Raw genomic sequence first — 71,607 nt, 5'->3', positions numbered from 1 at the left:
TGGGCGTGTGCGGGACCTTGAGGAAGGCTTGGGATTAGACGTGTTGGAGACAGAAGCTATTCAGGCCAAGTGAACCACAAGCAGGGTGTGGCAGAGCCACGTGCAGAGAGATGCCACCCAGGCCACGTGCCAATGGTCCCAATGGGACACAGGGGAGGTGGGGTGCCTCCAAGGCCATGGAGAGGAGGAGGAGCCAGATGTCCTGTGAGTGGGGAGCTATGGAAGGTTTCTGCACAGAGGAGGAACCTCCTGAAATGACTGCTGCATGCAGATCAGGCAGCGTGTGTGGTGCACAGAACGGGCTCTCACTGGGCGTGCCCACCACTAAGCCACTATCGCAGTGCCCAAAGTGCAGTCGACATCTGCACACAGTTTCCCATGTGCCTTAGCACAGAGGGCCCCAAGCAGAGCCCCCAGAACCCGCACCTCTCGGGTAACAGCTGCTGGGAATTCTCAGCACATTCGTAGCATACAAAGTCTCACATACATGTGTTGAATGACAGACACAAGAATGTATCAGTCGACTTTATTTTATTTAAAACCATGTATTTAAAATGTAAGCCTCTCAGAAAGGTCTCTGTATCCACGATTGATTGTTGAACAAGCTGATTCTTGCATACAGACTCAGGCTGACCTGGTTTCCTGCGGCTGACTGGCCCCTGACCCACCCTGCATGCCTTCCATCCTGTCCCTCCTCTGCTCACAAACCTCCGTGGCTCCCCGCTCACCGCAGCCACTGGTCCAGCCGCTCTGCCGACGTCTCCAGCCAGAGTCACTCACTCATCCCCTCGCGTTCGGTTGTCGAGTCCCACGATGGGCCTGCATGGTGCCTGCATTCTCTCACGGCAAACAGAAAATAAACATGAAAGTAATCAAATAAGCAGAAGTGTTGCATGTTCTGATCAGTTAGCTAAGGAAACAAACAAGAGAGACAGAGCAAGGGTAAGCTACTCTCCCTACGGAGGTGCCATTCGAGCTGAGGCGGAAAGGATGAGAGGGAGGTGAGGGGGTGACGTGTGAGGACAGAGGCACCCAGAGATGCGGAGTGGCACATGCAGAGACCCTGGGGTAAAAAGTGCTTGGTGCGGCCATGGAACCGGAAGACAGCAAGGGGGCTGGAGCCTGGTGATCAAGGTCCCCAAATGAGGTCACACAGGACTTCAAGGACTATGGTGGGACTTGCACCCTGTCCCAAACCTTTCCTTCCTCTATATGCACCCATGGGTAATGGAATCACCTGAATATTCTGTTGCCCATCCAATCCCATTGGTTCTACTTCAAGTTCTCTCCCAATTCTCTGCTCTCTTCTCTCCCTCTGCCTTGGTTTGGGTCCTCACTGTCGCTCATTAAACAAGGCTACAAGCCCGGCCATCTCTCCTCTCCAGCCAAGCTCCTTGCATGGGCCCCAGGCGCCAACAGTCAGCTCCCTAAAGCCCACATCTAACTGCACTGCTCCTGCCTGAAAACTCATGTCCAAGTCCACAGCTGTTGTTCTACATGCTTGAAATTTTCTCTCACAACACCGACAAAAACAAAACAGCAAAAGCCCTCTCCCACCCAGGAGGTCTTGTTCTCAAAGAAGAGTATTTTCTGGACTGCACATATTGGCTAACTATTAAAAACTCAATCAAGGAACCCTTGCCTGTGAACACATTTACAGGCCATCTCGTCTGCATGTTTAAGTCTCCCCCGTCCTCACTGCTTCCAAGTCTAAGTCTCGCGGGGCCACCTGCTGTGGGCCAGCTTTGCTCTCTGTGGACTCACCTGGCACCAAAGTCCTGCTGGTCCCAAACACGCACAGCCTTTCAGACCCTCATGCTTTTGCTGTTCTTTACCTGGCATGCCCTTCCCTCTTGATATATTTCTATACATTTGTCAAGCTCGGGCTCAATGTCAAGTGCTCAGAAAGCCTCTTTCCTTTCCCCATCTGCCCCTCTGTATCTGTCTGCCTCACCACCTTCCCCCCAGCTTGGGGGCACCTCCCAGGTGAGGACCAGGCTGCCACCGTAACAGCAGAGCAAATGTGCATTGCTTTGTGCCGGGGGGTGCACGGAGGATGTCCCTCACAGTAACACTGAGTCCTTGCAAGTGCCCGAGGAGGAAGGGAAAGCAGAGGGAGCAGGCTGGGTGAGCCAGCATCCTCCCCAAATGCACCCGCTTAGTGCCGAAGCCGAGGGGCACAAGCAGCTGTCCGCAGAGCCCACACTTGTCCGTCCTGCATGGCAGCCTCTCAGTCAGTGCCCTGCCCAGGGCTGGCACACGGGCACTGCACGGACCCTGCCTGCTGAGCAACTATGCGGCTGGCAGGAGCGGCCACCTCTCCCGCGCACTCCCACCTCCCTTCCTGCCCTTCCCCCAGCAAACAGAGCTCTGCTGGCAGCTGAGTCTCCCAGGCCCAGAGGCTGCCCGTGACCGAGTGGCAGGATGTCCGAGTGCACCTGAGCCTCAGGGTGCCCTCGTGCGGGGAACCCCTGGTACTCACAGGCCCCCAGGCCCCTCACGCCCCACATGGAGCCCTGAGGAGGCACCCCAGGAAATGCACAGGGGAAATGGCTGTCAGGAGTTCCCATGGCTACACAACCTGACCCGACTCATTTCCAGGTAATTTAACACGAGTCCCTTCCTTCACTTCGTCCTGACATAAAATGAAAGCAAGACCCAAACCCATGACGGAGGCCTGTGTCCAGGCTTGTCCCTGATGTAACATTAACCACACCCACTACTCTAATACACCTATTTGTAAAAAGTTTTCAAACAAGCCCACATGAAAAAAGCATTAAGGTGTCATTTCTCCCTCGCGCTGCTGCTGAGCACCCAGAGGCTGCCGCTGGGCCACAGCGCGGCCTTCTCCCACAGGCGCCGGCCCGTCCCCCGGCTGCGGCTCCTCGCCCAACAGAAACCCTGGCTGACAATGGAGTGGCAGGAGCTCAGCTTCGGGTGACACCAACCTTAAAGATTTTTAAGCCAATCATTCAACTAGGTGTAGACAGCCCCGGGCACTTGGTCACACCAAGTGAGTTCATCCCTATTCCGCCTGTGGGGAGGCTTTTCCCTTCGGACCACATGGTCCTGAGCCTCGTGCTCGCACTGCCTCGTGCTCCTGTCCTGGGCCATCGAGATGCAGGGGCGTCTGCTGCCTGCGACAGGTTCCGAGTTAGAATCAGAGTCCGCAAGGCGGCAGATCTTCATAGCCCAGAGTGTAAGAGAAGCTGGAGTAGGTGTCCAAGAGCTCAGCTCCCTGCGAGGGATCCATGCAGCCCAGTGAGGAGCGAGCGTTGTCTGATTAACAGCCACTCACCTTTCCGTCCGTGGGTTTGGGGTTTTGGGATTCTTAGAAAAGTGTTTCATAAAAATCCCAAGCGGGGGTGTTTGTGGCAGGCAGGGCTGTGTCCTCGAAGCTGCTGACATGAGATTAATATCAATTACATCATGGAGCCTCACCCAGCCTCTGAAAGACGGCACCAGCGGCCCGCCCCAGGCAGCACAGCCACCTCTTGGCCCCCTCCTGGGCCTCAGTTCGCCCACTTGCACATCAAGGGTAGCACTAGCCCTTCTGTCAGCACAAAACTCAGTCAATGAGGCGGAGAGGCTGGGGCGTCCCTGGCACTCAGTGGTCGAACCCGGCAGCTGAGTGGTGGTGCCCAGAGCAACACTTCAGTGTGTATCTGTGTGTGTTACCCGCCAGCCAGACTCCCTGACAGCTGTGCAGAGGGAGGCATGGCTTAGCTGGAGGCCAGGGACGTGGTACCACAGGTGAGGCGCTCGGACAGGTGGAGGACTTTCTGCAAAAGCTGCTCTCCTCCCCAGGAGGCACTTTAATGATTTCTCATATTTGTTATTTTTATATTTTCAATGGACCTGGAAGCAGAGTTTAAGGCCTTCACTAAGCACTGGAAGCACACGGCCCACTGACCTTCTAACCCCGTCCACGGGTCGCAGAATGAGGAAGGGGCTGGCACTGCCTCCCGGAGCCCCTGGAGGGCCACCCCCAGAGCTCAGGCTAGCAGATCTGGAAGCTGTGTGAGACTCCCCTCTCTCATGTCATGGGTCAGGGCTCAGCTCTGGGCAGACAGCCATCCTAAGGTACCATGTCCACCGTGTGACCCCTGGTGGTGTCCCCAGTGCCAACAGCATCCCTGGGGAGGTGCCTCTTGCTCATTAAGGCCCCCACCGGCCTACACCTCTGTAGCAAATGAAAGGTATTTCCAGTGGCCTGATTTTCTCCCGGGATTACGATTAAGGTGTGGAGGGAAAGTGGACTGTGAATGTTCTGGGAAAAAAAGAGCTTAAAGGGAGGAGGGGGACAGCTAGCACTTTGAAGTTCTTTGCCAGGTCAGTAAGGCACTGGAGTAGAAGCCACAGCCAGCCTGAGGGCTGATAAAGCCCTGGTGCTTCCAGGAGCCCTGGCTCAGCACAGACTAGCCCCCAGCCAGACTGTCCCCTCAGCCATCCCCAGGAACTCTGAGGGAGAAGGGAGGGGTCACTGGACACCTGCTGTGTGCCCTGGGGACTTCGTGTACCTCTTTATTTAATCTTCACAACAACCCTATTAAGGTAGGTGTTATCACCATTTTGCATGTAAAAAGTGAGCCTTGGAAAAGATTAAGTAATTGCCAAGGTCAACAGCTCCTAGGTGGCAGGGCCAGGACAGGAATCCAGGTCTGCCCAAGCCCACAGCCCACGCTCTTCCCACTCTGGGCGCTGCGTCCAGGAGCCCCACGTGCCCGCACGCACACCGCCAGCCAACTGGCTCCAACTGCCAGGATGGCAGAGAGATGGGTGGGAGGGAGGGAGGTGAGGACCAGGGTGCGGGGGCCGGCCGAGAGGTCTAATTAGGCAAAGACAGCAAGGTCGGGACCACGGGAGGGACTTTCCTTCTGCTGCATGGGGACCAACAGTGGCGGGAGGGAGGTGCCCTCGGAGCCCAGGACAGTAGGTGACGGGGCTCGGGAGGGTGCTCAGAGCCACAGGAGGACAAGGCCTGGGGACTGAGAAGACACTGGCGGGTGCAGCCGCTGAGGGGCTCTGCGCTGGTCACAGGCCTGGCAGCGGAGTCAGGTGGCCACCGCAGATGGGGAGGAGGAGGAAGTGGAGGAGGAGGGAGAGGAGGAGGAAGAAGAGGAGGGGGAAGAGGAGGAAGAGGAGGAGGAAGAAGAGGAGGAGGAGGAGGAGAGGAGGAGGAGGAAGAGGAGGAAGAGGAGGAAGAGGAAGAGGAAGAGGAGGAAAAGGAGGGGGAAGAGGAGGGGAAAGAGGAGGAAGAAGAGGAGGAAGAGGAAGAGGAGGAGGAGGAAAAGGAGGGGGAAGAGGAGGAGGAAGAGGAGGAAGAGGAGGAAGAGGAGGAGGAGGGGGAGGGGGGAGGGGTAGCATAGAGGGAGAGGCTCGTCCCCAGGCCTGAGCAGCAGGTGGCAGCACCCTCTGCGGGTGGCTCTGCTGAAACCCATCCACAGAGAGGAAGGACTGGAGCCTGCAAAGGACAGAGGCAGGGCCTGCGGAGGAGAGGGTTTCACGGGGCGACCCTGAGAGGAATACGGTGACCCCAAACCTCAGGGCTACGTGGGGTCCGAAGGGAGGGCACGGCGCGTCAGGTTTGAAAGGAAGGACGCGGTACCCTCTGAGGCGGGAGGGAAGCGGAGCTGACATGCGGAGCACGAAGGCGAGGGGCTGACGCTCGCATGGATGACACTGAGCGGCCCCAAAAAGCAGGGAGCCACAGCACCTGCGGAATGCAAGGGTGGGGTGGGGAGGCTCAGTCGGTCTGTGTTGGTAAGGTGAGCAATGCCAGCTGCTGTGCTGCTCTGACAGGTGACCCCACACCTCAGGGCCTTACACAGTGACAGCTTATTCCCTACTCACTCCAAGTCTGAAGCCAAGTTGCTGCTCCACACGGTCACTCGGGGCCCAGGCTCCCCCCTCTGGCGTCTGCCCCCTGCTCGGGAGAGGGCGAGCACAGGAGGAGCGTGAGGAAGTGTCATGGGCAGGCCTCCCCAACACCTCACAGGTTGGCCTGTCGCAGAGCCACACCCAACAGGAGGCTAGAACAAGTCACCTAGCTGGGTGCCAGGGGGAAAGGAAGCAGGTGTTGATGGAAACACAGCCATCTCTGCGACCAGGTGAGGGCTCAGATAAAGGAGAGAAGATCCCAGTGACCCGGGTTCTTCAGTAGTAGCTGTAGGTGATGGAAAAGAACTGCCTTCGCACTTGGGTTTTCTCAGCAAATCTTATGCAAAAATTCTGAAGATATTGAGTGTCTCATCTCCCTGGCCTGCCCTCTGCTTCTAACGCGTGGATGCAAAGCCTGCTCCATACAGCTGTGTGGCTGCGCTCTGCCCGGCTCCAGCCGTAGATGATCAGCACTGAAAATGTTCAGTAGTTGCAGCAAAATGTCTTTCATGATTCAAAGGAATGAAGCCCTACGATGGCATTTCAGATGTTCCCTCTAAGTCTAGGGTTCCATAGCCATCACTGGGCACCCCCACCTTCACCCCACCAGGCACATCGAGAGGAGTCCTGCTGCTCATTACACCCAAAAGAGCTACGAAAGATGCGTGGGTAAGAAGGCCATCTGAAGATCAGCTCATCTCGGGGAGATCGCAGTCTCTTCCCTTAGATTCTTGTTCTATGAATTGGCATTTTCAACAGGAACCCCAAGTTCCCCACACCTTCCTTTCATTACAAACAAGGATATTGTTCTCCATTTAAAAAAAAAAAAAAAAGCTTCCCAGGCCTGTCCCAGAAGGTTGTGTGGCTCCCTCTTACCCCACTGAGAAAACGTGGGTGCTTGTTTGCCCACAAGGGTGGCCACAAGAGGGCTGTTAATAACCTGTTGCTCTAATCCAGCAGCTTTGTCATACACAGCCGTTGAAAACCATCAGCATTAAAAAGAGCAAAAGAAACACTGGGCTGATAGAGCTAAATGACCCGGGAGAGACAGATCCATGTGCATGTGTTGTAGGGATCTTGCAAAATCTGTAACTATGGGGAGGGAGGGGTGGGAAGAGAGGAAGAAAACAAGTGAGGCCCGGAGGCATCTGGAAATGAATGCTAGACTGTCTGGGTGCTGCTCGGTGGTGACCTGCTTCTCAGGGGCCCTGCCAGGCTCTGGTAAGATCGGGCCCTGATGAAGGCTGATTGCATGCTGCTGGGAGGAACACAGGGAGCTGGTTCAAGGTTGCAGTGTCCTTTGAGCAGCAGAGAGCCAGAGATGCCAGGGCATGGGAAGGGCATGTCTCCCATGTGAGAGAGAGGTGAGCCGACAAGCGTGTACCTGCACAAGGTGTGTTTACAGGAGGAGAGCGAGGTGTCTATTTGCCTCCAACCCATGTGGTCAGGTTAGAGAACAGAAGCTCATTCATTCCCAATTTGCCCCGAAGCCTCGCCCTTCTGCTTTAGTTACCTGGAGTTAATGACTGCTGCTCAGCAAGGGGCACGGAGCGGCGGGCTCTAGCACTGACCCCTTTGGTGTCAGACGGAGAAGATAGGACCTGGGACAGAGAAGACACTCCCCGAGCCCCCTTCCTGCCACATCTCAGCCCTCTCTGAGGATGGTCTTGTGAAGTCCAACCGAAAACATCCACCACCTTCCATTCCTACAGCCCAAGCACAGGCCTTCAAAGGAAAAATCAGGGAGGTTGGGTCGCTTGCTGTTGCAGCGTCAGGCAGCCTGAGTTTGGGCAGGCCCCGGGGACCTAATGAGGCTGTAAATGGCAGGCCTGAGGTATGGGGAAACTGCTAACTACCCTGGCGGCTTTGAACTCCATGGACTTGCTCGAAGCAGTCACAAACGCCCCATTTCACGATAATCAATAAAGACTGCAGGAAGCACTGCTGGTCCTGCTGGTACCGCCAACGTGAGTGAACATTCATTTAGACACCATGCCACCAGGAGGCCACTCTATGGAGGAGGCGGGTCCAGCCTGGCCACCTGGTGACCAGCCCCAGCCTGGGTCTGCCACTCACTGTCTCCGTGACTAAGTGACTTTCTTTCCTATGGCTCAGTTTCGTTATCCATTCATTGGAGGCAGACCCAACAAAATGATGTATGCAAAGCGCCTGCAGCGCCAGGACTACTGGTCGTCGTTGGAATGAGGCCGCACACGGCACCTTGGGAGGACCAAGCCAAGTCCAGTCATGTTCTGATCTGCCTGACCCCCCCGTTCACCCCAGCTGCCCCCTCTCCTCGCTACACTCTAGTCTCCAGCATACAGGTGAGAGTGGGACAATTCCGGCCGCAAGGGACTCAAAAGGAGCAGGGGGCTCATGTCCGCCACCATGAGAGGGTGGGGAGACCTCTCCCAAAGGGGCGGGCCTGAGAGGTCCACACAGCCCACGTTCACATTGGAACTGGCCCCTGAAACCCGCATAATGCCCCCTTGAAGAAGCCAGCGCCCCACCCCCACGTCCCCCACACCTGCTCCCACCCCATCTCCACTTCCATGAGAAACAGCAAATCAATCCGCCTTTGTTTTTCTAGCTCTGTTTCCACACACCCCTCCCAGGACATTTGAAAACAAAGTTTCCCATCCTTGCACTGGTTTCTCAGCCTACTATTAAGCGTCATAATAATAAGCTCCTCCAGGGCAGAGAAGAGGGCATGTGCCAAGACTGGGGTTTGGCATGGAGCCCATGCCTTTCAGGCCTGGTTACTGGGCGAGAGGTCGGAGAGATGGCAGAGGAGGGAGGCCAAGGAACCAGACATCTCTCCCGTTTCTTCCCCACTGGCCATGACCCTGGTCCCCAGCTCCCAGCAGCCCCAGGTGAGGGGGGATGTTCACAGGCCCCCTGCAGCTGACCCCCAGGCCTGCCTGAGAACTGCCTCTGGAACTGGAATTTCTTACCTACCCCTTCCCACCACCACCACCGCCACAGCCATCCCACCTGGTGGCCACCTGACTGGCAGTCCCATTTCCTGCTCCGGAGGGATACAGCTATGGAACCCCAGGAGGCAGGCCACATTCTGTGGGTGGGACCAGTGGCAGAACATCAGAAAGGGCCGTGCTCGGACTCAAAAGACCTGGATTCAAATTCCATGCCTGTGCTTTTCCCTGGGTAAACCATTTAAATCATGGGCTTTACGTTCTCATCTCCTGATTTCATAGAGGTTGCGCAAGAAGTAAATGGGTGATGCTCCTCTGGTGGTTGACACTTAGTAGGCGTTTAGTAAGTGGTCACTATTTTTTTTGTATTTACCAGGGGAGTCAGGAGGTAAGCTTTAACTGCACTGATGAAGAAGAGGAAATTTCAGTTCCCTTGTGAGGGTCAATAGGGTGATGGGGTTGGGAGGAGCCCTTCACCCCCAGGGGACATGGTCACCTGCAGGCAATCTGGCCTGTTAGAGGCTCAGAAGCTCTGGGTGCTGGGAGAGTGAGGGGTGCTACCACTAGAAAAGGAGCAGGGGTTGCATACATCTGATTTAAAACAGAGGGAAGGGAAAGATTGAGAGCTGCTGACCGAAGTCCCAAGTTTGGGCCTCAAAGCCCAAAATCCAGGAAAGAAAGGACCACAGGCCTTGACCGCCACTCAATACTTGAGGACCAGAATGAGTGACAGTCATCCTGGTACCACCGGCACTGGTCAGGGGGCCCAGCTCAAGGGAGTGCTCACCACATTTTTACAGAACCGTGGGATTAAGTCACATCTTTCCTAGCTTCCTGTCATAACTTAGACTGTTTTCTTGTAGAGGAGGGTGAGAGAGGACACTTGTCTCATGCTTTATTCAAGGCAGGCACTAGAAAGAATGCCGAATTAATATAAAAGGTGGGGTGCAAGAATCATGGAGTTGGGAGGCCAATTTCAGTCCAAGGGTAAGCCCAGGTCTGATGTGGGACTAACCGAGCCCTGGATTAGGACCACACAGTGATGGGAGGAGGGCCCTGGGCCTGCTCTCTCAAGGAAGAGAACTGGTGAGACCACCCTCCTATCCTTCCCCCCAACAGCCTACCCACTCCCCACTCCCCACTCCCAGCCTGGTGCTCCTAGAAAGTTCAGTTAATATCAGTATGAGGAGTGGTTTAGAGCAAGGTCAGTAAATTTTCTTGAAACAGTCACACTCATTCCTTTCCACATTGTCTAGCACTGCTTTCCCACTTTGAGAAGCTGCAACCAAGACTGTATGGCCTACCAGTATATAGATATATTTACTATTTGGCCCTTTACAGTAAAGTTTGCTGGCCCTGGTTTAGAGAGAGGGAAAGGGGGCCACTCTCTACCCTGTCTTGAGTAGGAAAAGTGACTAGGCAAGCCCTTGTTTTTGAAAGTGGGGTCCAGGTAGCTCTAAAACAAGCCAGGGCCTCATGGGGCACTGTGGGGGCCCCGCCCCAGAAAGGGCCTAGGAGCAGTAACAGGAGAGATGGCTGGCACGCGGGACCTTTGTGGCTGTCCTGTCCGCGCCTCCCCCGCCTCCAGAGGGACCCCTGGCAGGTCAGCTGAGGCAGGGAGGCCTCCTTAAAGAGGAAGGCCAAGAACTTGGGCTTTTTAAAAAGGAGGAAGGACCAAGTTCCATTGGAAAGGATGAGTGAAAGGGCAGCATGGGAGCCGGCCGTCCTCAGCCCCTGAAGGGCTCCTGGCCGCTGGCCCTCCGCATCTGTTGCGTGACCTGGCCAGCGCCCTGGGCTCGCTTCTCACAGCCCTATGCAGGCCCCATGGCTTCCCGGCCACAGATGGCCCAGGACCTAGACACCAACTGCAGCTCCAGAGGCTGCCACCCGGCCACTCCATCAGGATGACCCTGCTCCCTCAGACCCAGCAAACCTGCTGAACCTTCAGTCTCCCCACACCTCCTCGCCAAGCAGGGCTTGTCTGCTGTTCCCCCCTCTGGTAATGGACCCTGTCTATCCCATCCCCCATGCCAGAAAACTGGCACCCTCATGCCTCTTTCTCCCTCTCCCACCTCACAGTCAAATCCCTCCGCAAGGCTCTCCAGGCCCCCTTCTCTCCCCCCTAAATACTTCTGGACTCCCTCTCCCAGTTTCATCCAGGCCCTCCCCCCCCCTCCCTGCTGGAGCTAGCAGCTCTGCTAAAGCAGCAGTGGCTCCTCAAGGCTCTCTCACCCAACCCTGCGCTCCAGCCTCGGCATTTAGGGCCACCAGCTCCCCACCTCATCCACCCATCCCATTTTCTGCAGAATATTCAGGGCAGAGGTTTGGGGTCCAGGCCTGGTTCTGCCACACAGTGGCTGTGCGAACTCAGGCAAATGCAGCCTCCCAGGGTTTCCGTTTACTCATCTCTAAAACAGTGACAGTGCAGACCCACATCCCAGGTTACTCCCAGGACTGATGGAAATGCTGGGTGTCAGGCCCTCAGCAGGGAAACACAGCCATCACTCTACCCTTCTCTGCTCAGGTCGCAGTGCTCATTCTGTCCAGTGCACCACTGTGCACGGAGCACCAAGGATCCCCTGCAGAGGAACTTGGGCGTGGGGAATGAACTCGAGCCAACCATCAGGTGATGCAGTGACAGGGCCTCGGTGGGGTCGTTTCCCAGCACTATGCCGGCAGAGGAGCCAGCATCTGGTTCTGCCTGGGGAAGGGAGAGGGGGCCATTGGGGTGAGGTGTGCGGGGAGGGAGGAGCACAGTTCTGGCAGAAGGAAGTGTTCCCACCAAGCACAGCGCCCTGCAAGCCCAGAGAAGGGTGACGCTCCTGTAACGGGACCCCCGGGCAGATGGCCATGAGGCAGGGCTGTGAAAGGCCTCCCCGCACGTTTCCTGTCATGGACTCAGAGACGATGCTGTGCGGATGGCACCCAGGGAAACAGAGGAGGCACCTGCTGCAGGAGAAGGGCCAGCGCCTGGGCCGTGGGCTGGCGGGCTGTGCAGTTGCGGCTGGTCTCCCGCCTCTGAAGATCATCAGGTAGAGGAGCGACAAGGCCAGACCTGAACTGAGAGCTCCACGTGGCCTCAGTGCAAGAGGCAGCCCACAGGGCAGGGCCCGCAGGGGAGAAGCCAGGGGAAAGGCTGTCTCAGCGGCCGAGGGGTGAAGCTGTGTGGGTCGTCGGGCCGTAACGCACTTGACATGCTGAGGAAAGAGCAGGACTCAGGGCTGGGCTCCAGGACAGGCCAGGGAGGGGGAGGGGGCCTCAGCCTGTTCCTGCGGGGCTGTCAGGGCCAGAGGCTGCTGTAAGCGTGAGAGAGGAGGCCAGAGTCCACGGCAGAAGCCGGGCTGCAAGACGGGAAGGAAAGGATTGTGGTTCAAAAGGAACGACACAGTGATGGAGAAACAGGCTACACTATGACGTGATGAGTGCGCATTTAGGGGCGGGAAGTAGGTACTGACAAGGAGCACCGGGGAGACAGAATTGCCAAGAAGCATGAGGCATGGAGAATGTTCCGGACGGAGGAAAAGGCTTGGGGTTAAGGAAAGGTGCAGACTGGGGTCAGTTGCTTAAGGACAGAAAAGGTTAGGAAAGCACTGCCCTGGGTTATTTGCCTCCTACAAACAAAGGTGCGCTCCCAGGTCAGCGGGAGTTAGTGTCAGCCCGGGTCCTTCAGTCGGTGACGCACAGCAGCCTGCCGTTTCGTTCCCTCCACGTCTCAGAAGATCTCGCTACCTCTGGTTGTGGCTCTTAAAAATGTGCTTGGCTTTCTTCTTAAAAATAAAACCCAATCAGGGGCTGAAAGAAAGTGCTCTGGAGCTAGTCCAGGGAAGCACTGCACACAGGTGGGGAAGCAGGAGGGCTGCAGAGGGGGGGGGGGGGGGCTGGCGGGCAGGCGACTGGCTGACATAAGCACCCAGTGAGCAGGATTAGCCAAGAGATGTCGTTCGATGCGCAAACCCAGCGAGGACCTGTCATTCGGGATGTGCAGAAGGAGCGGTCCAGGAGCAAGGGAGAAGAGGTGTGAGAGGATGTGGCAAGAAGCAGGCAGCTACTTTTAGCTAGGTAACATGAGGCTGCTATTAAAAGTCTGCTTTGAAATTTAAAGCAGCATATGGTCACAACCTCCTTACGTGCAAGGCGACAGCTTCTGCCTGCTAAGCCTGCCGACCAAAGGGGAGGCTGAGCAGCAGGGCCGGAGGGCAAGCCCTCTTCCCAGGGCAAGCTCCCAGGGCTCTCAGGGCCTGCTCCCCACGTGGAGCTGTAATGGAGCTGTAAGCGATACCCACGTGGCTGACACTGTACAGGAACAAAATGCACACAAAGCAAGATGGTTTCCATGACCTCCCGCCACCCAGGCGAAATGCACAAGAAGTACCGTGGGTCCAGCTCACAGGTCTGGGCAACCCCCCGGGACTGCCGGTGCAGGACAGACCGCGGAGGCCAGCTTGTTTGGGCTAAGAGAACAGTCCTTGAAGTAAAGGCCATTGCATTTGATCACAGCCAAACGGCCGCCGCAGCCGCCACTGAGCAGGGCCACTGTTGGCATGGCAGCAATGCGGCTTAAAGTCAAGGTCGGGGTGCTCGCGCTCTCGCCCTCGGGGAGAGGCCCGCGCTTCCCAAGGCGAGCCCCCTCCTCCGCTGTGTCCCCACCCTGCCGCATGGCCCCGGAGGAGGGTGTGCTGGGGTTCTGGGGAAGGGCTGCAGCTCCCCTTTACTTTTCAGATCTTTTCTCAGTAAACAAAACTCAGTGTGGGAAGCGGAGTCCTATAAATTACCATACAAATTGATGAATGCCCTAAAAATGCGACTGAAACCGCGGCCCTTACAGACAGTGGCGCTTATGTTGTCTGCTCCGCTCTGGAAAGGAACATTTCCCTGAAGAGTTTGTGTATTGTTCACCCTCTTCCTTGGCACACACGCAGAACCCCAAGCCTGTAATAATGCCGGTCATTAAACTAAACAACGGCGCTTGGACCTCTGTCAAGGGAGTGAATCAGGCAGGCGCTGTCCTCGCGGAGTCGGCCTCCAGCGTGTTATCTGTCGGATGCCGCCCTCCACGAAACGGGAAACCGGCCGCAGTTTTCTTGGTAACGGGGACTTTCCTGCGGCCACTAGGTGGAGGCAACTGTTTACAGAGGGGTGGGCCTCCTGCCTCTCAGGACAGTACAAGTGGGTCTCTGCGCACATAAATGTAAAGGGGGGACTATACTGGAGGACGCCGCCAGCTGTGGTCAGAAAGAAACCCATCCTCACTTTACCTAAGACGGGCGGAGGGGGAGGGAGAAGCCCTCGCAGACCCTCACCTGCTGTTGGTCCTGGTTTGCCTTTAGCGTCCTCCTGACCTGAGCGTTCCTGGGAATCTGGAGGCCCCCCCACCGACTTCACTGTCGGCCTCGAGGGTCACTGTGTGCATGTGCCCACGTGCCAAGGAGGCTGCTGACAGTGGCCCACCTGCCAAGCAGGGTTGCCAGGAGGATCCCACAAGCCAGTGAACAGGAAAGGATTCTGAAAAGATAAAACGCTCTTCAAACACAGAGTTTAATTTTGTCATTGATTATCAGAAAACAGACCAGTAAACCGAAGAGGGGGACATAAGGCATCGGCAGTGCTAGAAACCTTGTTTTTCAATTTTATGCCCTCTGATGCTTTGTAACATGAATTCTCTTTGATCAAATTTATTTCTCAGGTAACTTTTTTTAAAAAATCATGGCAAGGGGTGTAAGTAAGTGGCAATCGCGTCCACACGGTGGCCAGTGCTCAGAAGGCGCTGTGCCCGGGATCGAGGCAGGGGGAGTGAACCGGGAGCCGCTGAGGCGCCAGCAGGCGATGGCGGAGCGCTCCGGGGTTTCTGTCTGTGGTGCTCAAGAGTCAAATGCAATATTTTGTGCACTATTTTTTGAGGAATGCTATCCCAGTTGAATGGAACATTCACGCCAGTGTCTACTGGCACTTGAGGAAAAATACCCAATGGAGTTCGGTTGAAACATTAGCAACAAGTCAAAAGCATGATAGGATAGAGGAAAGAGGCACCGATGTTCAATCAGAAGTGTGCAGTCGGAAATGCACAGCCCCGAATTTGTTATAAAACATTTCTCATGGTCTAGCTGGACTTCTGTTCCAGGGTGTAGTAAGCTATGTTTGACTCTCACTTTCTGAAACAGGTTTCTGAAAAGTCCCGTGTAAGTCGAGGCATTATAAACAAAAAGTCTAGAATACTAGAGGAGAAAGGGCCTGAGAGCTGCAGCCTCACAATGGGGTCTGTGTGGTGTGCGGCGGGCGGGCCGCCAGCGCCCCCCGGGCTGAGCCCTGTGACCCTCACCGCAGCCCCGGAGATGGGCAGCCCAGGAGTGCAGAGCCCTAGAAACGGGCCTCCTGCCTCCCTCGTTTTCCAGAGGAGGAAACTGAAGCCCAAAAAATAAAAGGACGTTTCCCTTTAAGTTAAATAAAGTTCTCATATGTACTGTGTTCATTATTTTTGTCAAACTATTGTTAATTATAGATGTCAAAACTTTTCATAGCTTCAAACGGAAAATTAGATTTAATGTAAGTACCTGAAAAATAGAAATTAATGTAACTTAAAACCGCTGTCACAAAGAACAGACCCCAAATGGAGTCACTTCTGCTAGGCGCCCCCAGGACCTAACTCCTAACCTACCTGCAGCCTCAGCCTCTGCCAGGAGCAGAACTGTAAACCAGTCAGCCTGCAATTCCTGATGGACACCCGAGGCCATCTGCCTGATAGGACCCTTTCTGCCCTTCCCCCAAAGAAAGGGACCTGGCCTGAAACAATTCCTCCTTTTCTTTTGCTAATAACTTTTCTGTCCCACCCAGTTTCTGCCTATAAAAACCTTCCGTTTTGTACAATTCCTCAGAGAATCTCTCTGCTTAGCAGATGGGATGCCGCCCTATTCATGAACGTTCGACAGAGCCCAATGGATCTTCACATTTACTCTGTTGAATTTTTGTTACCACTGGTATAGAAAGTATGCTGTGTCCAACTTTGAGGAGATAGGACATGAGAAAAGCCTAAAGACCATCCAAAAGAGTCAATTTAAGTCATTAAACAAATTATCCAAAGTACCTGCTTACTAACTAGAGGGAGTGAATCTCACGAGTAGCTCACAGGTTTCACCTCTGCAGGGCTCTAGTAAAATCCTGCCCTCCTTTGAGTCTCAGTTACAGGCCAAGGTGCCTGGAGCCCAGAGGCAGTCAGCATGGAGAAGCAGGCATGCTCTAAGCAGGTGACCTTGCCCACCTCTGGCCACAGCAGGCTGGCTGAGAACTGGGGCAAACTCCCCAAAACAAAGCCATCCTGGCCGGTGAGGTCTGCCCTGCACTGGAGGGTGACTGCTCCACTGTGGGGACAGAGCCAGGGTGGCCCCTGTGATCCTCCCCACCTGGTGTCCATACCTGCCTCTGTGTAGTCCCCTCCCCTCGAGTGTAGACAGGAGCTGTGACTTGTTCCTGAATACGGCCATCGTGATGGGCGTCACTCCTGTAATGTCATTACAATGGAAGTTACATTACCTTATGACTTGCTGCCTTCGTGTTGGGAGCTGCTTATGGAGAGGGCCACAGGAGAGGCAGCCACGGCCAGGCCCCGGGAATGGAGGGAGGCCTGCAGTCAACAGCCACCCAAACACTGGCACACTCACTTCCACAGGCCCAAGAAAATGAGTTCTGCCCAGGACCTGCAGGAGCTGGGAGCGATGCCTCTGCCCGCAAGCCTTGAGGTGAAAATGCAGCCCGCCTGGCTGCAGAGGGGGGACCAGCTCAGCCCGCCAGGACCTTGACCCACAGGATGCGTGAGAACATAAATGTATGGTTTCAAGTCACTGCATTTGTGCAGCAACAGATAACTAATACACCCCCACTCAAGGGTGTCCAATGTCAGAGACTGAACCTGAGATGCCCGGAGAACCAGCCAGTGCCAGCAGCAGAGCGCACCCAGCCACGTGGGCGCAGAGGGACCAGTGGCAGAGGGGAGCTGTTGGCAGCGGGGAGCACTCGTGACAGCCCGTTCCCCACAGCGAGCGTCACGGACAAGACTCCGGCTCCACACGGGCTGGCTCCACGTGCCCCTCCCTGGACCTCTCCCACCTGTCCCGACACCTGCGCTCTCCCTGCAGTTTGCCTCCGAGGGTGACCATCTGATCACCCCCAGCACAAACCTAGATGTCACTGTGGACTCCTCCTCCTTCATCCCTGCCCATCACACAGCCTTTCTGCTTTTACCACTTAAAATATCACAGCTCCAAACCCCTCTGTTTCTCCTCAGGCCTCATGCTCCTACAAACTCTCATCTTCAAATACCCCGACCAGTCAACTGCAAGAGGCTAATTGATCTCACTCTGTCCAATCTGGTGCTCCTTTTATTTATTACTATTATTATTATTTTTAATCCTTACCCAAGGAGTGAGGATATTTTCCTACTGAATTTTTTTAGAGAGTGGAAGGGAGGGGGAGGGGAGAAAGGGGGGGGGGGAGAAGTATCGATGAGATAGACACATCAATTGGTTGCCTCCCGCACAGGCCCCAAAGAGGGGTGGGGATTGAACCTATAACTCAGGCACGTGCCCTTGACCAGGACTCAAACCCGCAACCCTACGGTGCACGGGCCAATGCTCTGCCCACTGAGCCACGCCGGCCAGGACTCTTCTGCTCCTTTTAAAGTACCACTGATGGAGATGAGTGCCACCAGGTACCGTTTCACTTAGCGTCCACCACAAGCTAAGCACTGTTCATGTGTTTACACATATAGACTCATTAAATGTTTCTGAAGACTCAAAAAAGAAAAGTGTCAGGATCCCCATTTTTGAGATGAAAAACGATGCTCCGAGAGGTTCAGTATCAAAAAGCACAGAGCCTTGTTGCTAAGCCGACTTGAAGCTGCTCTATTCAAATCCCACGTTCTTTCCACAGCTGCCCCTAAATACAAACAACCCGCACAGCCCAGCCCGGCAGGTGCTGGGTCCCCCCCGCCCAAGGAAGAGGTCCCGCAGGCAGCAGGGGGCACAGGAGGAGTGGACCAGAGTGTCCTTGGACATCCTTCCCTGTGCGGGGCATCGCCACGGCCCCAGTGAGGTCCGCTCCAAGCCGGGCCTGCCAGGTCGCTCCCCGAAGGCACTGCACGCACTGGACTGAGTGCCCCCTTCCACAGTGTGACCTCCAGCGACTCACCACCTGGCGTCCCCACCTTCCCATCAGGAAAACGGAACCTTTCGTAGCTCCCTGTCCAGAGCTGGCTGCGTCACTGAGCCTCTGGTTTTGCTCATATTTTCCTTTCATTTTGAGCAAACCTCATCTTTTCTTTGCCTAGCTCTCTCCTTTTTCATCCCTCAATATTCATCTTACGATCACCTCCTCCAAGAAGCCTTCCTTCCCTTTCCAGACTAGGTTATTCATTCCCCTGCCATCCTGCATGACACCAAGTGCCCACTGCCAGCAGAGCGCATTATTGCACAGCAGGGCATAGCTGTGCCAGCGGGCACAGTGTGGCATGACTCCTATCCTTATATGTGTTTGTGCCCCCCCCCCCCAAAAAAAAGCCAGAAGCTCCTTGAGGTCAGGGCTGTGCTGTCCCCAGTGCTTAGCCCAGGGCTTGGGACAAGGTGGGAGTCGGCGGAAGTGTTGCCTCTGCCGGTGAAGTGACCTCGGTGGCGGGTGGCCGGCCGGTGGCGGCAGCAGGGCTCACTGCTCTGCAGCAGGAGCCGGTGAGCTGATGCGAGACCAGGCGGACCAGGCCCGGCCACCACCGCCGTAGCCCTCACCTGCACAGGCGCTCCCACAGCCGCGGGTCAATATCTGTCGCATAATTGGCTCTCCTTAGCCCACGGAGGAGCTTGCCGGGCTCATCCTCCTGCCAGTGGCCCCTGACAGCCGCCCACCCCAGGCGCACACTGTGGGGCTGCACCGCCTTTGGACACGGGGAAGCCTGGGGTAGGGACAGGGACAGGGCGAGCCTGTGGGAGCAGGGGAAGTGCGCCCGACAGAGGCAGGAGGGTGACCTCTAGTGGCCCTCGCCGGCCTTGCCGGATCCTGGAGGGGCATTTCAGCGGAAACCCGCACCGTAAATCCAGAGTCTACTCTCTAGGAAGAGCACCTACTAATAATATATGAGGATCTGGCAACCGCAACAGAGGACACGGCCACAGAACTGCAGAGCAAATGTTAAAATACCTCTTTGTCATTGGTGAAAATACCCACCTAGTGTAACAGCGAATAACATATTTTATAAGTGTTTTTAAAGTCTGTGAAATTTTCAATTCAAAAAGAAGTTCTAAGAAGCTCTGATGAACATTTCAGATAAATGTGAATACAGACAACAGGTACATCAGTGTGTATTTCTTAAAGACATATTTTTAAATGGCTCTTATCTTTTAAAAAAATCCTCCCCCAAAGAATCACTATTATTTTGCAGTAAGAGAATTCGAAAGAAGCGTCTATTAAAACCAGGGCCAGGGGAGAAGTATAAGGTACCAATCTTCAGGGAACTGAAGAGCGCAGACATTGGTCCTTGTCCGAAGCTGAGGCTCGCGGGAGCTGGAGGACAAGTAGACAACGGCCACACAACAGGGCTGCAGTCCCCTAGAAACCATGCCGATGAATCGTACACATCAGCAGGCACCCTCTCTAAACATAAACGTTTAACATGACATCGTGCCATCTCCCAGGGCCATTTGTTATATTAGAAATTCAGAGCTGATCACATCAGCCTTAGGCTCATTTTCTGATTTGTCTTCTGTTTTTGTTTTGTTTTGGGGGGTCGTGTGTGTGTGTGTCAGGAGGATGGCACTCGTTTTTAGGATGAGCAGGTAGAGTAGGAAGAAAGTTTAATTCCTTTTGTTAAAGAGAAGATCTACCAGATTACGTCTTTCCTGAATTAGCTCAGAAACAAAGTTCATAGCAATCTTGCATGGCAACATTGAATGTATATCAGTCTCTTTGGGGGTTTTCTGAGCTGAGTGCTTATAAACCCAGGGCCTCCGAAACATTCTCTTCACCACGCCCTCGAGACTCACCTTCAGTAACTAGCAGTGTGACCTGGGCCATGCTGCCCTGCCCCACGCTCAGACCAAGGTGAAATCCAGACCCACGGTAGGTAAAGCCCTGAGCAAGGTGCCATTAGCCTTGGGCTGCCATCGAGGAACAGCAGAGCCAGCTGATCTCCCTCTGGATTAGATCTCCCAGAGTCCACAGAATCAGCATAAAAAGCAATAAAGCAAGTCATGACCAAGAATAACAATCTGGAGTTTCAGGTTTACACAAGATGTGAGTTTCACGTATTCAACAAATCTTCCTTGCACCCGTCCATGTACCTGCAGGTCCTCTGCTAGCTGACTCTCATGATTGGATACAGGTATTGCATGCACAGTTCAAGAAAGGACTTAGCAGATTCATTTTTTTAAATATGTTTTTATTTCAGAGAGAAGAAGGGAGAGGGAGAGGGAGATAGAAACATCAATGATGAGAGTTATTGATCGGCTGCTTCTTGCACGCCCCTTACTGGGGATCGAACCTGCAACCCGGGCACGTGCCCTGACTGGGAATCAAACCGTGACCTCCTGGGTCATGGGTCGATGCTCAACCAATGAACCATGCAGGCCAGGCACAAATTCACTTTTTAAAACCACTTTCCGGGCACAGCTTAGTGGGCTCCTACCTCTTTGACATATTAACTTCCTTTAGCTCACAAGATGGAAAGATGGCTAGAAGTCTTATAAAAGACAGCCAGGATGCCCGGCTGGACGTGGCTCAGCGGTTGAGCGTCGACCTAGGATCCAGGCGATCGGGGTTCGATTCCCGGTCAGGGCACATGCCCGGGTTGCGGGCTCGATCAATGATTCTCATCATTGATGTTTCTCTCTCTCTCCCTCTCCTTTCCTCTCTCTGAAATCAATAAAGATATATTTAAAAAAGAAACAAATAAATAAATGTTGATTGGCAAAAAAAAAAAGTCAGCCAAGATATGGAACCCATGGATCTGTCACAAGTTTACAGTCAACTTCCTATAAAAGCACCTGTGACGTTGGTGTCCCCTCTCCAAAGACAAAGGCCTAACAGGGACACCACATTCACAAAGCAAATGTGGGCAGAGCCAAAATTGAAGGCACTGAGCCACATGGCCCACGGAAGCTTGGGGAGATCCCAACCCTGCCCAAGGGGGTCAGGAGAAGGAGTACAGACAGTGAAGGCAGGCACAGGAGGATCCGAACAAAGGCACAACGGGGATGCTAAGGAACGAACATCCAGAGCAGGGGACAGGGAGAGCTCTGCAAGGAAACTGGCCTCGGGATGGCTGCAAAGGGGACAGGGCTGCTGTGCTCTGCCCTCTCCGTGTGGGACAATGTCACTTTCTAGGGTGGTGGCCCTGAAAGAGTGGGTAGAATTTTCTTGGAAATCAGAAGAGATAAAGATCCCAGGCAGGAGGAGTTGCACAAGAAAAGGCGTAGAGTGATGGGGGAAAGTGCTTTGCAAAGCCTTTACAATCCCCTGCTGAGGCGGCTATAACCACCTTCAGTTTACAGAGGGACCCAAGGCACAAAGCAAACGTGGGCAGAGCCAAAATTCAAATGCAGGTCTATCTGGTTCCAAGCCTGGGGACTGCTCCAGGAATGACCGCCAAACTGAGAGGGCGGGGTGAGGGGACTTCAGATGTCCAGGTGGGTGAGGCCCTGGGGCTTTGACAAGCGGCCCCACAATTCCCAGAGAACAGATCTGGGGTAATGGTTGGGGTGGGGTGTGTAGTGGGGCTTATCTTAAAGCTGCATTTCCGTAGCACTGATGCCCCGTGACTGTAACTTAGGTTGCATGCTTGTCTGGGCAGTTCCGTCAACTGCTTTGAATGCTGGTGAAATCATTTGTACTTACTTCTGTAGACAGCGGGCAGGGGCACGATCTGGGCGGTGCCTCAAGCCAGCTGCTACGGTGGGGGTGCACACAGTGGACTGAAACAGGGAGAAACCTGAGTGGGACGACCACCGTGACCACCACCGCCACTGAAGACTGGTTATCCCCAAAGCGTGTGAGGTTAGGAAAAAAAAGAATTGGAGGGAAGGAGGAGAGTTCAGGGTAAAAATTAAAAAGAACGTACCCTTTGGAGGGTCCTGGGGAGGAGCCAGCAAACATTACTAAAAACCACAAGGCAGAGAGCATGGGAAGGCCAGTGCCACACACAGCTAAGGTGGGGAGTTGAAGGCAGGGAGCAAAGTGTGTGGCAGGAGGCTCAGCGGGTGGGGCCTGAGAAACGCACCGTCTTCAGATCGGAGCTTGGAGAATTGCGCCCCTGCCAGACATCCTAAGATAGCAGCTCCAGCTCTCATTTCACTTTGCCTCTTGGTCCTGGTCCTTAAAGGAGAGCCACCACTCTGTAAAGAAACTCTCATTAAGTAATTCCTCAAGGCTATGTAATTTTACATTTGAACAATTCAGTTTGGCAAAACTTAAGATCTTACAATAAGCCAGACATGCTCTAAGACCCAGAGACAGAGGGGGATCGTGGCCCATGCTCGCAGGGCCTGCAGCCGCTCCCAGGGGGCAAAGAGCACACAGGGAGCTGGAGGAAGTGCTGGGGGCTGATGCGTAGGGCAAGGAAAGCCACGAAGAAGAGACGTGAGTGGGAAGCCCAGGTCAGGGTGGTATTCTGTAGCTGCAGGGCATTTAGGGTGAGCAATAATTAGCTGTAGAAAAGCATTTCTAAAAGGTTTAGAAAAGCATTTTATTATTTGTGTATTATTCTTCAATAAACCTGAACTTTAAAAAAAAAAAAAAAAGTGGGGAAGAATGAAGCCAATAAAGAAATGAGAGCCAGAACAGAGGTAAAAGGAGAGCCAGGAGGAGGTAAGCAGGAAACCTCAGCAAATGCTGTGAAGACGGGAAGGCCGCGGATTTTGCAGCAGGAAGCCGCTGGGCACTGCGGCAGCCAGCCAGCAGGACCGGGCGACTGCGGTGGGACTGGCGCGTGCTCCTGGGCCAGGAGGCTCCCTGCCCAGGGTCTGAGGTAAGTGATGTTTCAACCTTTAAAGACAAAAAGAAAAAGAAAAAAGGATATTTTCCTACACCTACACAACTCAAGCATCTCTGCAGGAAAAAAACAACAACCTATACACATATCGAAACTCATGCGTCCCTAAGGAAGAGCATGAGTTGCACAGCACGGGCTGGTGAGCGAGTCCACCAGGGAAGCAAGAAGCGCTGCCAGCTGCCTGCGCCCCCAAGGAAGCTGCCCTCCTCCTGCCCTCCGCCCGGAGGCTCCGCCGCCAGCCCCCCAGCACCTGCACACTGCCCGGGCCAGCCGAGGGGCCGGGGGCGGGGGACCAGGGGCCGGGCCCTAACCCCTCCCGGCAGGCGGACGTGGCCTTGAGCTCTGCTTCAGTTGCGCTGGAATGAAGAAGCCCCTGGGCCAAGACATCCTCCTGCCGGCATTCTCACTAAAACCAGCACGCAGCTAAGAATGTAAGTCACACCGAGTCTGCCTACTCTTACCACGGATTTCATATAATGATCCACATTTGTTTTCACCGGGTAAATCAGATTTTAGAAAAGCTTTTCCAGTTGTAACCACTGAAAACATACAAGGATGTTAGTTTATCCTTTTGATTCCTGTACTGCACTCGCCTTGAGAAAGTTTAATTACTAGAAATAATTACGTTTGCTTTAAAATATAAAGTTGATAGAAGCTAACTTTCCTAAGGATTTTGGAACCTGAAAACCACTCAGACACCTGGCTCTTCTTCAGTGCCTCCTGATCTTTCCATCAGAGGTTAGAGGCAAGAAGGGATTTTTACAGAGAGCAACTTCCCCTCGGGGCAGTTGGGGCTTCAGGCCTGCTCAGGGCCAGCCCAAGGCCCGCACCAAACCTCACAGCCGGGGCCGGGGAGACTCCTCAGCTCTGCCAGGCTTCTGAGCTCCTCAGACACAACCAGCGCCCTGCTCTGCTTTACGAATCCCACGGGTGGCAGTAAATCATCTCTGCATTGCCTCCGGCAGTGCCGGGGGTGCAACTGAGAGCATCTTGCGGGGCGACGCAGGCGGAGTGAGTAGGAACAAGTCGTTAGCCACAGTGTCCCGATGCGCTCCAGCACTTACTGAGCAAAGCCAGGAGTGGGGCTGTTAGCAGAGGGGTAGCTTTCTTCATAGAGAAGACTAGCCACAAACCCCGGGCCCCAGATTAGTTTTCAACTTTTTACTACATCCTTTCCAAAAGCCCTCAGAAACTTAGGTAGTGAACACATAAAAAGGAGTCAGGTGGTCTATATAACAATATGCATTTTTAAAACAGCATTGCGGGGAGCAAGGCATATGATCGGCTCCACTGGCAAACAGGGCTTTCCTAAGCCTGATGACAAAAAAACCTTGTAAAATCACTAACAGCACAGGGAAGCTAACCCAGATTGCTTGACCACACTAAACCTAGAACATCCAAAGTCAAACACATTTCAAAAAAGAAAAAATAAACAAGAAATTACTACTTCACATAGCAAGTAATAGACCCGTCACCCAAGAGATAAAAGACAAAAAATATTTCATGGAATCAAACCAGGCTCAGGGAAAACCCATCACACCCTCACTTTATTTATTTTTATTTTTTTAATGTGTTAATTGATTTTAGAGAGAGAGGAAGGGAGAGGGAGGAAGATCGCTGTGAGTGAGAAACCAACCAGTTGCCTCCCACACACACCCTGACCACGAATCAAACCCGCAACCTTTTGGTGCACGGATGATGCTCGACCAGCCGAGCCACACCAGCCAGGGCAACACCCTCAATTTAAAATTGATGGAAGACAACTGTGCAGGCCCAGGTCTGCCCCCAATGGTGAGGCCCACACTCCTGCAGAACAGGGTTCCCACAGGCCCCCAAGGTCAAGACGTCCCATCTATAAGGTCAAATCTATGCTTTTGCTCTACCCTTTATTTAACATTGATCTGCAAGAAAAAGGAAATATTAAGTATTTGTGGAAAAGAAGCCAGGTCAAAATGGAAGGCTGCACTGGAAATTAGTCTATCCTGCCTCCTGAAGCCTCCTTTTCAATCCCAGCGAAGAAAAACTCGAAGGCCCAGGGGATGGGTGCAGGCCGCTGGTCAAGGCATGAGCGTGACAGGTTTATAAAAGCTGAGGCCCAGAAGGGAATTGGTGAATGAAAAGGAAAGAAGGGGGTGCAGAGAGGTGGGGTGATTTGCCTAGTGGGGTCTCCAAATCGGCCGGCTGAACAGCAGGAGCATGGAGAGGTCTGTCTAGGAAACAGTTCCTACTCCTGCAGGGAACACACGTCGGTCACCAGAGCTCCTCTCCTTAAAGAAACACTGTCCGGGAGAACCAAGGAGGCCCCCTGGCAGCTGGCCCCAGTACATCTTCCCTGGTTTGGGCACTAGGGGTCCCCAGCCCCATACCTGGTTTTCCACATTCACCCCAGTCCGGCTGCTACTTCACAGGCCCCACTTGTGTACACGCAGCTCCTGGCGAGCTTTCTATACCCATGAGTGTACGGCTGGACGACAAGGTCACTGGATGTTTGAGGAAAATTGCACCTTAAAAAAAATAAAGAACAGGATAAGGGAAAAACTGAATAAAAATTAAACAAAGATAACTCTGGGAATTGAACTTTACAAAGATCTAAAATATGCAGGGAGTCAAGATATTAAATCCATAAGGCCAAGAACAGTTGCTATGAAAAAGGAACAATTAGAGACAAAGCAAGATTTTGTTCACACGCACACACTCCCATACACACTCACACTCAGACACTCACACACCTGTCACATACACACACTCACACACAGAGTTAGAAAATAAAGTTGGTTCCACTAGTGTACACTTCAGGAGGGAAGGGATTTCTTGGTCACTGCTGCATCTGGAGAACCTACAGCGGAGCCTGACAAATCACAGGTGATGGGAACGACAGGAGACGGGTGGGGGGGGGGGGAACCGGAGAGAAAATAAGGATGGAAAACACAGGAAAGACGAGGCAGCATGACTCTAGTTCTGGAAAGAAAGAGCCGCAAACAGAATCAATCAGAAATTTCAGCAACACATTTCTAGCCCCGGGTCTCCCCTGGAAGAGCCTGCTGAGCGCCAGGCGGGTGAAGGCGAAGAAGCCGCGTTAGGCCCGGCGCCGTGTTTCTGACGCCGGATAAGGAGAGTGTCCTCCATCAGTGGGGGGGGGGGGGGCACACAGAGCGCCCATCACACAGACGGCAATCAGAACAGGAGTCATCTTGGCAGCAACAATAGATGCTGAAGACAATGAAGCAAAGCCTCCCAAGAGCTGAGGGAAATTATTTTGAACCCAGAATTCTATGCCAAGCCAAGCCAGTAATTAAATAAAAGGCAGAAGTGACGATACTGTCACAGATACCAAGAGACTCCGCAGGCCACCACGAGTGCACTTTCTGAAGACGTGCTCCAGCGAGAGGGCAAAAGCCAGGAGATGCGACTCGGGAAGCTGGAGGTGACCCAGAGCCCAGCGCAAACCAAGCCGGCGCAGCGGCTGTGCGGGAGGCCTGAAAGCAGCAGCGGGCCCCGAGGAGGAAGTCTCCAGAAGCACCGACGCAGACCCCAAGCAGCAGGGAGAAAAGGCATCGGGGAGCAGAGCACGTCAGGATGCTCTCAACAAGAAAACGGCAACCGAACTTAAGAAAGCTACGAGAAAGGGGGCGCCCTGCATAGGAAACGGCGTAAAGACGGAGCAGGCTAAGTGTGGTATGGCTCAGCACCCGGCCCAGGGCCCACCGGCCCCCACGCGGGAAGGCTCCCTGCGGCGAGGCCAGGCCTGTGCAGGGACAGGCGGGCACCAACCCGGGGCGGCTTGGTCACCAGTCACCTTCACATACGTCATCACATCAGATCGTGCTCGCTGGAACGCAACCTTTAGAATTAATTTATTTTATTAAAATATATTTTTATTGATTTCAGAGTGAGGAAAGGAGAGGGAGAGACAGAAACATCAATGATGAGAGAGTCACTGATCGAGCCCGCAACCCGGGCATGTGCCCTGACCGGGAATCGAACCCCGATCGCCTGGATCCCAGGTCGACGCTCAACCGCTGAGCCACGCCCAACTGAGCTAGAATTAATTTAGAAAGAGCAGAAAAGCTTGAATTATGGCCAAGAGGATGGAATACTAATGTCATCTACCTGGATAATGTAAAAGTCAAAGGTATGACAAGAAGGAAGAGCTGCCAGGGCTGGAGGTGAGAGCAGGAGACGGCAGCAGGGGGGTTATTTCTCCCCTTGCAGAGCGGAGAGCCCGAGATGCTGTCAGGAGGTGATCGAGAAAGAAACAGAAGTTTAAATATATAGTTTACAAAGGCTAGCAGTCACCAGGAGAGGAATTAAAAACAGTGCTATTACTGTCGGAAACGGCGATGGGAGTGAGGGGAACAGCGAGCAACTCCTCACCGCCTGCAGCAGGTCGTCGCTGGGAATGGCTGCGACGGAAAAGCAAGAAACTGTGGCGCAAGGAGAGTATTTAGAAACACGGCACCCACCGAACGCTGGGGATGGAAATGGTGCAACAGGACTTAGGGAGAACCGCGGGGCAGGGACGAGCAAGGCTGACGGGCTTCCTTTATGCGCTCCTCCAGGCCGTTAGAGCTTGAAAGCACAGGCACCTGCAATTTTGACTACATAATTTAAATAAATAATTTAAATAAATAAATAATTTACATAAATGTCAAAGTCAAGCTGACTACTATTCACTAACCGTATATATTAGTTCCTGTCCACTGTTAATGTTTTTCCACTGCTAAGCTTCTATGGCATTTTATTGTAATTTGTAGACCAACAGAGGTGAACGTTGTATTTCAGTTGTCATTTAATTTAAATTTATATATCATAATTCACCTAATCTAAAACACACAATTCTCTCACATTTTTACGTCACTGAAACCAGGATGGGCTCCCTTACTTGGCAGGCTTTCCTTTGCGGCACGGACATTCGAATGACGTCAGACAATCAGTGCCGTCTTAGATGTGATGAAACAGGATGCCTGCAGGATATTGTCTCGGGGTGCTTCCCCTCCACCACTTTATGAAATCAGAGACCGTCCCACCTTCTTATTACTCTGCCTTCCCGCCTTACACTCCGGCCATATGCGGGTCTCTGCGGTCTTTTCCTGGACACCGCAGGCCCCGACCAGCTGCGCTCTGGCGGGGAAGCTCCCGCACCCACTGGGCCGGCTCCTCCGTGGCTGGCTCCTCAGGTCATGAGGTCTCAGCTTAAATGTCATCTCCTTGGAAAAGTCTGTTCACCACCAAACTGAAAGCAGCTCTACTGCCCAGAAACAGTTCCTATCATATTACCCAGTTTTATTTTCATCAAAGCACTTACGCTGCTATTTTCACTTTCGTCTCCTTCCTCATGCAAGTCCCGGGAGAGCAGAGATCTTGCCTGTCTCCGTGAGCACCACATCCCAGCACCTGGAGCAGAGCCTGACACCACGCAGGTGCTCACCTATTTCTAGGACAAGTACGTCAGAAAAATACCACTGGGCTATGGACACAATAGCTAATCATTTAGTGAGTAGCTATGCTTCAAATTCACAAACAGCACTGTCTCCTTTTTCTATGAGAAAGAATCTCATGTATAAATTATTTTGTTAGGAAGATCCACTTCTTATGGTCATTCAGGTAAATATAATTTTAGACATATACTAATAGCATATGCCAATTATGGAATAATTTCCACAGCATGAAACAATACCTACCATCTTTAATTTATTTGTACATATTCAAATCTACCTACTCGTGACAGGAAATGATCAAACAGGCGGCACTAGGATGGAAAGAACTAGGTTGTTTCAAGAGTGTGATTGTCTGCAACTTTTTAAATTTTAAGGAGAATAGTCATCTCTCCCAAAGGAACTAAGTTAAAATCACTGTTTGTCATCATATGATCTCGCTTATATGTGGAATCTAAAAAACTCAATAAACTGATGAACAGAAATGATTCAATGACATGGAAGCATGGATCAGACTGACGAATATCAGAGGGAGGGAGGAGGGCAGGTGGGTAGGTGGGGAGAGAGTAACCAAAGAATTTATATGCACATATGCACAACCCAAGGACACAGACAGTGGTGGGGAGAGGGACTGGGGAGGGGCGTGGGGTGGGGTGGAACGGGTCACTGGGGTGAAAAGGGGGCATCTGTAATATTTTGAACAAAAATTTTAAAAAAATTTTTAAATAAGTAAAATCAATGTTTGTACTTACAATTTTATTTCCCACAGTCTAGTTCAAAGCTTACTAGAGTTTGTCTGATGCTGCTGAACATCACAGAATAATGAATGACTTACCGTCAATTTCTTTAATACCTGCATGTCACATATACAACAAAAGGGTAAAATAAGAAGGCCGAAGTCCCAAAAAAGTATTTGTCTGCTTTTTTTTATTCAAAAATTCATGATTCTTTGGAGGTTATACAAGATTGTTTTCCAGTCAGATCATAATTTCCACAATTTCTATAGTAACCATGAGTTCAAAGGTTCCTGCTCTCCCCACCCCAATTCACTTTTGGCACCTATGTGTGAAATGTCCCTTCTGAAAAATGGGGGAAAATGTGAATACTAGGCTTTTATCACAGTACTCCTTCCCTGCTGGAAAATTTTCTGCTTGCTGAATTTAGAATAGATTCAAGAAAGATTAAGAACGTCTCACCAATAAAAATATTTTCCTAGGTATATGGCTGTCTCAGAAAAAAAAAATGCTATTAGATACAGCAGCCAGTTCTCAGAGGTAAAGGAGCAATGGCTTATCCTTCCCAACGCGTTCCAACTTCAAATTCAGAATTACTCAGCAACTCTGGGAGGGGCAGCAGGATCTGGCGCAGGCTCTGGCCGCATGAGCTTACAATGCAATTTTAACTCGTCGCATTCTTCAGAACTCACGCACACTTGCAGGAGAGGTTCTCCTGTCCTCTCAGAGAGCGGCTATGGGGAGGACAGCGTGCTGACGACCAGGGGACGTGGGCCTAACCACAGGGCTGGCAATCAGGAGAGGGTTTAGCTGAAGAATTGTTTTTAATCTGATGAGAAAAGTGTATCATTTATAAAGTCCACCACTCTTGAGTCTTCACTCAGCCCTTTGAAAAGAAGCTCCTACCCCAAGCCCAGGATGCCACAGGAGGAAAACGGCCAACACGGGCAGACGATCGCTGGCCAATACTTACATGCGAAGACTGCAACTTCCATTTCTCATGTGAGAAGGATTTATGGGCCTGGTGTTGACCTCTTTGGCCCAACTCAAATTTATTTTTTAGCTATGCTTCAAATCCACTGGGTACTGCCAAGAAATGTACCCCCCAAATCTGAGTTTTTCAGCCTCATTAGAGTTTAATGGATTTTTCTGAGTACTACTGTTAAGTTGACAAGGGTTGAGGGAGTCTTACGTGGGCCCACCCTTCTCCCAAAACCTAATAAAACAAAGACATTTTTATTTCAAAACAAAGGCACTAATGTGAAATTGGGGGGAAAATAAGATGCTATGACAGTCCTCTTTCACTTGAATTACCATTGGACTATTTCCTACCATTGGACTATTTCCTACCTCATATGTGGTTAAACTTCTGGAAGGGAGGGGGGAGAAATGAAGGAAGAAGGGAACTCCAAAACCTCCTGACAGAGTGGCCGGTCCACTGCAAGGTCAAGGGCTTATTTCTTATTCCAGCCACTGATTCACCAGTATTTTCCCCCATTTGCAGAAGTCTGCGTGAATGAGGCTGGGGTGAGCAGGGAGCACACCAAGAGGCAGCCTACAGTCTCCTCCAAGGGCCCGCCCATGTCCTCGGTGGCAACTGGCTTCATCCACCGTCGCGGCATTCACAGTAAGCAGCATCTCTCCTTAAAACTTTTCTTGTTCTTGCTGCTTTTCTTGCCGTTCCTGTCCTTGTTTTCTGACATCTTCTTTGCTCTGATTTCTCTCATTAGGTCAAAGAACACCTGGGGGGAGGAGGGAGGCGTGAAAAGAACAGGGAGGAAAATGCCATTTAATGATTTTAGGAAGCAATTAGACTAAGCATAAAGGCACACTAGTTCTTATAAACCACATGCCATCAGAAACAAATGTCTAGAGCAAATCAGAATAATTAACACTGAAACATATTCTAATTCATCAGAGAAAATCTCAGCTCATTTCATACAACTGTTCGACCTGAGGACAGAAGCGTCACACTGTTACCCCCACTCAACAGCTTACTTCAGGATGGTAAAGACTTTTCCTCTGGTAAGTATGACAAAGGGTAAGAGCGCAGAACAGACCTACTAAGGTTGTGACGTTAGAGACACTGAGAGTGACAACAGTAATCAGACTTCCTAGCACTGCCAACCACCAGAAAAGGAAAATGACATTTAATCCTTATAAGTGACACCGTTGTAATTAGCTAGTTATTAACAACAGGAAAGAAGCAAAGGGAAGGGCAGGCGTCACAGGCATGTCATCAAGGCAGCTTGACAAGGAAGCTGCAACTTTGCACTCCCCAGGGAACCACTGGCCCATTCCCTGCTAATCACTGAGGGAAGGGGTCCAACAAAGGGAAGATAGATGCATGCTCAGTGAAGTTGGGGTGACACAGGGAAGGTATTTGCCTGTCAGTCAAACCTAGGAACAGAGATCATTGGCTAGAGAAGGTGGGGCCACTGCAAACTCACAAAAATTTGGGAATACATAATCCCAAGACAAGGGAGCTCTCTCTTGTGTGGCGCTCTTGGCTCTTGGTGCTTTTGGCTCCCTGGTTCCTTGGGCTTTTCTCCTGCCCATGTTCCCTCCACAGCCATGTGGCCCTGCAAACCCCACATGCAATGGGCTGGTGGGACTGCAGAGGGGAACACAAACTAAGCTGGCTGGATGCTGGATCGGACTGTGCCCCAACATGGAGCAAAAATTCTGGGCAACAGCTTTGATCCTAGCTCTGCCGAAACCATGGCTACACTTCTATGGCAGGACGAAGGAAAATGGGGCCTTGGAAACTCAGGGGTTTAATTCCAAAAAAATAAAGCTTTCTACAATATTTCATCCTCCCGAGCGAGTCTCAGAAAATTCTTTTACTTGGGATATCACAAGGACCCCACGCCCACCAGCAACAGGTGGAGATGAGGAGAGCTCCCCACCAATAGCATAAGGACCACATACAGGCAGGAACATCATGCATGACAGTGTCCCCGGCAGAATTCAACAGCAGACTCGGGAACGTGGCTGGGGGGCGGGGTGGGGGTGGTGTGAGTCATGAACAAATGAAGGCTCCTGCGCTATGAAACTGGGAAAGGGAGGGAGAGACGTCCAGGCAGGCTACCCCTCCCCCTGCATATCCCACCCCAGTTCTGAGGAACAACCCCTCCTCTGTTCCTTTCAATGTCAGCGGAAAGGAACTTTATCAAGAACTGACTTGTTCTTTGAATGCCAGTGTGTTATTGAGATATGGATTACCATTTGTCACAATAGTTTGGGTTTTGCCCTCTGCTACCAGCAATTGTGCCAAAGTACTGACTATGCCCAAGAAGACAAAATATGCCCCCAAAAAGAAACAGTTGCGATTTCTCCTGAGAATGACAGAGACAGTGTGGGGGACAGCGTGTAGGCTTCTATCTTTGGCCGTGCACATAAAACCACAAGCTGCTTTTACCTCCGCAGGCAGACCTCCTCTGCATTCTGTGTGTGGGGCCGCATGAGCCTTTACTGCCGGCTCGGGCAGAGAAAAGGGCTCCCCCAAACTGGAGCCGGCTGGCGCCAGCGCCCCTTTTCTCCAGCCTAGCAGGAAAGCACCCCACCCATACAGCAACAGCGAAGAGCTTCAAACATTACAGGTTTTCCTTTCTTTTCTAACAAAAGGTGGAGGAGGGGAATGGAGTGTGTCCAACTTAAAATGATGACAAAACTGTTCATCGGCTGATCTTATCACAACCCCCTTTCCTGTAAATTGTTTACCGATGAATACAATGCTGCCAGTCAGACGCTCCTGCTCCTTCTTGTCTGGCAGGTCAAGCTGGTCCAAGGGAGGAAGGGGAGATGACGAGCCCTGAGCAACAGCCCCTGCCCCCCCATCCCACCCAAAGAATGCACATCAGCAGTTCTGTGCTGAGAAGGCGTCAGATTTTTTAGAAATAAGGTTTATGTCTGATTTCCTGTGTGTTTTGTTTTCTAGAGCCAGGAAACAGTTTTATAGAAAAAAAGAGATTTGGAATAGTACATGAATCAACATAAGATTGGGACAATAATAAAAAGAAAAAAGTGGCTGAACCGTGAGCCTACTTCAGACCACACTGAAGAGCCGTAGCTGTAGGTGCTGCCAAAGTGCCTCCACAGTGAACTGCCTCCGACTGCCAGCTCGCTCTAAGCCCGACCTTCCTCCAGGCCTTCCAGCCGAAGTGAAGCTTGGTCACGGATCTCTCCCTCTTCAGGCAGAAAGCAAAGGAGAATTTTACCTCCATAAGAAAGAGAAATGTAGGAAGCGAAAAGGGGGTTCAGATGCTGATGCCACATAAGGTATCACAGAGCAAACACATGCACTGCTTGGCCGCCAGAGTGAACCCGGTTTATACTTTAAAAGAGCATGAGCCAGAGTAGAGCTGACGAATGCAGCGGAGGCACAGGGGGAGCCTCACCTTTCAGGCTGTCTACTTCAGGTCTGGAACAACCACTCTGAACCTACGCGTTTTTTAAAGGCCTAACAACAGCAAGCACTGGCAGGTGGATTTTCACACTGTCACTCTGCCCATCATTATCAAGATCATCTTTTCATTAGCGGCAGAGATTGAAAGAGAAAGTAAGCTGGAGCTTGGTAGGAAGAGAAAAGAATTCCTGGAGAGCTGACTCCCGAGGGCAAATACTTTTGAGAGGCTCAGTTATAAAGACAGAACCCCTTGGCTCACCTGTGGGCGACAAGGTGAAAGAATAAATCTAACCAGTAACTCAACAGAGCAAAATCCCGACACACTGGATTTCTCTGGGGAACCCCTGAACCACCCCAGCCAGCCCTGAGCCTGAAGGGCAGCAAGCCCTGCGATGAGCGCCTGGGGAAGCTCCAGAAAGTCCTCGCTGAAGGCCCTGGTCAGGTTCTACAATTCAAAGCAAACTGAAGAAGCCAATGTTACCGCAGGCTAACTGATACAAACAAGAGCTAAGTTCCTACGGCCTCTCAAACCAAACAACGTTGAATGAAACGTTGAGTGAAATGACGTTATTTGAGGACCTGTGGTACTTATGTTCACCCTCCCAGCACAGTGTTCACAAACCAATGGCCTCACCACACATATTTCCAAGTGCTGAGCGACACCAAGCACACTCTAACATGGCTCAAGGCAGTGAAAGTACTCGGAGCTGTTTTAAACCCAGGGTCAAACCCTCCCAGTGCTTCTCATTATAACGACAGAGACATCTGGAAAAATCCCGTTTCCATAAATGGTTCCCTTAAAGCCAAACAGATGAGACATCTGGGTTCTGCTGTTTCTCAAGTCTGTTTCCGAGAAACTGGCAGAGTGCGCCCACCTTGTCCACGTTGGCCCGGGTCTTGGCCGAGGTCTCCACGTACTGCACGCCCCACTCCTCTGCCTTGCTCCGCGCCTCCTCCACCGGCACCTGCCTCCGCTCCTCCAGGTCCGACTTGTTTCCCACCACAAGCAATGGAATTTTATCTTCTTCAGCCTTAACACGGAGGATCTGTTCCCTAAGGCGTTACATCAAAAAGGAAGCGTCTAAAATGAAATGCTTTCCAAAGGCAGAAGAAACTGCGTACTTGCAGCATGTGCCAAGGACGCATTCCCTAGAGCCTGCCACAAACCAGATGAGGGTGTTCAGTCTGGCTCTCAGACGCCTGGAGTGCCCGCTACAGATGCAGAGTGCCAGGCCCACGGTTCCCTGCACAAGCAAATGTCCACACGGGAGCCCAGGACTCTGCATTTCAAAAGGGTCCCCAACGTATGCTCAGGTAAAAAAGGAAAAAAATATACAGAGACCTCTAGGATAAAATCAAGCTGAAAGAAGTATCTTCATACATAAATGCTTAATAATTCCCCTGGCACAGGTCGTATGATTTCTTTGTGAGAATAAAAGCTATGAAATTCAGTGTTTTCCATATGGAACATAGCAGTCAATTAGTAGATCATGAAATCAGTTTAGTGGGTCACAAGCAGTAATTTTTCCCCTCAGTGAAAAAGAACAGAAAAGGAGCATCGGAGGGTGCCCCTAGCAGTGCAGTGAGCATGGCTCTGTGAAACCCCCGTGTGTCGCATCTGAGCGTGTGCACCTCCTTCCCCACCCCACCCCCAGTTCCATTTAGACACAGTGAAGGTTACAGCCACAGAACGGAGATAGTTTGTTAGGCAGAAATTGTATTTAATGTGCATTATTTTTCCACACAAAGTGAAAAAAAAAGAAAATACTCCAAGACCTATGAAAAAGTACTTCAAAAACATCTTCTCTAAAAGAATTGTTACCTAACGACATTAAATTTACCTCCACTGAAAATAATCAGCTATCTAAAGTTATTCATCAAAACCACATATTTAAAAAATTAAATATTCTGCCTGCACTGTGCTGATCTAGGGGAACACATCTACTTCTACATTCCAGTGCATCCCAAGAGGCCCATCAAAAATGCATTTCACAGCAATTTGCATTGTTTTGTGTATGATATAGGTAACATTTCATACTAAAAATATTTAAATTTTTTTCCATACAGTCAACTGAAGTGCCAAGTATCAAATATTTTAGGAAAAATGAAAAAAAAGGAAAGTAAGTTAGATGCTTGAAAACTGCTATCCCCTACATTTCAACAGGGTCAAGGAGCGTGCTACATTTAGAAGCTATGTGATCAATATAAACTATGAACAATAAAAAGGGGTAGTTTTCAGGCTCATTAGTCTTGCACAAGCAAATAAAATTACCTCATTAATAAACATATTGATCCAAAAATGGGAGTACCATGTACTGGTCTCTTGCAGCAAAACCTATTTCTCTATTTTATAGAATATGTCCAGGGAATATTTCAAGAGAGATTAACATTCTGTTTTATGTTGGGGTCTACAAGGTAGAAGATAAATACAGAAATGCTATGGTTTAAAACTGCCAACAGGCATAAAGTAAAGGGACTGAGTATAACCACAAGGGTTCAGATAAGCTCCTGAGTCCAATGACATAAAGAATGTGGGACAGCCCTGAGACTTGTATCTAAATGTCAGAGTTCAAGTCAGGAAAACTACCTCTCCTTCCTTTTTATTTTGGGGGTCATCTGTTCTTTTTCTTTGAAGGATCCCTCATCTCAAAATAACCACCAAAACCCTTCTCCCAAGATAAGAAGAGACTCCTCCAACTGAGAAAAAATGAATATTATGAGTGTGCGTGAGTGTGGGGCGGGGATGGGGGGGATTAGGAGAGACAGGACAAGAGTGGGGAGGGCGGCACCGTCTATTCTCTGCAGATAACTCCCACTGCCCATTTCCTTTCGTGGTGACTCATCAAGCAATAGAAAATCAAAAGGCTCCGAAAGGGAAGAAAATAAGGCAGTGTGTGCCTCTGTCCTGTGTTACCACAAGGAGGCAGAAAAGCAGGGTTCTGCAGCTGCAAACAGTTATGCACCCACGGGCTACGTCCACATGCAGAAGCCTCAGGGAATGTCAGAGAAGTCTAAGAAGTAACAGGACTTCTCATAAGGAGCCCCGGCCATTTGACTGACCAACGCCGCACACGCACTATAGCTGCAGAAGGCTGAGACTCGGCCCGTGAGGCCGTGCAGCCACCAGGCCTCCCCGTCACTCTCCCCTCTCTCAGCTGCCCCTAAGGCCCCGGCTCCCTGATGCTGCCTTCCGAATCCTCGTGGGATATGCAGAGTCTTCATTTGCACCTTAATTTCTCACCAAACTTGCTAAAGAATATAAAAAAATTACTGTGCTTGTTTTTCTTTTTTAGTTCCCTGTCAAGACTCTAGATCTGGTTCTTAAAGGAAAGAGCCATTGAGACAGATGTTTATAGGGAGGACAGATGAAAAACAACAATTGTGTAAGAAAAATGGGAAGGTATGGGATAAAGATACCCTCCACTGGGCTTCCTGCAAAAATCATGCCTAATGGCTCACTATTTCCTTATAACAAAATAAACTTAAGGTATCTTCACCACATTTCCAAATGAATTACAGCAGCGAATATTCCACCCTGTCTGGAAGGACCACATGACCACACTGAGAAAAGGGCTGGAGATACAACAATAAAGGGTGGCCACGGTTCCTACGCTTATGGGACTTACTGTCTAAAGCATCATTTCATTTCATCAACTAACAAGTCTATCTTTGGATAAAGAAACAGAATCTCCAAAGCAAAGTAAACTTGCCCAGGGGCGCAAAACTGGTGAGTGGCAGGGACTCAAGCCCAGGTCTGCCCGATTCTAAAGCCAGCTCCTTCTACTCAACTGTGCTAAGTCCTTCCAGCAGCAGCAAGTGGTGACTCTGACCCCTTCGCTCTGGGGACCATGTTTCATAAGCCTCAACACAAATCAGACTTGTTACTTTTCTAGCAAAATTATAAAAAGGTTATATTAACTCTTAGCAAGCACTGCCTCTCAGGATTTTTACGAACAAAAAGGATTTATATGAACAAATGGCAGGTTCTTGATGGTATGGAATGGTTTGTCCCTCTGAGGGGGGACAAACAGATTCTGAAGATAACTGATATTTAGAAATTATTATAAAACAGGGAAGTCCAAAGAGATTGTAACAAATAGTGAACTATAATGTGCCAACATTCAGAGTCCCAGAAAATTCTTTAGATAGATTCTTCTAATTACAAGCTCAACCCCCTACTACTATCCCTTCTAAGTCCGCGACCCGAAAGGAAGGCCGAAAGCCTCCTGGAGGCCGGAGGCCATCTCAGACTCACCTGAACTCGGCCGTGGCCGTGAACGACTCGTGCTCTGTGATGGAGAAGACCAGGAGGAAGCCCTCGCCGCTCCTGAAGTAGTTGTCACGGATGGCTGCGTAGTCCTCCTGCCCCGCCGTGTCCAGAATATCGATCTGCGCCTCTTCTCCATCCAGAACCACCTTCTTTCTGTAGCTGTCGGCTTTGGTAGGCTCGTAGTCTTCTACAAACTGAGCGAATAAACATCGTCAATAATTAACAAAGTTTTAAGGGAAATAAAATCTGCCAAAAAATAAATGTCAATATATGAGCAAATAAGCAACTGAGGATTACTGAGGGCCTATACTGATCACACTATGTGTAAGGCACTATAAATAAAAATAATCTCCTTTATACACGTCTGCTCTATATTGCTCAGTTCTACCATTTTTTATTGTTTTTAAACAAGAGCAGATGTTCCCATTTTATAGATGAAAGAACTGAGCACAGAGCAGAACACCAGGCAGTATTATTGTCAGTATAAAGTTATAATACAAACACTGGCAAAGGTGAGAAGCAGGAGCTCCTATTCATAACCAAGAGAAGTATAAAACTCATCTGAAAAGTAATCTGACAAGAGGTACCAAGAACTTTAAATAGCTATACAACATGATAAACTCCAAATGTGTCAAAGGTTAAATGTAAAAAATAAAATAAAATCCTCGAGTACTAGAAGAAAACATGGTGAAATCCCTTTATTACCTTTAAGTAGAGGAGGCCTTTTTAATAACTATGACTCAAATTCCAGAAGCCAGGTAAAAAAAAATTTTGATAAACTATGCAAAAAAACCCCCAAAAGTCTGTTTGGCGTAACACACTATAAACAAAGACAAATGACAAACAAGGAAAATGTGTTTGAAGCCATATCACAAGGAGCTATATACAAACAGTCCCCACAAAAAGAGAGGAGGGGGAAAGATCAACAATCCAATGGAAAATGAGGCAACCAACAATTCACAGAAAAATAAATACATGTGATGCTAAACCTACGAAAAGATGTTCATCCTCGCTAGTAAAGAAAACAAAAAGTGTAACTACACTGAGAGGCCATTGTCCCCCTACCAGCAACAGGCTCTGGGAAAAGGCACTCTGAAGCACTGCCAGTGGAAGGGGGACAGTCCGGTCCTGATGAACGTGAACACGGCAGCATCTAACACAAGCAGAGAAGCACTTACCCTCTACCCCACCATCCTGCTTCTAGGAACCAATCTACACACAAGAACACACACTTGGCACTGTGTGCAACAGCAAAGGTTAAAAACCACCCAAATGCCCAGCAATAGGACCCACATCATGGAATACTATGCAGCTATAAAAACGGGGAAGACAACTTTGTATTGATATATAAAGATATTGAGAATATCTTTTGCACAAGGAAAGTAGGGAGAATAAAATATAAGGTGTATGTGTGTGCCAAACAAATTTTAAAGCTGTTAAACAGAAAAACTGAAACTAAATGAACCTAAATGAATAATAAATGGGTAATGCAGCCACAGAGAGAAAGAATTCAAGGGCCTTTAGAACAGAATGTTTTAAAAGAATGCATCCCACTAAGAGACTTAGGACAAAAGTGTCAAAGAAATGATAAAGAAAGTTCCCTCAGTGCTTCCAATACTTAGTAATAATGATATTAATATTTCAAAACTATTTTCTTTATATTGTATTTCACATTGAATAAGTGTCTAAATGATGCTAGAATTCAAAGTATTCAGAAAAAGTAAATTAATGATAGCAATGTACTATTAAAATTGAACTGGAGCTGGTATAAGTGGATACCCACATACAAAATAATTAATCTGGACCCCCTACTTCACATAACATACAAAACTTAACTCAAAATGGATCAAAGAGCTGATGTAAAAGTTAAAACTATAAACTCTTAGAAAACATAGGTGTAAATCTTTACAACCAATGCATTCTTAGATATGACACCAAAAGCATAAGCAACAAAAGAAAAAATAAATTGGACTTCATCAAAATTTAAAACTTTCATGCTTTAAAGGATGCCATTAAGGAAGTGAAAAGACAACCAAGAGATAGAAGAAAATATTTGTAAATCATATATCTAAAAAGGGACTTATATCCAGACTCTATGCAGAACTCTTAAAACTCAAACAATGAAAAGACAACGCAATCAGAAACAGGCAAATACCCGACTAGACATTTCTCCAAATAAGATTCCCAAATGGCCAAGAAGCACATGAAAAGGTGCTCAACATCATTAATCACTAGGGAAATGCAAATCAAAGCCACCGTGAGATACATTTCACGACCACGAGGGTGCTACAATCAGAAAGACGACAATAGCCGCGCTGGCGGGAGCGCGGAGAAACGGGAGCCCCATTCACTGCAGTGCGAAAACGAAGGCGCGGCTGCTGCGGGAAAGCTTCGCAGCCCCGGGAAGCTACACAGGTACCAAGTGACCCCGCCAGTGTCGCGCCTAGACATACCCGAGAGCGCTTAAGACGTGTAAACAGAGGCTGGTACACACGTGCACATGGCAACATTATCATATGGCCAAAAAGCATCAATGTCCATCAGCTGATGAATGGATAAACAAAACATGGCATATCCAGAATAATAAAAAGTATTCAGTCATAAAAAGGAACGAAGGACTGATTCATGCTACAACATGGGTGAACCTTGACGAACTATGGTAAGCAGAAGTGAAAGAAGCCAGACACAAGTCACATATTGTATGATCACATTCATATGAAACGTCCAGAACAGGCAAATCCATGAAACCGGAAAGTGGTGCGAGGGACTGCGGCGGGGGGAGCCGTGATGAGGGGTGACTGCTCCATGCAGGGGTTTGGGCGGAGCGAGCGAAAATGTATGCATCTGTGTGATACACTAAAAATCAGTGAACTGTACACTTCAAGTGGATTTTATCTTAATAAAACTCTAACTTAAATTGTTAAAGATTTAAAAATTGAATTGACAATATCAACACGAACTTACGGGCCCTTTGAAGAAAACTCTTGAAAACAGCCTTGCATTACCAGTTAGGAGCTACTAGTTCAAATGATTTTAAATCTAAAAATAAAAATACTGAAAGATTTTTAGTATTAGATTCTCTTCTATTACCCTAATAATTACCTCAAAATGGAGAAAATCTGCCTATGCTTCACAACACTGTCCTTCTTTGAACTCCTTCCAAAAGACAAATACATGCCCCCCCCCCCCCCCCCCGTGCAGTCTCCGACACCACCTCAGGCATAAAGCGCCTCAAGTGTATATTTCTGAGCTTTCAAGGTTAACACCAACAAGAGGTCCACTGACTCCTGACACTAGGAGTCAGAATGCCCCGATATGACTGCATACCTCTGTGCCAGGGAAAATGTGCCTATTATTAGAACATTAGATCACAACCGTGATGTTTACATTTTCCACAGAAATAGGAAGTCCCCAAAGCCGTGGTATCTGTGAAGGTGAATCATACCGATGGCCATGCAGGGCTGTGTGTGACTCAGTTTCAGACGCCCAAGACACACAAGTCCAAGACAAACTTCACACACACCCCTTTGTACTGAGCCACGTCTAAGCTGGCTTTGCTAGCCCCTGAAAGTCTGAAGTGTCCCCATCACTAGCCTCACCTCACCAGAAACGGCAAATAGCTTAAAAAGTCTTCAAGCATGTTAGGCCAAGGACAAAAAGGTTAAAAACCTCCCTCCAATTTTTCTCAAAGTCAGAACTTAGATAAAAATAAAGAATTCCGGAACTGTGGCTCCTTCCACAAGCCAATGTTCATGGCAATTCCACCATGTAAGCTAACATTTCTTTTAAACTAAGGGTAAAGCACTGGACCTGGAACAAAGAGTCTGAATGGCCCATGAGACTTTAGGCCACTGGCATCCCCAAGGAAAGGACTGTTTCTTTTTCTTTTTTTAATCCTCACCTGAGAACATCTTCTCCATCAATTTCTAGAGAGAGTGGAAGGGAAGGAGGGGGGAGAAAGAGAGAGAGAGACAAACATCGATGTGAGAGGCACATCCATTGGTTGCCTCCCAAACTCGCCCTGACCAGGGCGGGGAACCTGCAACTAAGGTACGTGCCTTTGAACGGGAATCGAACCCGTGACCTTCAGTCTGCGGGCAAACGCTTTAACCACTGAGTAAACTGGGTAGGGCAAGACTGTTTCCTTTTCTATGACATCAGGTTTGATCAGCTGATTTCTCAGGCAAGAGTTACCACACCGGGCCATACGTCAGAACTGCCAGAGGGCTTTCTAAAACGAAAGATTCCTAGTTCTCAACTCCAGAAATGTTATTCAGAAGATATCCCCCAGGAGATTCTATGATCAGCTAGATTGGGGAATCACTGCTAAGGTCTCTTCAAGCTCCAAAATTATGATTCTGGAACTACACTGTCCAATACAGTAGCCCCAGGTATGAGGCAGTACAGAGAACACTTGCATCACTGCAGAAGGTCCTGCCAGACGACACTGTTGTAGAAACCAGTTAAAGACTTCCCGAAACACACACCACTTCATCCCCACTCCTCCCTTGCTCTGACTTCATTTACTGACTCTTTAATAACTGCTGCCTTCCAGTCCTCCAACATGTCAGCCAGTGAGAAAAATAGCCTAAGATCAAGCATAGCTGTCCTTTGTTTCTGTGAAGAAGCTAAAGAAAACACTGTGGATTCTTCTGCATGCCACACACACACACACACACACACACATCATAAAAATGAACAACGCAGAGCAGACTCCTGGTCCCCCAGGGTGCAGCGGTGTAGAGCAGAAGGATTCTGTCCCCAGAGAGGATCCTGTTCCTCTAGCCCAGGGCTTCTCCACAGCAGCACCACGGACACTCTGGACGGGATAGTTGTCTCCTGCGCGCTGGAGGGTGTTAAGAGCATCCCTGGCCTCTCTACCCACTACATGCTGGTAGTACCTGGCCCCCCAGGTGTGACAACCAAAAATATATGACATCGCCAATTATTTCTTCTTCAGGGGGACAAAATCCCCTTCCCTCACCTCAGGAACAAACTATGCCTCTACTCTTATCTCCTCCATCTCAGTTCCTCTCCTCGCCCTCTCTTCTTCCCCAGTCTCTGTTACAAAAGAAGAATAGGAAATTTTTCCTAAGCAAATCAGGTTAATAAGCAAAAACACTCAGACTTCAATACCTGCATCCCTTCTTTTATGCAAAAATGTGTGGGTAAATTAAGCAGATTCTGCTACATATAAGATAAAGAGAAACAAACATCAAACAAAAGTTTCTCATGATAAGATATAGCAGAGTATGATCCAGGAGAGATGGAGGTTTGGGTCTGAAGTTTATTCATCTTGGGGCCACTCTTTAAGAAAATACAAAATTACACATATAATATTGGATAGACAAGTGGAAATCTAGAAGGAGAAATAAAATCCATTATAGCCCTGGATGGGTGTGCACCAAAAGGTTGCTGGTTGGATTCCAAGTAAGGGCACATGCCCCGGTGCAGCAGATCAATGTCTTGTTCTCACATCAATGTTTCTCTCTCTCTCTCCCTCTCCTTTCCTCTCTCTCTCTAAAACTTAATAAAAAGTCTTTTTCTAAAAACCCATTATAAAAAATTTAGAATGGACAAATACAGCCCCCCCTCAGGTGGCCCTCAGTGAGTTTGCCTTTGTGTGATGCCCTCCCCTTGCATTCAGATAAACCTGTGACTGGCTCCTCACCAACAGAATATGGCAACGGGCATGGATGAGATCACCCCATGATTACATTTCCTTATGCAAGAGTCTGTCTTAGCTAAGCAGACAGACTTTGCTCCTGGTCTTGCAGAAGCAGCAGCCACGGTATGAACGCCTGCGGAGAGCGCTGGGTAGCGGGGACCTCCAGGAGGTGAGCACTGGGGAGGCTGGAAGAGGACCCGAGCCTCAGCAGAGCTCACAGCCACAGCCGACACCAAGACTGCAGCCTCATGAGGCCCTGAGCAGGGCACCCCACTGAGCTGTGCCACAGTCCTGACCCTGGAAACTACAGGTAACAAATCTGTCATTTGAAGCCACTAAATTTGTAGTGATTTGTTATACAACAATAGAAAACTAATACAAATATCACTTAATCACACTACAGCAAAATAACACTTATTCATTAACTGCCAGGCATACCTCCAGAACACCTTCCCACATTTTTTTGGTTGCTGTATATTCTTTAATTATCTTATTATATGCCAATGATTTTGAAATATTTCCTATAAAGAATAAAAAATAATTTAGTCTTTCCTATAGCTTGGCTGATCCAAATTTCTTTTTTATTGATAGTTTAGAAAGGTTTTTTCAGCTTCACAGCTACTTGACATTACTAGTAATGAAACTTCCAGGACTCCCATAAAATCTAGAACACCTCTACTGAGCCTCCTGTAAGCCAGGGAAGAACTTTCCAGGCCAGTTTCTAGCTCTAGGTTTCAACCCTGTTCCCGGTCCACGGCCCACCCAGTACCAGGCGCCACAGGACACACCCGGAGCCGCACACACCCGGAGCCGCACACACCCGGAGCCGCACACACCTGGAGCCACACACACCCAGAGCAGGACACACCCGGAGCAGGACACACCCGGAGCCGCACTCGAGGGTGAGCCAGCACACACCCGGAGCCGCACACACCCGGAGCCGCACACACCCGGAGCAGCACACACCCGGAGCAGGACACACCCGGAGCCGCACATACCCGGAGCGGCACACACCCGGAGCGGCACACACCCGGAGCCGCACACACCCGGAGCCGCACACACCCGGAGCCGCACACACCCGGAGCAGCACACACCCGGAGGAGGACACACCCGGAGCCACACACACCCGGAGCCGCACACACCCGGAGCAGCACACACCCAGAGGAGGACACACCCGGAGCCACACACACCCGGAGCAGCACACACCCGGAGCCGCACACACCCGGAGCAGCACACACCCGGAGGAGGACACACCCGGAGCCGCACACACCCGGAGCAGCACACACCCGGAGCCGCACACACCCGGAGCAGCACACACCCGGAGGAGGACACACCCGGAGCCACACACACCCGGAGCAGCACACACCCGGAGCAGCACACACCCGGAGGAGGACACACCCGGAGCCACACACACCCGGAGCAGCACACACCCGGAGCCGCACACACCCGGAGCAGCACACACCCGGAGCAGCACACACCCGGAGGAGGACACACCCGGAGCCACACACACCCGGAGCAGCACACACCCGGAGCCACACACACCCGGAGCAGCACACACCCGGAGCAGCACACACCTGGAGGAGGACACACCCGGAGCCACACACACCCGGAGCAGCACACACCCGGAGCAGCACACACCCGGAGCAGCACACACCCGGAGGAGGACACACCCGGAGCCACACACACCCGGAGCAGCACACACCCGGAGCCGCACACACCCGGAGCAGCACACACCCGGAGGAGGACACACCCGGAGCCACACACACCCGGAGCAGCACACACCCGGAGCCACACACACCCGGAGCAGCACACACCCGGAGCAGCACACACCCGGAGGAGGACACACCCGGAGCCACACACACCCGGAGCAGCACACACCCGGAGGAGGACACACCCGGAGCCACACACACCCGGAGCCGCACACACCCGGAGCCGCACACACCCGGAGGAGGACACACCCGGAGCAGCACACACCCGGAGCAGCACACACCCGGAGCCGCACACACCCGGAGCCGCACACACCCGGAGCAGCACACACCCGGAGGAGGACACACCCGGAGCCGCACACACCCGGAGCAGCACACACCCGGAGGAGGACACACCCGGAGCCACACACACCCGGAGCCGCACACACCCGGAGCCGCACTCACGGGTGAGCCAGCACGGCGGGCGGGGCGTTCCTGGAAGGCGGACCTACTGGGTGGCTGGTGACAGCCACAGGCAGAGCGCCTCCGAACCACACGAATACACACCACCCATCCCCAGTGAAAGGCGTCCTTAATGCGACTGTCCTCGGCAGATCCCAAGAACGCCAGGGTCACCGCAGCCCCGCCCCGCCGAGGCGCTGGCGACCGCAGCCCAGCGAGCGGCGGTTCTCAGCTCCCTTCCACCCGCACAGCGCCGCGGGAAACGGACGCCCGTGGCAGTCCCGAGGGCTGAGCTCTAATCCCAACACTCCGCCGGTGGCATCGGCAGCGGCCACCAAGCGGGGGAGCTTGCGCCACAGGAACCAAGGCTGTGTAGCCACACTGGGCCCAGCACCAGCTACACTGCCCACGCCAAGTGATGGAAATCTGGGCAAGGATGGTGCGAGCTTCACCTCGCTGCGGGGAGAGCCTGGTGTCTCACCTGAGAACAAGTTAAGTCAGGACAACTTAGCTGTCCCCACAGCAGCTCCCCAAACCGGCACAGCTAAGTTTCGGCCGCGCGAAGGGCCCTCCCTCCTCTCCTGCTCCGGGGGAAGCGCTCGCAGCGTGGCTGCAGGTACCGCACGGCGCCCCCGCGGCGCTGCCCGCCGGTTGCCCGCCAAACGCCAGGTCGGGGTCCCTCGCTGGTCGGGCCCCCGACGAAGCCGCGGGAAAGCGCCTCCCCGCGCCGCCGCGGTCCTCCCGCACCGGGGCCCACCGGGAGCGCGCGGAGCGTGGGCAGGGGCGCCGGCGGGCGAGGCCCAAGGCGCGGGCTCCAAGGCGCGGGCTTACCTCGTCGTACATGAACTGCAGCGTCAGCGCCGACTTGCCAACCCCGCCGCTGCCAACCATGATCACCTTGTGGAGGGCCAAGGAGCTCTGGCTCTTACTCTTGTTCGCAGCCATGCTGCCGGTTTGCTGAGGCTGCCACACGCGACAGGAGACCCGTGGAAGAGCTGCCAATGACAATGAGAAGGAAACGCTGAGGGCTTTGGTTTCCACCCCGCCGACGCCCCGCGCCCCGGAGGCGCCGAGGCCAGACACGCAGGGCGCGGCCGCAGCGCCAGCGCGAGCTGGGCACGGCTGTGGGACGGCGGGCGCGACCTGCACTGACGGCCCGCGCGGCCTCAGCACTGCCCGCCCAGGTGGAGCGGCCGAGCCCCGTCGTTCCGCCCGAGCCACCTGGAGCCACAGGGAGCGCGGGGCCGGGGCGCTCTACCCGCCTCCACCTGCCGCCCCCCCCCACGTCCCCCGGCCCCCCGGCCCCGACTCCACTGGCCGCGCTGACCAGGGGAGGGGCGGGTACCCTGCAGAGCAGGGCCCTTCACGACGGGGAACTGAGTCATTTACTCAAGTGTATTTCAAGTGATGAACTATAATGAGTTAAACTTTTCTAAAAATAACAACCTCGTGGGTGAAAACCAGTTCAGTCTGGCCAGCCGAGATAAACTGAGGCAGCACCCCGGAACTGCGGGGAGGTAAGGTATTCCCCATGCTCCATCGAACGCATACGGCCTGGAACTTACTCTAACCCAAGTGCTGATTTTTATTTTAACAATTTGTATAGGAAAATCTTTCTATTTCACATATACCACAGGGCCAGGAAAAGGGACACTGGCCCAAGACTGGCTCTGCCACTTGAGCTGTGTGACCTACACCTAGTTACTCGATTTCTCCAAGCCAGTTTTCCTGCCGGCAAAAATGAGTAAACCACAGCCCACCCGGCAGGACTCTTCTGAGTGTTAAAATGAGATAACACATGTGAAAGACCAAGCACAGTGCCTAGCACACAGTAGGAACTTAATAAAGGTTGGTTTCCTTCCATCTAATTTTAAGAGGATTTTTTCTAATTACAACATATGAGCCCTTATTTCCATTACTTCTGACAAAGTAACTGAAAATACCCTCCCTAGAAAAGTACACAGAACAAGCACACAACACACACCATTAGGTAACATAAAAAACACTGTTCTAAATCAGCGGTTCCCATCCTGGCTGCACAGTGAATCACTGGGAGCTCTAACAGCACCCTGGGGCCAGAGGCTCTGATGGGACCCGTCTGGGACGCAGCCTGGGACGCGGTCTGGGCCAGTATGAGTGGAGGTCCCGCCTACTTTCCTCCCCCTTTCACTGGGCTACGCGTTTATTTGCCTACACTTGGCCTTTGTTCCACTCCCCTTTTCTAATTATGTGCTTTTTAATAAGTGTTCTAAGCAATTAACTAGATAATTAAGCACCTTTGAGCTGTGACTAAAATAGAATAAATGGGAGGAGGCACAGGCTTCCCCACAAGGTTTTGGTTTAGGAGGTGAAACTGCTTCTGGCCTGATTCCTGGTCCACAGCTGTCCCCACAGAGCTGAGGCTGGTGGAGGGGGGAACCTCCAGACAGGCGAGCCGTCACACATTTCTCTGAAGCAACCTCGCTGCTATGAATTAGTACAGCTGTATGAAAATGAAGAAAAATGTCCTGGGTTAGGGGGCTTTTATAAACACCTGTAATTCTGAGCTATTATTTCAAAAAACAAAATTTTTCTAGAACCATAATAAATGAACTGAAAACTATTCAACAAATTCACAGATATTTGCCAAAATGTGCTGAAAGCTCAAAAACTGAAATAACCATGGTGGCTGTTTCCAATCCACATAATTGCTTCAGTCCACCTGACACGACAAGGGGAAGGCAAGAGAAAGGTAGGGAAAGGCTAGGGAAGGCAGGAGAAAGGCAGGGAAAGGCAGGGAAAGGCAGGAGAAAGGCAGGGAAAGGCAGGGAAAGGCAGGGAAAGGCAGGAGAAAGGCACGGAAAGGCAGGGAAAGGCAGGAGAAAGGCACGAGTGCCTGCCCAGTGCCTGCCCTGAGCCAGTCCCTGGAACCTGGACATGCTGCCTCCACACTCCTGTTATTGGAGATAATAAACTCTGATTTGTTTAAACTACTGTTAGTCTATTTATTGTTCTTGTTTTCGTTTTTACTTGTACTGAAAGCATTCCAGAAACACTCTTTGCTTTCAAAAAACTCAAAGTCGAGTGGTTCTGGCAGATGAATAAGTGAATATGTGCAGGATTATAAATCCCACAGAGAAGTATGCAAGGGGTGCTCTGGGGACACAGGAGAAATGTCTAAATGAGACTGGAGGTCAGGGAAATCTTAAGGGAGCAACATAAGGACTGAGATTTGACTAGAGAGGGGAGGAGAAAAACCAGGAAGAAAAACACTTAAAGCTCAGAAGTCCATGCGATGATTTGCTTATTATAGATGTGCCTGGCCAACATATGTGTTCTTGAAAATAACACAAGTATCCTTTTCCCCAACATGTCATTGTGAAAAGTTTCAAACTTTAAAAAAAGTTGGAGGAACTGCACAGTGAGTGCATGTACCCACCCCCTGGGTGCTACAATTCACACTGTGCTCCACTGCCTCTCACGCCCAGTCAGCCGGTATCCCTCTACTCACCCATCAATCGTCTAGTTTCTGCCGCATCTCATGAAGTCACAGACATCAGCACACTTCACCCTAACTTCAGCATATACATCATTTTTTACAAAGCAATTCTAATCCCCACATTGCCTTCGCTAACAATTTCAGAACTCCCTCCAGGGGTTTGCAAACCTCCTGATCTCTTCAATGAACTATCTGGGTTCTTAGCCAGTCCCCGAAAGCCATGACACAGACCTAGGCCCTTAAGACCAAGTCCTGACGTGGCTCCTACAGAGTCAGAGAAGTCTTCCACTGGGTCCTCGAGAAACACACCAACAAACACCCTTTAACACGTCTCTACTCACCAACAGAGAAGCTCCGCAGCTTGATTTATTTTTGTCCCCCAAACACTTAAGTGCTACTTTGTGCAAAGCTGGGGATCTGTGCCCTTAGAAAACTCAATCTCCCAAGGAAAGACACTTTAATACAATTTCTCACGAGCAGCAATAAAGGTAGCACAGGGCAGAATGTAAAACATCCTGCACTCTGGGGAAAGAGAAGCAGGACAGGCCTGAGCATTAACCAGAGTTCACGCAGCAGCTGGGGTGAGAGGGCGCTTCCCAGCATCACGCACACAAAGCAACAAAGGCATGAAGCACCTCGGCGGGTCCTGGCACCAGAGTACTGAAGCATATGGGGTGGTGGGGAATGACTGTGTGATCAATCTCAAAACATAGGACAGATTCATCTACAAAGGGGCCTCAAGTGATGTCTTAAGAAACGTACCCTAGAGAAACTGAGGGGCCACTGCAAGGGGGGTCCTCTAGCCCGACTTAACCTGTAAGGCACTGGGGCGATAAGAATAAACATGTACCCTTCTGTACAGAAAAGTGAGACACTCAAAACCACGAAAGCTTTATTTAGGTGGCTTGGCAGGGAGGCAAGAGAGTTGCGAAATGCTTTTTATGTAATGTTCTATGATATATTAATAGAAGATAAGGCTCTCTGCCATTTAGTGTTAATTCAAATACCAGAACACATATTCACTTGAGAAGTAAAATTCTGCAAGCAAATTGCAGCATATAAGCCACACAGGAGTGTCAGGAGGAGCAGTGGTCTCTAGTGGACCTTAGTCTCACAGGCCAAGACAATCAGTGTTAGCCTTTTGTCAAACTTCAGCCAGGAGAAAGTGAGTTGGTAGATAGAGTCCAAATGCCACCTTGTCTGTATCACAGGGTTGTCACAAAAATCAAATAAGAATCTGAAAATGAAGAGGAAACTTACCCTCCAGTTCCCGTCAGAAAATTCAAGTGTCCTGGTAACACGTGCAGAAGCACATGGGACTATCAAACACTACACATCTACAAAGAACTGCACTTAGCACTTCTCTCCAGATCGGGTGACTCAAAGGTAATCTGGGTATTACTAATAGGTCATAACTATACGCTGGACTCTCCCAAAACAGTATCCATGGTTTTAATCCTTTAAATAACAGTCAAAAAGGAAGACAATCCTACTCTGAGACTCCTGAAGCACCAAAATAATTAAAGACAGTAAAGAAAAAACCACTGAAAACTTAGGAACGCATGAATCCATACCTGTAATAAGTATTATATAGACAAGGGTGAAGGGAGGGCTCTTGCTTACAGTAGAACACCAAAGGCCCACTGATCAATGTAGAGGGTGCCTGAGCTGGGAAATCAACACTTTGCAACAGTTACAGTAAAGACTGGTTCAGGCAAGAAGCATTCATAGATGCTACACTATGCTAAGCGAAATAAGCCAGTCAGAGAAAGACAAGTATCACATGATCTCACTCATATGTGGACGCTAATGAACAAAATAAACTGATGCACAAAAAAGATCGAGACATTGAAGCACGGAACAGACTGACATATTTGGGGGGGAGGTTAACCAATGAACTTACATGCATATAAGCAAAGCCCATGGACAGACAATAGTGCGGGGAAGGCCTGGGAGGGGGTAGGAGGGGGGTGGAAGGGGTCAAGGGGAGAAAAAAGGGGGAGACATCTGTAATACTTTGAACAATAAAGATAAATTAAAAAGCAAAAAAACAGGCACTACATCTGAAGGGGAGAGTCAGAAGAGGAACAAGATAGATACCTGGTCTTACAAGTGTCTCCACAGATTCCTTATGAGCCAGACTCTGAATTTTAACAAGCAGCTAAGCATACTCACACCATTCTAAGTGTCAAGGCAAATCCCAATTATTCATACCACTTCCCGTTACAATCCAAATTAGGAACAATCTGATCTAAATAAGGGTAGTGAAGGACCCTCCCCCCAAAACTAGCACTCCCAAATACAAAGTAACACAGGAAGCAGGGATCATAGAGACTGCGGATGCTGAGTAATGAAAATGTAGAACCCAGTGACACTGTCTATCCGGCAGGCATCATTTTCATTCCTGTTGAAGATCAACATGGAGTCTCACTTCTTAGCATCTAACACATTATTAAACAGCAGTGACAAAATAAACTGAGGGACTGTATAAATGAGTGTGCCAGTGTCCGTAAGAATCTGTGAGTTGACAGCACCTCGCTTCCTGCATTAAATCCCTACATCACTTCACAAGCTTGTGATGATCTGTAAACAGTCTCACGGGCACACCTGGGGCTCCGAGAGGTAGTATGTATTCACGTGTCTCCAGGGCCTACAATTCTGACTTACCATGTATGAGAGACCTAGAAATGCCCAGAGAACGAATAAAGGAATGAATGAATGAATGATGAGGGAAGAGTTTAAGCAATAAAAATGAGGGCCTATACTAAACAATATTCCATAACATACTACACCGCATTTCTCATCAAAGTTCCATTAAGGAAATGTCTCCTGAGTGTTTTATCATGAATGCTAATTCCAGAAGGTAAGCCATTAAAGTAGAAGCCCTCCCAGAGGTTCTTTTTGTGGCTTAACAATAAATGCTGTTAGCTACAAAAATAATTTAAAAATACACACACATACACGTGCACGCACACACTCAGGAGCCAATTTGAAGAGATTGGTCAAAGATGGTCAATTAAAGATATATAAAGATAGTAACTGCAGTGGCTTGAAGTGCACCAAATTTGTCCACAATGATGCTAAAAAAGCACCTTACTGGTCACTTTTGGAGGTCTAGTGAACAACTCATTATTTTAAAAATTGGTAAATGAAGGGAAAGAATTAAAAATATATCTTGCTTCTCCTATACAAACTATGCCATAGGGTGACCAAATAATACATGGAGCAAGTTACCCTTTACAAAATATTCTAAGAAATCAAGGAATGGGAGAACTTGAGCTATTGCCATTTTGCAACTCCTCATGAATTAAGAAATCTAGGCACTAAGCATCAAGAGCTGCTAACGGGGGGGGGGGTGGGGGCGACATTATTAACATCTTGAAAAAGGCACAACCATCAATGATGTAGTCTTGCTCCCCACAAAGCTTTTAAGTCTGGTTCCCGAGATACAGGAGACAGAGGAATGTGCTGAACATGCCCCCAGAGACACACCATGAGCAGTACAGAAACTAGAGGAAGTTCTGCAAACAAGCCACCCAGTTTTTCCAATGATCACATCTCAAGAAAAGAGAGACAAAGAGGGGACGCTACAGATTATGAGACCTAAGAGGCATATCAACTGATTGAAACATATGGACCTTATTTGGACCCTAATTTGAACAAACAAACGCCTAAGAAAATTTGGGCAATGTGAACATGACTGGATTGGAAATATTAAGGAATTATTGTTTAAAATTTTTCAGATGACTTCATTTAACCTCATTACAAATGAAGCTAAGTGACATATGGGATTTGCTTCAAAGTCATCAAGGGGAAAAGAGTGGAGAGTTACATGAAATAAGATTAGCCATAAATTGATAATTGTTGAAGCTGGCTGATGGGTACAAGGTAACTTGTTATGCTATTCTTGTACTTTTATATGTTTGAAAATTTCCACAGTAAAAAAGTTATTTAAAAAATGAAAACAAAAATATAGGTGCTACTCTCCTGGCGATTCCAATTTAGGACCATAGAGACCTGGCACCTACATCCTTAGGCCGTCCAGACGACTGCAACTCACACCGGGACTGAACACCATCCCCTCAGACTTGAAGCTCTCTGAGAACAGATTCTGTACTTGTTAACCGCTGTTTCACCCCTTACCTACCACAGAGAACATACATTTTCTCAACTTAAATCTGTAAGAGTTAAAATAGTCGTCTGGGCAGAACCATGAATCTAACTGCAAAGAGAATTCTTTTTTTCTGATAAATATCAATTTTCAGTCTCACAGTTAAATTACGCTACCAACTTTTGTTTTTACAAGGGCCATGGTTCATTGCTTTGTTTAAAAAAAAAACTGATTCACATTTCAAAGTCTGATTCAAAATTATTTTGTCATCCTTACAGACCGTCCCTTTATTTTTCATTCAGACCCAAGTGAATGCTTTCCTCTTCATATCCACCTCCTCACTAGAGAGCCTTACTCAACATAGTCTTCTACTTATCTTATGTTCTTCAAATTCAAGTACAGTCATTTCTACCATAGTCACGCTACAGCTTTAAAGTCTTCAGAAACAGGGAGCCCTAAATAAATGAGAAAGAAGGTTGCTTTTTTTAAATTGTTTGCTTGGCCCTGGCCAGTGTGGCTCAGTCAGTAGGAACACTGTCCCATACACGGACGGTCCCAGGTTCAATTCCCTTTCAGGGCCCATGCCGAGGTTATAGGTTCGATCCCCAGCCCCGGTCGGGGAGCGGGTGGAAGGCAACCCATTGATGTTTCTCTCTCACATCAATGTTTCTCTCTCTATCCCTCCTTTCCCTCTCTCTAAAAATCAACAAAAATGTCCTTGGGTGAGGATTTTTTTTTTTGTTTGCCTTTAGAAAATGTAGAATTTTACCAAAAATAACACAAAATAATAAAGATTGAAAATGGTATGTTCACTTCAAGTAAAGAAGTAAATACAGAAAAAAAGTGATTCTGATTTGAAAAAATATTGGATTTTCACAATTTAGAACAGAATGGAAACTCTAGAAACCAGAAAACAGGTTTTAAAAAGTACTTTATTAAATTCTATCAAGACTTAAATTTTAATTTTTACCAAAGCAGGTTTGGAAGATTGTTAGTATACATTTGTAGCAACGCTTTGCAGTCCTAGCTTAAACCATCCATAGAAACGAGTAAGCCACCCTGCGTTGAAGTTCCGACTGAAATGCTTGTTATTTCGGAAATACACACTCACGGACTTACCACTTTCATTTCCTAAGCACGGTTACCAATCTTCACATTGAGAAAAAACGTACAAATTGCTCATCTTCCCTTAACAAAACCTAGAAATTAAATTCAGGTCAATTTTTTAAAGATTTGCTTAATCACCCAAATCTCCCATTTTATGAGAAGAGGTAAGCATCCGTGGCAAGATTCCGCATCTTCAGATGGAGTGTTGCCAAACCATCCCTCCACGGCCCGTCAAAGGACCCGAATGGACTTTCAGCTATTTTTTTTTAATCCTCACCTGAGGGTATTTTTCCCATTGCTTTTCAGAGAGTGGAAAGGAGGGTGCTTTTCAGAGAGTGGGAGGGAGGGAGGGATGGAGGGACGGAGGGAGAGAGACATCAATTAGTTGCCCCCTGCATGTGCCCCGACCAGGGTCGGAGATCAAGCCTGCAACCGAGGTCCATGCCCCTGGCCAGAATCGAACCTGGGACGCTTCAGTCCGTGGGCCGACGCTCTAACCACTGAGCCAAACCAGCCAGGGCTTATGCTATTTTTATTTTTTGCCATAAATCACTCAGGCTTCTCTGAAGTCCTCCCAACTCTCTTCCAAAATAAAAAAGCAAAGGCCTGCTCAAAGTAATAGCACATTAAGAACAGTAACAAGCCCTGGCCCCTTTGGCTTTCCGCAGTTAGCATTCACAAACTTCACGCCTTCTCCTAGAGGTTCACCTTACGCATCACTTCTTCCTAGAGGCCTTCCTGGACTTCGGCACCTCAGTAAGGCCCCCTGTCCAGACCCTCCAGTTCAGCCCCTTTGCTTCCTCACTGCAGATCACCTGCAATTCCTATCTTTTTCTGCTTTCCACTTACTTCCTCCACTACAATTAAACCTCCATGAGGGCAGGCACCAGGTCTACTGTTTTCCTTCTGTGGGAATGTTTCCCTTTATGATCGTATAAGTCAGGCTGCAACCTAAATAACATGAATTCTACCCAAACTATGGTAATCATAAAATCTAATATACAGTGTAAATTTAACACTTGCATTCATCCATATCTTATTTCCATTACTTATGGTCAAAAGCATAAAAAGTTTAAGCCACTATGTTCTTATTTCAAAAGCAAAGTTTGACAAGTGGATAACATTAATTTTTTTGTTGTTGTTAATCTTCACCCGAGGATATTTTTTCCACTGACTTTTAGAGAAAGTGGAAGGGAAGGAGGGAGGAGGAGAGAGAAAAATATCGATATGAGAGAGACACATCACTTGGTTGCTTCCTGCACATGCCCCGACCGAGGCTGGGATCGAACCTGCAACGCAGGTACAACACTCTAACCACTGAGCCACATCGGCCAGGGCTAATTTTTATTTTTTAAGCTTTGAAAATTTTTCACTATAAAATTTAAATGTCTTAAGATTGTTATTTATTTGAACTTATCATGAGGCTATCATTACTAGTTATGACACGGGCCCTTAAAACAGAGATCATCAGACCATCAAGTAAAGTAAGTTTATTAAATAAGTCTCAGAGTAAACAAAAACTGTAGCCCCAGTGGTTTGATATTTCAATACAATATGCAAAGTCCCTAGTTTTACCAGAGAAACTCTTTAAAAATTAGAGCAACCTAGTTTTTATAAAAATCTATCATTTCACCCACTGATTTAACTAAGGATTTCTAAGCATTTGTTATTCAATGGGCAGAAATTTTTCTGACTGATCACCTCTTATAAAGGAGCACAGACCCTCGCAATAAGAGCCGACCCTGAATGGGGCTCAGAGCCCCTTGGCTCCGGGCCCTATGGTCACCCAGAGAAGAAACCGTAACGGCTAGCTAACAATCTTTAACAGATACAAATTCGGTAGGGTTGCGGCTGGATCTGTTAAATCTTTCTATTAAATGAAGATGCTCTGCCTTGACTGCTCTATTGATAAATTTGTATATTTTTACTGCTTTTCACTAACTGGGGCATTCCAGTAGTGATGGTCCAGGCGAGATACACTGAAGTTATCAGGGTTCTCGGAGTTCCTCTTCCTGCACACTCAGCCTTTCCCACACACACGAACTTAAAGAAGGAGACTCGACTCCCCCCTTGTGCAGCTGCTCTTATCATCAGCATCAGGGACCAGAATATTCTTATACTCTCATGCATGCATGACTCAGTTTCCATGCCTAGAAAAATAAGGAAGTCGAATGAAATAATCTAGATTCCTTTCCCATTTTTTGTTTTCTTCTGAAATTAAATCTGCAAAACAACTTAAATTAGCAACGCTGTGTACCTAAGGACATTTGTTTTGGGTATTTCTGTTCCCTAAGGAACATTTCTTTATCTGTTCTCCCGCCAAAAGAAAAGAAAAAGAACAAATTAACAAACTCAACAAACAAAACCCAGAAAGCTCCTCGGTTGCTCATCTTAGAGCCTGCTCTGGCCTGTACCACTCCCTCTGCCAGGACTGCCCTTCCTCCCGATGAAGGCTCACCTGCGACTTCACGCAGCCTGACACTCCCCCGCCGTCCGAGCGTCCCCAGCTCAGCCGACTCCCGCAGGCTTCCGCACAGGGCGCCCTGCCCATCAGTACAGCCCCCGCCGCGCCGAGGTGAAGCGGGATTTCCTCCGGGTGCGGTCCGTCCCTCCCACCCACTGCAGCTGCCGGCTCATCCCTGTGTGCCCAGGGCGCCCAGTACTTCGGAGCTGCCCAATACGTGCTGGACAGAAAACCCGAGTTCTCCTTCTGGGCTGTGAGGCCTCAAGAAGACAAGCGTTAACTGATAAACTGAAAAGTTAATTCGCTTATATGATGACTTTCCTGAACTACAAAACAACAACAAATGGTGGGAGGTGATCTGCAAGCTCTGGTTTTTAAAAATGTATAGTTTTTCTGCAATGAAGTCCTCTCCCACCATGACATCCCCCCTCAATGGGTCTGGGGATTTCACTGGCCCTAGAAAGTTCTACCAATTTATACAAACTCCAGTTCCTTCCACCTGCAAAGGCAGCCTCGCGGGCATTAGCACTATTTCAACTCTCAATAGCTGAAGGTCGAATTAGGAACTAGCATATGTGTCCCTGTTCTGAATTATTTATCCAAATAAAATCCTGTTAGGGATGTACTACTATTTCTACTTCTGTATGTATAATGCATGCACCCAAACAGAACTTGTCTAACTGCACGGTCACTTAACTAATTAATGGCAGGGCTAGGACTGGAGCCCCAGCAGTCTGGTTCGGAGTCCACTCAGCCACGACACGAGGCTGCTCCATTAGTGGACAGCTGTGGGGTGGAGAAGGGCTTCAAACTTGGTGTGAAATACTGGAATTTCTATCAGTGACACAGAACTATGCATCAGGAAGCTCGTTAAAGAGAAAGAAATGCACAGGCAACTAGAGCACAAGTTTTAAAACAAAGACCTGGGAGGAAATGTGCAAAAAAAACAATTATATACCCCAAATATTGAAAACAGGAACTTGAGTAGATATTTGTACACCTGTGTTCACAGCAGATTGTTCACAACAGTGGAAAGGTGGAAGCAACCCGACTGTCCACTGATGACGAACAGAAAACAAAGTGTGGTCTAGCCACACGATGGGACATTATCCAGTCTAAAAGAAGGAAATTTTGACACATGCTACAACATGAATGAATGCTGAAGACATTATGCTACGTAAATTAAGCCAGACACAGAAGGACAAATGCCATATGATTACACCTGTATGAGGTACCTGAGATAGTCAAACCCACAGAGTTGGAAAGTAGAACAGTTGTTGCCAAGGGCTGGGGAGAGGGGAAGGTGGGGAGTTGGTGTTCAATGGGCAGAGTTTCAGGATGGGGTGATAAAAAATGTTTTGGAGATGGACAGTGACTATATAACAGTGGGAATGTACTTAATGCCACTGAACTGTACCTTATAAATGGTTAGAATGGTAAATTTTATGTTATGTTTGTGACAATTTTTTTTAAGTAGTTATACACCAACTATAGTGTGGGACAGGAGGAAAAACACTCGACTAGAAGTCTGGAGTCGGCCATTAGGACACTAATGACCTCCATTAAGCTACTTTTCTCAGCCTCAGTGTGATCTATAAAATATACAGCTATGTGTATCCTCAGGGCTACTATGAAGGTTACATAAGAAAACACCTATCCTAACACCTGGCTCTGAGTATGCACTTAGCTGTTTCTTGAATATCACTCTGATATTTTAGAAAGTCTTGAGAAAGAAACTGGAGCCAAAGCTGTGCTAAGGCAGGAGGAGGTGCCAGTCCTTAAAAGAAGGGACCAGGCACGGAGACTTCTTTGCCCTGACAGCTGAGGCAACCCCATCCGAGGGCCACACTAGGAAGAGGCCTGGCTTCTGGACTTCATTCAACCACTCACCCACTATACTGACTTGGCGAGTCACTTCACCCCACTGGGCCTGAGTTCTCCACCCGAGGAACAGGGACACTTGCCCTGCCCATCTCAGAGTCCTGGCGAGGAACAAATGGGAATGTACTGTTGAAGGACAAACAACTGAGTAAATGTGAAGATCTAACTGGCTTTATTAAGCATCCCATCACACAACCAGAAGGACCCATGGAGGGACTGTGCAAAATGAAGGCTTTTACAGGCAGAAAGAGGGTGGGCAAGAAAGTTAAAAGAGTGGATTATTTCTGGCCACGGTCACCTTCCTTTAGGGGTAAGAAGGGGGGCTTATCAGGCAGATGACCTCACTAGTGCTGACCAGGGAATTCCAGATTGACTGTCTAAAATTCCACTCCTGGGAGAGGCTGAGACTGCCGTTAGGTTGTGTTAGGTCTTGGTGGGGCCCAGCAAAAGTGACTCCACTTTGGGTCTGCTGTTTCTTTTTAATAGTACTAAAGGCTTCGAGAGCCCCAAGAGCATTTTCAATATGGAAATAAGAGTAGGAATATTATCATCATCAATAGAGGTCGTTCAGACCCTTCTTTCTTCTCTATCACCCCAAAAGGCAATGACACTCACCTTCAGAGGCACTGCTGATGGGCAATTCATGACCTGCCCTAAACCTCCCCAAGCAGGTCCTGACATTTCTCTAACAGAAACTGTCTTTCATTCGATTCTCTCCCCTGCTGTCAGTGTCTGAAGCCTTAGGGAACCAGCACCAGGAAACTGCCACCTACCCAGCCTCTTCTAAGAATGTTCCTCTACCTTCCGGCTTTCCCTGAGACTTGGGCGTGCCCTGGGGACACCAACTCTGAAGCAGATGCTGTTTTCCCTCTCATGCCATGTGCTGTAGGGCCAGGGGCACTGTCACTTCCAATTCAGTACTTCTCTCAGCCCAATAATGTTCTCCTTCCTTTTATAAAAGCCCGGGATCTTCAGGGCTCGGTTAACACCCGTTCCCCCACCTTGCTGCCGGAATCTGCAGGCCTCCTCCTCACTCCCCTCATTTATTGGTGGAATTTGTTTCTTGTTCGCAGGCTTCCTTTCTATCCAACTCCTGGCATCTTCCTCAGTGACTTCTATGTTCACATGGACAAGCTTGGCCTCTCGCAAGCTCCTGACCTTCTCTTCTCCAGAACTATTTTCCTGCTTTCTACCTACTCTGCTAGGGGCGGACCCTGAGCTTCATCACTGGGAGCTTCTGTCCCATAACCCTCCAGCCTCAGCCACCACCTGCAAGTCCACTCACTCAAATGCCCACCTACCACAATTCTCTGCCTTCACACTTGCAAGCAGTGGTCTCCAGCCCTTCCTGCACACCAGCTCCCTCTGAGCTATAGAGGGAGAGAAAATCATGCAGCCAGCCTTATGAAACTTCACATTGAATGCATTTATGGTCACAAGCCAGAATCCACTCAGCCCTTCCCAGAAATCTTACTGGGTCCTTCCTACACTCACGCTCCGGAAACAACCTTCCCTCATTTCTCCCAAACAGCAGCCTTTGCGCACAAACGCCCTCAGTGCTCCTCCACCAAACCTACAAACCTACCAGCATCCATACACATCTCCTCTGTGTCGCTGGCTACATGGAGAGCATGCTCCTACTCCTGGCAAAAGCCAGCCCCTCCTCACAGGCTTTGGACTCCAGCAGCCACCACCCCCAAGCCCAAGAAAGTCACCCCAGCCATTACCTCTCTTCCCACATCATTAGTCAGCCTTTACCCCTCCACAGGATCATCACCAATGGCACAAGACCCATTTTGTTTAGGCTCACCCTAAACACACACACGCGTTTTCTACCCCACACGTCCCTGCAGCAGGAGACAGTTTCTCCACTGCCCTGGTTATCTATGCCAAGCTTCCCGCACTTCACTGCAGATACAGATTACCTGAGGGTCTCGTTCAAATGCACATTGCTACTCAGCGGGCGAGGAGTGGAGCCCAGGGTTCCGCACTGCCCGCTGCTCCAGCTGCTGCTGGCCACAGATGCCCTCCAGCAGAAGGCCCTGCGTCTCCTTCCCTCACTGCTTCTAATCTGCTTCCTTCCCCAGCGTAATTTCATGGAAACTGGTCTTGTCAAAACACCAATAAATTCCACGTTGCGAAAGCCAATAAAAACGTTTCTTTCTCCTCTCCCATCCCCTCCCCCTCCCCCTTTTAAAAAATGAGCGTGTAGGACATGTGATAAAACTTTGCCTGGAAAGGGGAAGGCCCCTAGCAGGCCAATTCAAAGATCCCTGTGGGCATCTCCCTCCAGGGTCTGGCCTCCGCCTCCGCAGCGCCACGTGCCCCGGGCCGCGGTTCCTCTGGCCGCTCCTCCTCTGTACTGTCTGCCAGGTCTCCTCCATCACCTGACTTCTAACGTCAGTACTCCTCAGAGCTGAGTGCTACAGCCTCTCACCTCTACGCTCTCGCTCAGTGATCTCACCCATACCAGCAACTTTATATGCAGCTCCCAAACTTTTCAAATGCAGCCCGGGTCACTCTTCTGACCTCCAGATTCATGTCCCTCTGCCTAACTGCCACCTCAGCCCACATGGGTATCTGGCAAGAATCTCACCCTTACGATTCCCAAACCAGAACTCTTAATTCTTCCGCCCTTAAAATCTATACCTTCTCCACTAATCTCCATCTAGTAGTTACTAAAGTAACTAGTCATATACGGGGCATTACTAAAAGCCAAAAACCTGGGAGTCATCTTTGATTCCCTTTTCCTGTCCCCGAACTCAATTCATGACCAATTCTGAGGCAGGATAGAAAGAAGCTAGGAAAATTCCTTGGCAATAAATCGCAAGATCTTATCTTCCCTAACCGAGGACACTTAGGAGCAAATGGTTTACACATTCCAGTCCCTGTCCCTCTTGGGTGACATTCTTTGAAAGTGAAACTGACCAGAGAATGACCCTGACCTACTCTTTTGAATGCATCAGCATATTAAAGGACATACCTGGAAAGCTGATGAATATTCTATTGAGATCCTCCCTAAAATTCTAACCTTTAGAAAACAGATAAAAACTCTTAAAACAAAGGACCCAGTGCATGCTCTCCCTAGAACACACCTGTGCCTTTACCCACTTCTTTCCTCAGGCGCATATATTTGTTTTCTTTCTGCTATGCTCTAAGGGTTCCCACTAGACTTGCAACAGGGGAGCAGTGGGCAATGGCAACTTGTCCAGGGCTAACCCCCTGAACCTGCCTCCAAGGGCGCTCCTTCTGCCTCTGTAACTTGTTTCCTGAGTCCACAGAGCCCAGGTGGCTCATTCCTTCTGCCTCCGTGACTTGCTTTCTAAAGGGCCAAGGCACCTTGCCCAGGCTCAACTCTTTCTCACGTTTCCAAAGGGCCAGGCAGCTCCACAAAGACTCACTCCTGTTGCTATGATCTTGCCTCTTCTATCTTAAGCCCTTCCTTGTTTCACTGTCCCCAGCTTTAATAAATGTGCTCTCTAAATCACCTAGACTCACATCGTGAAATCTTTCCTGCAAGAAGTCAGGAACCCACTCATTTCAGACCACGCTGGGGCAGACCCACCTCAGTCTTGGTCCCTTTGCAGTGACAATTCTACTGATTTTCCATCTCCAAAATACATTTTAAATCCATCTGCTTCTTCCATCTTCTCTGCCACACCCCGTCCCAGCCACCAACCACTCAACAGCCACAACTTCCTAAATGACTTCTCAGTGCCACTTTAGCTTCTCTTCAATCTGTCTTCCACATAGCCCCTACTGTGAATTTTCTAAAAATGCAAAGAAAAGTGTGCTGCCCTGGCTGGTGCCTCAGTCAGTTGGAGCATCATCCTGTACACCAAAAGGTTGTGGGTTTGATCCCTGGTCAGGGGGCATACAGGAGGCAACCAATTGATGTTTCTCTCTCACACTGATGATGTTTCTTTCTCTCTCTAAAATCAACAAAAACATATCCTTGGGTGAGGATTTTTTTTTTAAGTGTGATTAAGCCCTTTAATGACTCATCATGAGTAAAACCCAAACCCTCTATTCACCATGGCCTACAAGACCCTACACCAACTATTCCCTGGCCGGCTTTGTCTTCTTCCAGTTCCATGAGTCATATGCTTCTATCCCTGTCACACGCTCTGCTCTTCTATAGTACTGCCTTTAGCAAGGCTTGAAGTAAGAGGAAGTTCGGTACAATCAAGAAACTGAAGAAAGATCCTTGCGGCTGCCTGGAGCAGGAAAAAAGGCAGAATATGGTATGAGATGAAACTAGAGGAAAGTAAGGGCAGGTCATTTACCACCCAGCAAGTCCCATAGTTTAGGGATTTTAAACTTTTTACTGAGAGCACTGGAAAGCCACTGAAGTGTTTCAAGCAAATAAGTGACATAATTAGACTTGCATGTTGAAAAGACCATTCTAACTACAGTGTGGAAAAACAGAGCAGTCTCGAGATGTGGGAGATGCAGCAGGCAGGCCAGAGGCAAGGGTGGCCTAAGAGGATGGCAGCAGACATGGAGAACACAGCTCGATTTCACACTATTTAGGAGGTTGCAATACTGTGATTTATAAGAAATATATTTGATCTTGGGCCACAGTTCCTGGCTCACCACTCTGCAAACCCTTGGAATGCCCTGAGTGAGAACAACAGGTGCATCTTTCGTTAAATGATCACATCTCCTCCTCCCTCCGTTCCTGAAAATGCCTCAGAGCCAGGAAGGTGAACCGTGGCTCACTATTCATAACAGGCCCCTTTCCACCACACCTGGGTTTATGCCAATGAGGCGACGTTGGAGCGCACCCTAGGGAGGCGCTGGTTGCTGGGGAACCAACCTGGAACTGATGGTTGGAACTTTCAGTCCCACCCCTGGTTTCTAGGAGCAGAGAGGGCTGGAGGTTGAACCAGCCACCAGCAGCCAATGATTTAATCAATCAGGACTATGCGATGAAGCCTCCCTAAGAACCCAGAAGGAGGGTGTCAGAGTTTGCAGGCTGGGGAACCAGGACGCTTCCATGCGCCACCACGCTGGGCCCCAACCTCCTCCAGGACAGGCACTCCTTTGCTAGGGACCTCACCCTGTGTATCTCTTCTTCTGGCTGTTGATTCGTACCCTCAACTATCCTTTGTCATAAATCGGTAATCTAGTGAGTAAACCAGTTTCCTGACTTCTTTGAGCTGCTCTAGCAAATTAATTGAACCCAAGGAGGGAGTTGTGGGAACCTCTGATTTATACCAGTCATGGGGCAGAAAAGTTCAGGTAACAACCTGGAGACCGGCATTTGAAATCCAAGGAGGGGATCGCGGGGCCCTCCAATCTGTAGCCAGTTGGGAACAACCTGAGCTTCTAACTGTTGTCTGAAGTGGAGGGCAATCTTATGGGACGGAGCCCTTACCCTATGGAATCTGATGCTGTCTCTAGACAGTGTCAGAATTGAGTTGAATTGTAGGACACCAAGCTGGTGTCTGAGAATTACTTGGTGGTGTGGACAACCCCACCCCCTATACATACACACCACATTGGAACTGAATATAAAACCTTTTTAAAGTTTAACAAAAAATATGGCAGAACTTACTGAACAGATATAATGTGAGATTTTTTTTAAACGCTTACTATGCAACGGGTAGATGCACCACATTAGCTAAAGCCCTCTCCTAATAACAGGATCAGCTAATCTACAATAAATGGCTGGCCACCAATCCTTTCCTGTTTTTAGAGGGGGGAGAGGGAAGGAAGGAAGGGATGATGGGAGAGGTAGGATGAAAGAAAAGAAAGACAGTAGCTCATAAATTAGGACAGTGAATGGGAAAAGGGCCAAAAATTGGAAGAAAGGAAATCAAATTGTGCTGACTTTTCCAGTCTGCCTAATGATGACTCTGACCATCTTCAAGTGGGTCAGGATGAATACAAACGATTCTCAGAATACTTCATTATCTGAAGTTACAGCTTAACATGATTTATGAACTCTCGTTATAAATATGCTGGGTTCAAAGGATATTTGTTACATGAAAATATTAGAGTGAGAATTTTTAGAGATGGAAGGAAACTGAGAAGTCATTTAATGAGGCTTCAGGCCAAGGATTCCTAAATTCTTCTCTCCACCTACAGACACTTCAGAAAGATTTCATCTATAGGCTAAAAGAATACAGCCCTTCTATCCAGGTGGATAATTAAAATACCTCAGCATTTCAAAAGAGAAATTAAGACTTGCTAGGCAAATAAATATAATCCAAAGACTTAAAATAACTGAGGGTGGGGGGTTTGATTTAGGTTCACCAAGATTTTTCAGCTACTTTGTCAGTGAGTTTTCTTTTTAAAAATACACAGATGATTAATGACTACTTTTAAGCTGTCTATCAAAGAGATCGCTTTGGCAATAATTTTTTACCAATTTGTTTTAGGATTCAAAAAAACAGTCAGCTGTTCCATTTGGTTTAAGGATCAGCAAGATTTAAATGTCTAATTTCCTAACCTACTGCATATTTGGCTAATTAAGTCTAGCATCTGACAATGAAGAACCAGAAGAAAGAACATAAAGTATAATATTAAAAGATTCTATAATAGTAAAACCTCCAGCTGTATTTTAATCTCCTACAGTACATACTTTAGTAAGCTTATGAAACAATGATTTTCTCAATATCTGGTCTGAACCTTGAAAAAGACACTGTGGAAGCTAGTGTCCAAGAATGCCAACGGTCCTCAAGCTCCCCTTGTGTAGTCAGTCCCCTCCTACTGTACAGGTTTGGTCTACGTGCCGGTAAACACGATGGTATATCACTGCCGATTAGGCGCCAAGACACTGCAGTTCCCATCTTGCTTATACTCTTTCCTTCTCTCTCTCTCCCTCTCTCAGGTCACTTGCTCTGGGGGAAAAGTCAGATGCCATGTTGTAAAGAGTCCTGTGGAGAGGCCCACATGGTGAGGAACTGAGGCCTCCAGCCAAGAGCCATGTAAGTGAGCCATCTTGGAAGCAGGTTCTCCAACCCCAGTCAAACCTTCAGATGGCTCCAACCTCAGGAGAGACCCTGAGCAGAAGCACCCACCATGCTGCTCCCAGATTCCTGAACTTCAGAAATTGTGACATAATAAATGTCTGTTGTTTAAAGCTGCTAAATTTGGGATAATTTATTCCCCAGCAGTAGAAAATTCATTCAATATATATATTTTTAAAATATATCTTTATTGATTTCAGAGAGAGGAAGGAAGAGGGGGAGAGAGAGATAGAAACATCAGTAATGAGAGAGTCATTGATCTGCTACCTCCTGCAGGTCCCCAACTGGGGATCGAGCCTGCAATCTAGGCATGTGCCCTGACAGGGAATCGAACCTCGATCTCCTGGATCCTGGGTCGATGCTCAACAGCTAAGCCATGCCTGGCCAGGCGAAAAGTCATTCAAAAGACAAACTTTAGAAGACCAAACAACTATATTTCCTTTAACTCATGCCATATGCTGAGTAAAAGTACATAACTTGGACTATTTTAATTTGGGTCAGACCTAATTTAGTATTTTCTTTTTTTTTTTCTTTTTTTTTTTTTTAATTTATTTTATGTATCTTTATTGATTTCAGAGAGAGGAAAGGAGAGGGAGAGAGAGAGATAGAAACATCAGTGATGAGAGAGTCATTGATCGAGCCCACAACCCGGGCATGTGCCCTGACCGGGAATCGAACCCTGATCACCTGGATCCTAGGTGGATGCTCAACCACTGAGCCACGCCCAGCCGGGCTACTTTAGTATTTTCTACATTAATTCCCAATCTAGTGGACCTAAAAGATGCTATATGTAAGTTGCCCACAAAGCAATAACAAAAGCAACAATAACAATAATATATTAGCAATTATCAATTAATAGCACCTTTCTCTGAATTTAGATTTTGATTTCTAAAAAAGCAAAAACTCCGTAAAGATTCATTTACAGCCATAACAGAAAACACTCAGGAAATGTATAAGCAGTTACTTTTTACTTTTTTAAAAAGTAACATAAACTTGAAATTAAGACCTAGCTGGCATTTTGCAGTTGCTATGGTAACCACATACTCTGTGATTTTGATACTCTGCTTCCAAACTCTCTTCATCTTTCTTTCCACTGTCACCCAACCAAAAGCTCATAAGCCCTCTTGACTGCTGGTTCCTCTACTTTTGAAACATCTTAGAATATGTACACACATACACCCATGCTTGTATTCCTAGGTAGCAAAAGAACTGAGGAGCTAAAGGAGACAGCTCAAGGTTAAATATTATCTCCAAGGTCAAATATTTATCTAGTATTGGTTAGACCTGTGGGTCTGTGCCAAGCAGATAGCTAATGCTCAATAAACCTTAGTTTCCCTCTTCCTACTTACCCGCCCCACCCCTGATCGAGAGTTCCATTTTCTCTGGTACTCTGACTCTCTGATTCAGACTTACCCTCAGCCACATGAATTCACTTTAAAAAAAAAAGACAAATCCAGGTATCTTGCATATCTAAGAGCAAGAGCTGTTTGCATAGAAGTATTTGGAGCCAATGAAAAGCGGGACTCTTGCACATTTTGAGACAAATACACTGGAAATATTAGACGAGTTCAACAAGATCTCTTCCAACACTGTAGTTCTAGGTTGTCTCCAAATTTAGCTTTCAGAAAAGGTTTCCAATGATGTTTCCAAATTCCATGACTGCATAAGAATTTAGCAACTGAATGCAAAGAGGTATTCTGGGATTGGGTGATATGGCACAAAGGATTATTTCAACTCCGGTTTAAAAATTTCCAGTCTCAAGTCATCTTCAGCCAAGGCAAGAGCCTTGAAGAATTACGGCAAGAATTTAAAACTTTTCCACTTCTTCCACCTTCTACCAAGACCCATTCGGATCCCATTTGAGGCTGTAATTCTTGTTTTCCTACCTTCATGTGCCTAGGTCCTATATTCCCAAAAGATACCTAATAACTTATACTCTCACTTTTTTCCACATAAAATCCTGAGAGGGGCTTGACTCCTCGGGCATAGGGAAACTCTGCTGAGATCTCAGATCAGAGTACCCATTTTTCCAACGAGAAATAAAGTGGAGAGAAAAGGGAGGAAAGACCCAACTGCGGTGAGAAGAAAGCAGACCAGCTGACTCAACTAAAACTACATGCGAGATGTAATATATCCTCGCCTTACTCCCACCCTACCTCCGTCGCACCCCCACTACCACAAAGGACACCCTAAACATCCCTTACTTCTTTCAATCCTAACAAGGAGGACAACTATTATCACCGTTTCACAGCTGCGGACTCTGCAGCACAGAGAGGTGAAAGCCATACTCAAGCTCACACCACTAATAAAGTTTCAGAACCAGCATCAAACCTAGGTCTTCACACCCTGTCCTCCAGTTCTTCAGTCCGCAAGGATCCCATTTCTGGGATCTTTGATAAATTCTAATTCTACTGCCCCAGGTTTAAGAAACATTGCCATAGCCTGTTTCAAGCATGGACATCCCAAGAATCTTGTTGCTCTGCTTAGACCGGGGCTCACTCACACATCAAAGGATACGCTGTCCCTTCTGATAATCAGCGCCCACTATCCATCCCCAAAACTTAACATAAAGAAATGAGGTTAGGAAACTAGGACAAAGCAGAACGCTCACTGTTCGCCAAGGGTTGAAACCAAGGCGCAGATGGCTCAAATGAACAGTCAAGCCTCTTCCAGTGGCAATTCTAACTCGGCCCACCAAACACAAGAGCTTCTCCCCAAAAGACTCATCTGACGGCAACAGCAAAGTTACAACGTTTCCAGTATTCGCCTGAAAATTAGCACAGAAAGGACCCTGCTGAAACGGGCAGCCGGGCGCAGCTCTCTCTGCCACTAGCAGTTCTGCACCGGCCACGGATCCGCTTATACCTATAGGAGGGAGGAAGGGAGGCGCTGAAGCCCGGTCCCCGCAAAGAGCTCAAGTGCTCGGTGCTTCTTCCCATTAGAAGCCACGCTCCGGGCCAGCCCCGGATCAGAAAAAAACTAAAGGGGAAGGGGAAGGAGGAGGGGTGGGGGCGGAGGGGGGTTGTGCAAAGAAACAACCTCACGCTCATTTGTGAGACAGGACCAAGAACAGATCAAGCAACTTTTGGAACATGGCCCCTGTTCAGTCCAAGTCCAAGTCCTTAAGGTACTTAGAAGTGTTTGCAACACTTCAGCTCTTACCCTGCCCACAGCGGCAACGAAGGGACGGAGGAAGTGGACCATCCTCGGGCTGAAGGCCCGAAAGGGCAGGAAGTGGAAGCAGAGGCCATTTGTGGGAAAAGGGAAGGAGCGGCGAAAAGGGAGAGGCTGGGGCGCCGCCCCCGCTTCCTCGGCTCCGAACTGGTCTACGAGGCCCAGGGTCTTTCTCCGGGGACCTGCCAGGGCCGCTGCTCCCGCGTTGCCCGCCGCCAGCCTCGAGGCGCGACGTGTCCCGCCGCCGGCCACAGCCCTGCGCGGAGAGCGCGGGGGCAGGAGGCCGCCCAGCGCCCGCGGCGCACCCCACTTCCCCATCCCGCGCCCGAGCCCGCCCGAGGGGATCCCGCCGGGACCGGACACTCTCACCTGGGACCCGTCCGGCGCCGCCTCTGCCGTCCACTAGCGGCACGCCGCTCTTAAGCCCGCCCCGCCCTCTCCCCGGCCTCCTCCCGGGGCGGGACCCCAGCAGTCCCCAGCGGATTTGTCATTGAGCAGCTTGGGCTCGCTTCCCCACCCCCGAGCGCGCCCCCGGCGTCGCCTAGGCAACCCCGCCCCTCGAGAGCGCGCCCTCCCTTCCGCTCCCACCCCTGGAGGCCACGCCCACTGGGCGCCTATTAGCCAATCTGGAGCGGAGCTTCCGAGCTTCAGGCGGCTGGGGAGTGCGCTTCGCCAATGATAAGCCGCCTCAGGCAGGAGGGGCGGGCTCGGCACGCCTGCCCCGCCCCCTCCATTTCCTCCTCCAGGCGGCCGAAGGGGCTGCACGTGACCGATGCTGCAGTGGAGGAGTCGAGCTTTTCGCCGGATTGTGGGCGCGCGGAGTGGGCTCCCGTAGTGAATTTAGGTAAGGGCGAGGCCACAGTAGTGGAAAGCAAAAGGGAAGGACAGCCCTGGGGCAGAAAACCAAGGAAAATTATGATGCGGGTGCCGAAGGGTCCGGGCGGCCCTCGGGACCTCCGCCTGCGCGGGGACCTCCGCCTGCGCCGCGACTCGCTTGGGTAATGACTCCCGTTGGCGGTAATGGAGTTACCTGACCGACTCCTGGCAATACTCTACCCAGGTCACAGGGTCAAGAATCCGCACCCCAGCCCTAGCCTTGATGCAGGAAGTGCAGTGGGAAAGCTAATGGCCGACAGGTTTCTCTCCCACAACCTGCCCCTGTCATCGTCCCCCGGATCCCGGGGACTTGTAACTTTCTGTCCAAATAGGGCTTCACCTCGGTTGCTTTTCGCAGCAACCGCCCCTTCCTAGAGCTGAATCCTCCCCCACCACCTCCTCAGGATTTGTGGCCCCACTGACCCCTCCACAAACCTCGTGGCACGCACAACACATTGTATGGCAATTGTTTAGATATCCGCCTTTACAATCTCTGGGGAAGGAAACTGGTTCTTGCCCAATTTGATATCCACAGAAGCTAGCACCATGTCATTAATTCTTTCGTTGTTGATAATTATACATGTATTGTATGAGAGGCTTTGTGCCTTGATTAGATTGTTATGTATAAGCAGCTAACAAATCCAGGCCCTCCACCAATAGCTGTATCAAAAAGCAGAGAAGCTTTACTCTTGTTAAGTAACAGGCTTAACAAAAAACATGTAACCAGAAGAATATCTAGTTTAAAATTTTTTTAATATGTTTTTATTGATTTCAGAGAGAGGAACGTCAGTGATAAGAGAGCTGCCTGCACAGCCCCTACTGGGGATTGAGTCCAAAACAGAGACATGTGCCCTGACCAGGAATCCAACCATGACCTCGAGGTGACCTCCAGGTTCACGGGTCAACACTCAACTACTGAGCCACACTGGTTGGGCCAGGCAGAATATCCTAGTTTAGTCTACTATCTTAAGTATTCTGTTTTTACCCTTCTCGTATACATTAAAGACTTCTATTGCATACTAATTATATGACAGAAACTCTGCTAGGTACTATAAGGGAGAAGGGGTAGGACACTTCTCAAAAAGGAAGCTCTCTGGTATTTACAACCTAGAAAAGAAAACAGGCCCAAACCTTTTTCTATGGAGTAACGATTAAGTGCACAGGTTTGGAATCGGGAAGCATAGGTTCAAAGGAGAGCTCTACCATATAGCTAGCAATTACTTAATTAGGAAGTTAACCTCTGTAGTCCTCAGTTTCCCCAGCTGCCCAGTAGGAACAGCATCTTCACACTGCCAGTGTGAAGATTTAAATGAGATTACATGTAAAGCTCTCTGAGCGCAGTGCTGGGAACTTGGTGAGTACTCAACAAATTTAGCTTAAATTGTGATTGCCACCAGAAACCACGATCCACACTCAAGCGTGTTATAACCAACATAGGGGTAGCATTTCCTTCTAAGGCCCACTGTATCTGGGAGTGTGCAACACTATCATAGTGCAGCCAACATTCTGTATGGCCTGGTGGAAAGGACCTGCTGTGGTGGTGCCATTTTATCAAATCCAAGTACAGACAGAAGAGCCTGCCGCAGCCTGTCCAAGTGCAAGGTCATCAGCCCTGGGTAGGATTAAACTTCCCGGCTCCCTGGTACTGGGTGAGGCTATATGACTAGCTCTAACAATGACTTGTGAGTGGTGGTGACACAAATCATTTTTGGACTGGAGAATGTATTTGCCAGTGAAAGACCCTCCAGAGCTCTCTTCTCTATGGTATGGCCACTGGGATGTTTGGGAGTGTGGCTGCTCCATCAGCCTGGGACCTACCATAAGCACTCACCAACACCCCAACACCACCAGCCCATGATGGACATTTACGTGACTGAGAAACCTTTGTGGTTTGAAAGCACTAAGATTTGGAAGTTGTTGGTAACAGCCACGCAGCTTAACCACCTCTGACTGATACAAGGCCCGAAAGTGTGTCAAGCTGGGGACACAGTGGTGAACAACTCAGACAAAGGAACAGGTAATAAACCAGTAAACAAACAAGTAA

At 49.3% G+C, this 71,607-nt stretch overlaps 1 protein-coding gene across 3 annotated transcripts; it reads right to left on the bottom strand.

Moving 5' to 3' along the window:
• Positions 1 to 29,178: 29,178 nt before the first annotated feature.
• Positions 29,179 to 69,245, bottom strand: RALB (RAS like proto-oncogene B). 3 transcript variants are annotated; one of them, XM_081143326.1, is made up of 5 exons: positions 69,057 to 69,245; positions 46,327 to 46,490; positions 37,666 to 37,874; positions 34,286 to 34,463; positions 29,179 to 30,744 (listed from the first exon to the last, which is right to left on the bottom strand). In XM_081143326.1, the coding sequence occupies exons 2-5, from the start codon at positions 46,438 to 46,440 to the stop codon at positions 30,625 to 30,627; spliced, it is 621 nt and encodes a 206-aa protein (XP_080999452.1). In that variant the 5' UTR covers positions 46,441 to 46,490; positions 69,057 to 69,245; the 3' UTR covers positions 29,179 to 30,624. The 3 variants fall into 3 exon arrangements, with proteins under 3 accessions (XP_080999452.1, XP_080999453.1, XP_080999454.1); XM_081143327.1 differs by lacking the exon at positions 69,057 to 69,245 and adding an exon at positions 68,676 to 68,997; XM_081143328.1 differs by lacking the exon at positions 69,057 to 69,245 and adding an exon at positions 60,462 to 60,840.
• Positions 69,246 to 71,607: the final 2,362 nt, after the last annotated feature.

Source organism: Miniopterus schreibersii (genome assembly GCF_964146895.1).
Source record: "Miniopterus schreibersii genome assembly, chromosome: 7".
NCBI lineage: Eukaryota > Metazoa > Chordata > Mammalia > Chiroptera > Miniopteridae > Miniopterus > Miniopterus schreibersii.
Note: the sequence above shows the minus strand (reverse complement) of the source record. Positions and strands in the feature narration are given on the sequence as shown.

Excerpts from the sequence above, each read along its gene's own strand:
- RALB (XM_081143326.1), bottom strand. The coding sequence starts at position 46,440 with ATGGCTGCGAACAAGAGTAAGAGCCAGAGCTCCTTGGCCCTCCACAAG. Across the intron at positions 37,875-46,326 it reads TGCAGTTCATGTACGACGAG|TTTGTAGAAGACTACGAGCC; the intron begins GTAAGCCCGCGC and ends TTATTCGCTCAG. Across the intron at positions 34,464-37,665 it reads ACGGCCACGGCCGAGTTCAG|GGAACAGATCCTCCGTGTTA; the intron begins GTGAGTCTGAGA and ends GTAACGCCTTAG.